The 70,097-nt window shown below is 42.3% G+C and overlaps 2 protein-coding genes across 3 annotated transcripts; both read left to right on the top strand.

Moving 5' to 3' along the window:
- Positions 1 to 12,723: 12,723 nt before the first annotated feature.
- LOC143923411 (serine protease 33-like) lies at positions 12,724 to 35,013 on the top strand. Its single transcript, XM_077447068.1, has 5 exons — positions 12,724 to 12,848; positions 24,708 to 24,903; positions 27,348 to 27,619; positions 33,202 to 33,371; positions 34,364 to 35,013. Exons 1-5 carry the CDS (start codon positions 12,812 to 12,814, stop codon positions 34,796 to 34,798), a joined length of 1,110 nt encoding a protein of 369 aa, XP_077303194.1. The 5' UTR covers positions 12,724 to 12,811; the 3' UTR covers positions 34,799 to 35,013.
- A 10,979-nt stretch (positions 35,014 to 45,992) lies between these two features.
- On the top strand, positions 45,993 to 65,606 carry LOC143923417 (serine protease 27-like). Of its 2 annotated transcripts, XR_013261724.1 has the most exons (6): positions 45,993 to 46,972; positions 48,154 to 48,352; positions 51,582 to 51,853; positions 55,240 to 55,409; positions 64,850 to 65,386; positions 65,431 to 65,606. XR_013261724.1 is itself a non-coding variant. In XM_077447074.1 (5 exons), the coding sequence occupies exons 1-5, from the start codon at positions 46,936 to 46,938 to the stop codon at positions 65,156 to 65,158; spliced, it is 987 nt and encodes a 328-aa protein (XP_077303200.1). In that variant the 5' UTR covers positions 45,993 to 46,935; the 3' UTR covers positions 65,159 to 65,606. The 2 variants fall into 2 exon arrangements, 1 of the variants encoding a protein (XP_077303200.1); XM_077447074.1 differs by having other exon boundaries at positions 64,850 to 65,606.
- Positions 65,607 to 70,097: the final 4,491 nt, after the last annotated feature.

The raw sequence follows: 70,097 nt of genomic DNA, 5'->3' as shown, positions 1-70,097 counted from the left end.
GTCACAGTCCATCAGAGTATTTGAGTACCTATCACAGCCCATCAGAGTACCCGAGTACCTGTCACAGCCCATCAGAGTATTTGAGTACCTGTCACGGCCCATCAGAGTACCCGAGTACCTGTCACGGCCCATCAGAGTACCCGAGTACCCGTCACGGCCCATCAGAGTACCCGAGTACCTGTCACGGCCCATCTGAGTACCCAAGTACTTGTCACGGTCCATCAGGGTACCTGAGTACCTCTCACGGTCCATCAGGGTACCAGAGTACCTGTCACAGCCCATCAGGGTACCCGAGTACCTGTCACGTGCATCATGGTACCCGAGTATCTGTCACGGTCCATCAGAGTACCCGAGTATCTGTCACGGTCCAACAGAGTACCCGAGTATCTGTCACGGTACATCAGAGTACCCGAGTACCTGTCACGGTTCATCCGAGTACCCGAGTAGCTGTCACAGCCCATCAAAGTACCCGAGTACCTGTCACAGTTCATCTGAGTACCTGTCACAGTTCATCTTAGTACCCGAGTACCTGTCACAGTCCATATGAGTACCTGTCACCGCTCTTCAGAGTACCCAAATACCAGTCACCAAGCCACCAGAGTACCTGTCACCAGGCCCTCAGAGTACCCGAGTACCTGTCCCAGTCCATCTGAGTACCTGTCACAGTTCATCTTAGTACCCGAGTACCTGTCACAGTCCATATGAGTACCTGTCACCGATCTTCAGAGTACCCAAATACCAGTCACCAAGCCATCAGAGTACCTGTCCCCAGGCCATCAGAGTACCCGAGTACCTGTCACCAGGCCATCAGAGTACCCGAGTACCTGTCACCAGGTCATCAGAGTACCTGAGTACCTGTCACCAGGCCATCAGAGTACCTGTCACCAGGCCATCAGAGTACCAGAGTATCTATCTCCAGCCCATCAGAGTACCCGAGTACCTATTTGCAGCCCATGTCTCATAGAATATACGTTGGGGTGTTTGCTTTCCAAAATGGGGTAATTTTGTGGGTAATTTCACTGTCCTGGTGGTCCAGGATCTTCAAAAGTGTGATGGGTAGGAATGAAATGAGATGTGTCATTTATGCTCCTAGAACGCCTGAACGTACTACTTCAATGTTCGGCCTCTTTATGTGGCCAGGCTGTGTAAAAGTCCTACACATGTGGTATCGCCGTACTCGGGAAGAGTAGCAGAATGTGTTTTGGGTTGTAATTTTTGCTATATACATGCTATGTGTTAGAAATATCTTATAAATTGACAATTTTGTGTAAAAAAAAAATGCGTTTTAATTTTTTCCACATATTCCAAAAACTTCTGGAAAAAAATGAACCTTTCAAAAGACTCATTATGCCTCAAAGATTATACGTTGGAGTGTTTGTTTTCCAAAATGGGGTCATTTTATAGGAAATTCCATTGTCCTGGTACTCCAGGGCCTTCAAAAGTGTAATAGGTGGTTGAGAAATGAGATGCGTCATTTTTGCTCGTAGAACGTCTGAAGGTACTACATCAATGTTGGTGCTCTGTATGTGGCCAGGCTGTGTAAAAGTCTCACATATGTGGTATCGCCGTACTCGGGAAGAGTAGCAGAATGTATTTTGGGGTGTAATTTGTTGTATGCATATGCTGTGTGTGAGAAATAACCTGATAATATGACAATTTTGTAAAAAATAATAATAATAAAAAAAAAATCTTCATATTGCAAAGAATTGTGGGAAAAAATTACAATTTAAAAAAACTCATCATGCTACTTACTTAATACCTTGGAATGTCTACTTTGTAAAAAGGGGTCATTTGGGGGGTATTTGTACTTTCCTGACTTGTTAGTGTCTCAAGAAATGAGATACACCCGATGTACTAAAGGCCTGATCAGATGTGATCAATTTTCAGAGATTGACACCATAGTTTGTAGACTCTATAACTTTCACAAAGACCAAATAATATATACTAATGTGGGTTATTTTTACCAAAGATAGGTAGCAGTATAAATTTTGGCCAAAATTTATGAAGAAAAAATACTAATTAGCAAAAATTTAAGTCAGAAACAAAGAAAAAGGCATTTTTTTCACAAAATTTACGTTTTATTTTATTTATAGCACAAAAAATAAAAAACCCACTGGTGATTAAATACCACTAAAAGAAAGCTCTATTTGTGTGGAAAAAAATATGCAAGTTTAATATAGGTACAGTGTTGCATGACTGAGTAATTGTCATTCAAACTGTGAGAGCGCTGAAAGCTGAAAATTGGTCTGGTCAGGAAGGGGGTGTAAGTGCACTGTATTGAGGTGGTTAAACAACTACTACAACTGAAACGACAACTACTGATTTTTCAAATTTACAAATTTACGAATGTTTGAATAATCAAATTTACGAATTTCTAGAATATTCAGAAAAATTTGTTAAACGGGTTTTCGTTAGTTCGGATATTTCAGTATTAACTAATTCATCAAAATTTGTTAAAAAACTATTTGGAACAAAACTAATTACACATGTCTAGAGGCAAATAATGTCACCCACAACCTAGGAAAAGGTACTATGAAAATAAAGGGGTTGCACCATGAAGAGTATGACATTTGCCCTTTAATGATGGGTAGAGTTGGGCCTAACACCCCCCAGTTTGGTTCGCACCAGAACTCCCCAAACATGGAGGTAATGTGAATGTCAATCAGTGGAGGGTTCTGACTCTGGTTCACAGTCCAGGTTGTGGTGGCAGTGCCTTCTTTCAAGTCAAAGGAACTCTCACCAAGATTATCAGTTGAGATTTACTGACTAATATATTAAAAATGCTGCTTTCAGATTTCGTAAAAGTCAAAGCATGTCAAATAGGGGCAGGGATTACAATAGATGAAGTGTTGTCTCCGCTACGGTGAACCTAAATCCAACCTGTTCAACTAGTAGAAACTATTTAGAGCAGTAACTCGCCCACATTCTAGGTGACAAAAGTAATCTGGCGATAAGGTAGAAAATACGTAAGAACATTTTCCATGTTCTTGCTACACCACTGCAAAGCCTCTCAGATGTTCCATGTTTATAAATCCCTGAGATGTTAGGGTATATTAAGAATTGGGTGCTGACAGCATGTTTACTCCCAGCTAACCTAGAAATGTCCTGTTTAGTGATATTATGAGTGTTCATTCAGCAGTCCAAATGATTGAGTTTAGATGTGAAATGGATAGATGTTTTTTTTCTCCTGAATACCGTCTAACCTTGAAGAACGGTTAGCCTTTCATAAATAGTCCTTTAGGAAAGTTGACAGAGGGCTTTGACTTTAATACTTCATTCTTCTTTGTTGGTAAAACAAACATTCAGCCTACTCAATACAAAAAAATGCAACGCTTTTACATTGAAGAATGATGTCATTATGTCACTTACTTCTAAGAATTCTAAAGCTGAATTATACATGATTTACCTTTGTGTTACCACAATAATTTGTTCTTCACATGCCACCTGCCTGGACCTTGGAGCACTTACAGTATATGCCATCACAGTGGTCACCGTGCTGACCATTGGCAGACTTAAGACCACACTCTATTGGTCCATAGCCATTCACCTTGTAAGCAGGGGTTAATACCTCTTTTATGGGAAGCCCCTCCCTTAGGAGTGGTTGAGGGTCAGATCATTAGGTATGTCCCTGCAAGGTAGAGGGTGGGAAAAGTCAACAGGAATTGTTGACCGGAAACTAGCCCAATGTGAGCAAAAGGGACTTGGAGAATCACCTCTCTTGGGTAGACCCCCAACATCTATGGGAGGGAAGTATCTGAACTGAGGATATCCTATGAGAATTAGAGTATGGAAGGGCTGGACATTCTTTAGCACCAGATTTGCCAAGTATTTCTGGGGAGAAGCTGAATATAAAATGAATAGAACTGCTCTGTACATTGTTGGCCCTTGTACACACAGTCGGACATTCCGACAACAAAATCCGTCGGATTTTGTCTGAAACTTGTGTTGCATACACACGGTCGGACAGAGTTGTCAGAAAATCCGATCGTACGTAACGTGATGACGTTATTTCATTAGGACGGGACTACGTTCAGGCTAGTAGCCATTAGCTTTGGTCTAGGAATTTGATATGAGCATGCGTGGCACTTTGTCCGATCGGAATTCTCTACACACAATTGGACAAAGTCCGATCGGATCATGTTGTCGGAAAGATTTATAGCCCTCCTCTAAAACGTTGTCGGTCGGATATTCAAATGGAAACAGTCCAATGGAGCCCACACACAGTCGGATTATCCAACAACATGGTCCTATCGGACATTTTCCGTCGGAATGTCCGACCGTGTGTACAAGGGCTTATTCATTAATAAGTACAGAATAAAAAAAAGGCTGACCGAGTGGACAATCATTAGAAGCAAGGTATGAAATATCTTGTGGGAGAAAGGCCTATGTCCAGGAGTATGTCAGTAGCCAAAATGACAGAGTTTCTCCTGAGAAAGATATGCTAGAAAACCCCAACCTACTCATGTCACACGAGGAAGACGGGATGTGACCTGGGCCAGCATGGTTGTTGCTGCTGGCCAACCAGGGGCTTGCTTTCAACCTCAGCACCAATCATAATAATTTTGACATGAAACAGTTATGTTTTGTGTTCTAAAGCTGCCTTTTACATTACAATATATGGCTAAAGGTTCATGGACACCTGACCATCACACTCCCAGTTCAAAAAACATGACTTAAAAAAAAAAAACAATTATTGCTGTTTGGGACTTTGAATGGTACCAAAAATCAGTGCATGCTCTTTTATTTTCAAATTCAATGTTTTATTCATGAGTTACATAAAAGCATATTACAGTACATGAATCACAAAGCACAGCGCTAAAAAATTAATAAAAAGTTCCAATGTTTGAGGAAATATGGCATCTCAATAAATAAAAGTCCAATAGGCGTAGGTCAGGCATGTCCAAAGTCTGGCCTGCGGGCCAGTCACGGCCCACGTTCCAGTTTTGAACGGCCCGCCTGGTTATTTGGACATATACTGTATATCAGGGATATGCAATTAGCGGACCTCCAGCTGTTGCAGAACTACAAATCCCATGAGGCATAGCGAGACTCTGACAGCCACAAGCATGACACCCAGAGACAGAGGCATGATGGGACTTGTAGTTTTGCAACAGCTGGAGGTCCGCTAATTGCAGATCCCTGCTGTATATCTTTTGTGGCCCCCGACGATTCTCCAGCGCTGGGGCCACAAAAGATCTATATATGCCTTGGAAAGGACAGGAAGGAGGCGGGACGAGCACAGTACACACACATTTCCTGTTTACGCGAGGTGTCAGTAATAGGAAGTCCCGTCTCCAGCGCTGCCATTGGATGACTATTCTGTCCATAAAAGGAGGCGGGACTTTCTATTAAAGAGGCCGCCGTGTAAACAGAAGATTCTCCTGCAGGTAATCTTTGGCACTCGTGGGTGCATTCCTGGCAATGGTGCTGCATACCTGGCAATGGTGAGTGCATTCCCGGCAATGGTGAGTGCATTCCTGGCAATTCTAAGTGCATTCCTGGCAATGGTGCTGCATTCCCGGCAATGGTGATGCATTACCGGCGATGGTGCTGCATTCCTGGCAATGGTAAGTGCATTCCTGGCAATGGTGCAGCATTCCTGGCAATGATGCTGTATTCCTGGCAATGATGAGTGCATTCCTGGCAATGGTGCTGCATTCCTGGCAATGGTGATGCATTCCAGGCGACGGTGTTGCATTCCTGGCGACGGTGTTGCATTCCTGGCGATGGTGAGTGCATTCCTGGCAATGGTGCTGCATTCCTGGCAATGATGAGTGTATTCCTGGTAATGGTGAGTTCATTTCTGGCAATGGTGCTGCATTCCTGGCAATGGTGAGTGCATTCCTGGCAATGGTGGTGCATTCCTGGCAATGGTGGGTGCTGCATTCCTGGCAATGGTGCTGCATTCCTGGCAATGGTGCTGCATTCCTGGCAATGGTGAGTGCATTCCTGGCAATGGTGGTGCATTCCTGGCAATGGTGGGTGCTGCATTCCTGGCAATGGGGCTGCATTCCTGGCAATGGTGCTGCATTCCCGGCAATGGTGGTGCATTCCTGGCAATGGTGGGTGCTGCATTCCTAGCAATGGTCTGCAGATGGGCACTTGTGAGGCTGCAGATGGGTACTGACCCTTATTTTGCTTCACAGTTCTTTATTTAATTTTTTTTTTTCTTGAAACTTCCCTCTTAATGTGAAGTTCCGATCGGAAATTCCGTTCGTCTGTAGCAATTACGATGCACAATTCCAATTACACATGCTCGGAAACAATTCGACGTATGCTCGGAAGCATTGAACTTCATTTTCTTGGCTCGTCGTAGTGTTTGTACGTCACCGTGTTCTTGACAGTCGAAAGTTCAACACATTTTTGTGTGACTGTGTGTATGCAAGCCAAGCTTGAGCGGAATTCCTTTGGAAAAACCATCCAAGATTTTTCTGACTGAAAATCCGCTTGTGCGTACGTGGCATTAGACCAAACTTTAATGGTTCAAAGAATGTCAGGCAAAATGGTCGGCCCTCACGCATGTTCACTTCATGAAATCTGGCCCTCTTTGAAAAAAGTTTGGACACCTCTGGTGTAGGTCCACACAAAGGAAAGTGCTGGGAAGAATCTGTCACCAAGAAGGAACGGTTCACACTGACTCTTACCCCAATGAGTGGACTACTTAATCAAAAGTAGTGATGGCCGAACAGTTCGCCCGGCAGTCGTTTTGCGGCGAATTTCAGCTGTTCGCGGTCCGCAAGTTCGGCGGACTATTGGCGCCGTTCGCCCGGCAGACTTCCGTGTTTTTACTGTGTAAAAGAACTTTGACCTGATGACACATCCATCATGGGGTACAGGACAGCCAATTGAGACATTACAGCACATGGACACTTGGACATTCCCCCTAACCTATAAATACACCCGATCCGGCGGCCATTTTACATTCTTTCTTCTGTCACTATAGGGAAAGGTTGCTGTGTGGAGCAGGGAGAGATAAATCGCTAGCTATTTGGTACACAAAAGTTCTTTTCAGGACTGGTATAGGTGTTAGGTGTATATAGGTTTGCTGTGCTACTGATTGTTGCAGCAGCCTGAGTGTCTTTTGTCAGTTTAGAGAAAGGGACAGAACGCTGTGTCTGCTGTAGGGACATCCAGATTAGACATCATCATTAGCTGTTACTATCAGGTCCACAAAAGTGCTATTCCAGTAACCAGTTATTGTTCCAGCAGCCTCTGTTTTGCCAGTTTATATAGGGACAGGCAGGAAGCAGTGTGTCAGGCAGTGAGGGTCAGTTTAAACAGTAGCTGTTACTATTAGTTCCACAAAGGTTCTTTTCAGGACTGGTATCAGTGGTATGGTAATAGGCTTGTATACGTATAATATTCTTTCTTCCAAATATAGAAAGAATATTATACTTGACTGCTGCCCTTCTGCTGCAGTCTGCTAATCATTCACAACTCACTTGTTCCACAAAGCTCTTTATCAGGACTGGTAACTTGGTCTGTCTAGGGTGCTACAGTACATAGGGTTGAGTGAGGTACAGTCTGCTATTCTATAAGGACTGTTATCGGTCCACAATACATAGGGTTGAGGTGCACTACTGCTGACCGCTGCCCTATACTGCAGCAGTCCTTCATTGGTATAGGGACTGACATAAAGTCTGCTAATCAGTCACACACAACCTGCTTGGTCCACAAAAGTTCTTATAAGGACTGGTAACCTGGTATAGGGTGCTACAGTACATAGGGTTGAGTGAGGTACAGTCTGCTACTCTATAAGGACTGTTATCGGTCCACAATACATAGGGTTGAGGTGCACTACTGCTGACTGCTGCCCTATACTGCAGCAGTCCTTCATTGGTATAGGGACTGAAGTACAGTCTGCTAATCACTCACACACAACCTACTTGGTCCACAAAAGTCCTTAAAAGGACTGGTAACTTGGTCTAGGGTGCTACAGTACATAGGGTTGAGTGAGGTACAGTCTGCTATTCTATAAGGACTGTTATCAGTCCACAATACATAGGGTTGAGGTGCACTACTGCTGACCGCTGCCCTATGCTGCAGCAGTCCTTCATTGGTATAAGGACTGACGTACAGTCTGCTAATCACTCACACACAACCTACTTGGTCCACAAAAGTCCTTAGAAGGACTGGTAAGGTATATAGGGTGCTACAGTACATAGGGTTGAGTGAGCTACAGTCTGCTATTCTATAAGGACTGGTATCGGTCCACAATACATAGGGTTGAGGTGCACTACTGCTGACTGCTGCCCTATACTGCAGCAGTCCTTCATTGGTATAGGGACTGACGTACAGTCTGCTAATCACTCACACACAACCTACTTGGTCCACAAAATTCCTTAAAAGGACTGGTAACTTGGTCTAGGGTGCTACAGTACATAGGGTTGAGTGAGGTACAGTCTGTTATTCTATAAGGACTGTTATCGGTCCACAATACATAGGGTTCAGGTGCACTACTGCTGACCGCTGCCCTATACTGCAGCAGTCCTTCATTGGTATAGGGACTGACGTAAAGTCTGCTAATCAGTCACACACAACCTGCTTGGTCCACAAAAGTTCTTATAAGGACTGGTAACCTGGTGTAGGGTGCTACAGTACATAGGGTTGAGTGAGGTACAGTCTGTTATTCTATAAGGACTGTTATCGGTCCACAATACATAGGGTTGAGGTGCACTACTGCTGACCGCTGCCCTATACTGCAGCAGTCCTTCATTGGTATAGGGACTGAGAGCTTTGTCACAGGGTCATTTAAAAATGACAGGCAGAGGAAGAGGCAGGCCCTTCCACAGGGGTGGTAGGGGTAGGGCAGGAGCAACAGGCTTGAGCCAAAGTGGGAAGTTGCAGAAGGTGCGTTCAATTACTTTAAAGGACTCACCAGACTTGGTTGAGTGGCTCGCTCAGCCTTACTCTTCTGCACCCTCCTCATCCTCTCGATCTGCACCCTCTTCTTCACTCTCTGCTTCATCCTCCTAGGACTGCTTATTATGAGGGGCTCCCACCATCCCTGTGCTATGCTCATTATGAGGGGCTCCCACCATCCCTGTAAGAAAAAGAAAATAGATATGGCGCTATACCTTATTAAACTCACTAAATATGGATATCGTAAAAATGTACAAATTTTCCAGCTTGCTGGCTAATAATTATAAAATCCCGAATAAAACTAAATGAACTAAATAATAAAATCAATAAATGATATAGTGCTAAAAATCAATCAATATTAAATAGTGAATACAAAGTGAATATAAATTTTCCAGCGTGCTGGTTAATAAATTGAAATAAAGATATAAAATCCACAATGAATTAAATAGCTGAGATGAATAAATAAATAGTTAGTACTATATTACTAAAATACCATGAATCAATCAATATTCAATAGTGAAATGCAAAAAATTCAAAGTGCCTGTGACTGTGATTATGGTGCGACCAAGTGACTTGGTTTACAAAATCAAGGAAATGGCCATAAAGGGGAACGACAAACCAAAATATTCAAAATTATACAGGCGTGAATACAAGTGAAATAGTGAGTGTAACAAATATATATAACACACTATGTGAAATTTCAGAACATGCCAAAGTTTGCAAAATTAAAAATAAAATAAAAATAGTAAAAATAAAAATGAGAATAAAAATAAAAATAAAAATAAGATTAAGTCCAGAAAGTGAAAAAATCTTGCGATGAAATCTATGTGAAGATGGTGAATGAAATCAAAACTAATCAGATGTGAAAGTCCAAGTGAGTATTCTGGCCTTTGCTGTATTCTTCAGAATACTCACAAACAACTCAGTAAAAAGTGCATTTCAATCCAATAAAAATGATCAACGTTTCCATCCAGTGTGATGGCCGGGTGTTGAGCTTGGCAACATCATGTAACCCAATTTACCATTCCAATTTGCCATTACAGCACATGGCATGAAATACTTTGGTACACCCACCTTACTCATATCCTATTGAACACAATGTTGCAATATAACAAACATCTTATGGACATCGGGAGAACATCAGGAAAAACATTTGTTTTACAACAACAAAGATGGGAGATTACATGAGCGATAACTATGCATTTCGTCGAAACCTTCAACTTCAGCAGGAATGATGGATGATGATCAGTGTTTAATATATAAATACAATTATGTGAATAGATAAATAAACCAAAAATAGAGTGTATACATCACACAATATCAATCAATATAATAATGTTCCAAATCGTTCTGTAAATATAGTTCCTTCAAAACATCAATGTGCACCTTGATGATGTCCGATTGGTTGAAACGCATTGGGAGGAGTTGATGTCACACACCTACTCTCCTAGTGAGTATTCCTTAAAAAACTTCAACTTAATCAGGAGCAATGGTTGGTGATCAGTCTATCATATAAAATAGTCCATGAGAAATATGTAATCGATCCTTGCAGAATCTGCATTGAATATACTGGTGTATTTATTCAACCTTACCTTGACTAAATTATGTAAATATGAACTTTATCCAATATCAAGTACTTTACCAGTCAGATGTTACATATAACATTACTATAGCCTAATCTATGTGCAGGGTGCCCGACGGCAATGGGATTTTTTTTTTTTACAAACACGTGACTAGAGCCTGAGGCTCTGATTGGCTTCAAAAAGGGTGGCCTTGGGGCGCAGAGCACTGCGTCCCAAGCCCATCCAGTTGTGTGACAATAACTTAATATTTACTATTGTCTTTCTGATTCTCTCCCCTGGAAAATCAGGAAGTATGTTCTAAGACCTGTCCCCTGACAGGCCGAGAGGAGAAGCAATCCTATTGGCCACTGAGGAGGAGGAGGAGGTAGGAGATGCAGTGTTAAGCTGCCGACTGGAGGAAGCGGCCTAGATGGGGAAAGTGCAGGTCTGGTGACCGACCGACTGGGGGGGGGTGTGGCATCGGGTGAATTGTTTGCCACCCCCTCCCCCCAAAAATATACCATTAGTTGCCACTGGTTATATGCCTTGTAAGGGAAGGTGGTTTAGGGCGCATAAAGACATGCAGTTTTAGGCCAGCAGATGTCCAAACAAATAGCAATCACCCCAACCTATAACTGGCCTTTGTAGCAAGGAGCACATGTAAGGACGACATTTGTCAACAAACAGCAAGCAAAATTCCCAGCTTACTTACCAGCCAGCAACAAACCAAATTGACCCTGTCTAACAGTTCATGTTAAAACCAAGGGTTTAGTTTGTGCACATTCGCAAATACATGCGTAAGCTGCAATGGTCACGGCACCCCAGTGTACTGCAGTCCTAACTCTGCAAATTTTGAGAGCCTCCTGAGTTGAAGCACATACTGCATATAATAATGGATAGATTAAGGGCAGGTATGCCTGGAGGGAGCCCACCACTCCTTAAAGGTATAGGGACACACTGGACACCCAGGAATGGCACAATGGCAGACAATGTATTCTGTACATCCGCTCACCAATTAACCAACAGTACAAAGAAATGGCAACCACCATGACTAGAACTCCCAGACATGTAAAAAGTCTGGACCCGAGCCACAAACTCTATTAAAGTCTATGGAACCTGAACTTGAAACATCAACAGTTCCCATTTTGAAGGAATATATGCAAGTTATTGACCATAAAAAGGGTATAAAGGGGCCGGGTACAGAAATTTTACATTTTTTTTTAATTGTTTTTACGGGAGAAGTGATTTTAATGATGCTTATAGTGAAAAACAAAATGAAAAATGCCTTTAAATATAGTGCCTATGGGGGGGGGGGGGGGGGGGTCTGCCTGTAAAGTGGCATATCTGTAGCATGTATAGAACCTGCTGCAGCAAAACTGACATATATAAAGAAAAAATAATGACATTTTGATTGCCAGCAATAAAATACCATTGCGAGCAATACAAAAATGTTTAAAAAAAAATGGCATGGGGGCCCCCCAATCCATACCAGGCCCTTTAAGTCTGGTAAGGATTTTAGGGATAGGGACACACTGGACACCCAGGAATGACACAATGGCAGACAATGTATTCAGTGCATCTGCTCACCAATTAACCAACAGTACAAAGAAATGACAACCATCCCAAGCTATAACTTGACTTTGCAGCAAGAAGCACATGCAAGGGCGATGCAACAACAAACAAAAATTCCCAGCTCACTTTCCAGCTAGCCTGCGACCAACCAAATTAGCCCCGTCTAACCGCACAGGTGTGCGCATATGTGCGATTCATAAATAAAACATTAAAAAAATATTTTTTTTAAAGTACCTTTAAAGTTGCAATTAACAATATTGTAGGCCATGGTTTTGGAATGGGATGTCCAACAAGGCGTGGCGGTCAGGTGTCCATGAACGTTTAGCCATGTAATGTAAAATGCAACTTTAGAACATAAAACATAGCTGTTAAATATCTAAATTATTATGATTATTATGATTGGTGCTCAGGAGACTTTCTATGGACCAATAGAGTGTTGCCGACCAATGTTCAGCACAGTTATGGTTGAGAAGTTCTCCAGGGTCCAGGCTGGTGGCATCACGTGAAGATGGAGTCACGCGGTGGTAACACGAAGGTAAATCACGTGTAATCCATCAAAGTCACCAGATTTTGAATTGTTGATAGGGACACAATAGCAGAATTCTTTGCTGTAAAAGGGTAACATTTTTATGTGCTGAGTGTTTGTTTTACTCAGAAAAGTTAAAAAAGTCAAGCCCTTTTTTACCTAAGAGGAATGTCTATCACGAGCATAACATTCTTCTATAAAAGCCGATATTCAAGAGAAAAAAAACCTTTATCCTTCACTTATCACCGAGACAGAGGGACCTCAACTGATCTTCCTTCAATCTAAAGAGATGGCAGCAATCACTGCGCTGGTCATTGTGGCTGCAGGTGAGACCCTCAATCTTTTAGAAGAAACCCTTCAAATGATGTTTTATTTCTAGCCGATGATAAGTATACGAGGGTTATAGAGCTTTAGCTGACAGGACAAGTATTTCTTTTAATTACGTGATTTTGTGCTCCACTAAAATCAACAGAAAAATTGTAATCACTCTGTTATACCTCGAGACGTTCTAGACCAACAATGAAGACGTCGTTATGCTGTATACCACACTTTATTCTATTAGTTTAAAACCTATAAAAATATAAATTTTTTGTAAGTTATTGCCTTTTGTTTATTTTATTTTTTTAGTTATTGTAGAACATCTGAAGCTCTTCATATATTGTTACTGCCATTGTTGATTTGGAGTCAGGGTAGTCCTGTGTCCTTTGGTCTTCTCTTTGGTGGGATTTTTTTTATGGTTGGGACTGCATTCCCTGTGGAACTCGTTACCTCCTGACTTGTATTGTATATACAATAATATTATTAATGACCTAGATTTGGACACACAATTTATTGGACATTTACATCAGGCAATAATTCAAGTACCCATACGGTTCATTGTCATGAGTGTGGTTACATTAGCTATTATGTGATGTCATTCTCTATATGTGTAGGGAATATTAATAACGAAATTTTATTCTTGTGTTACATACTTTTGTAGTAACTGTACCTCAGTCTTTTATACTCATTTTTAATAAAACAAGATACATATTACTAACGTTTTTTTCTAGATCTATTACTTGTGTGCCTACAAAGTCCACTTTATGTAGTATTTCAATCTCTAATTAATATTATTAATGAGCCCTAATCACTGAATTATCTCTAAATCAGTCCATAAACAGTTCGAATCTCAACAGTTTTTTTTTTAGCAGGGACCAGCCAGGATTTAAACCATGTATGGGCAGTAGACACGTGCAATACGTTTCATTACATAGGTGTTTTCAGGTGAAATTCAGCATATTCTCTATAAGAGTTTTTTTTGATGAATGCATATGAAAATTGTCAGAAAGAACGAAAATCTGAAAGAATGAAAACCTGAAAGAATGAAAATCTGAAAATACTAAAATTTGAAGGAACGAAAACCTGAAAGAACGGAAACCCAAAAGAACGAAAATCCAAAAGAATGAAAATCTGAAAGAACTAAAATCGGAAAGAATGAAAATCCAAAAGAACGAAAACCCAAAAGAATGAAAATCTGAAAGAACTAAAATCGGAAAGAATGAAAATCTGAGAGAACGGAAATCTGAAAGAACGAAAACCCGAAAGAACGGAAATCTGAAAGAATGAAAATCCAAGGGAAAATTGTCTATAAGACTCTTTTGATGAATGCATATGAAAATTGTCACAAAGAATGAAAATCTGAAAGAATGAAAACCTGAAAGAATGAAAAACTGAAAGAATGAAAATCTGAAAATACAAAAATTTGAAGGAACGAAAACCCAAAAGAACGAAAACCCGAAACAACTAAAATCGGAAAGAAGGAAAATCCGAAAGAACGAAAACCCAAAAGAATGAAAATCTGAAAGAAATAAAATCCAAAAGAATGAAAATCCAAAAACCCGAAAGAACGAAAATCCGAAAGAACAAAAATCCAAAAGAACAAAAACCCCAAAAAATTAAAATCTGAAAGAACTAAAATCCGAAAGAATTAAAATCCGAAAGAACGAAAACCCGAAAGAACAAAAATCTGAAAGAATAAAAATCTGAAAATACAAAAATTTGAAGGAACGAAAACTCAAAAGAATGAAAACCCAAAAGAACGAAAATCCGAAAGAACGGTAACCCAAAAGAATGAAAATCGGAAACAACTAAAATCGAAAAGAATGAAAACCTAAAAGAATGAAAATCTGAAAATACAAAAATTTGAAGGAACGAAAACCCAAAAGAATGAAAATCTGAAAGAAATAAAATCCAAAAGAATGAAAATCCAAAAACCCGAAAGAACGAAAATCCGAAAGAACAAAAATCCAAAAGAACAAAAACCCCAAAAAATTAAAATCTGAAAGAACTAAAATCCGAAAGAATTAAAATCCGAAAGAACGAAAACCCGAAAGAACAAAAATCTGAAAGAATAAAAATCTGAAAATACAAAAATTTGAAGGAACGAAAACTCAAAAGAATGAAAACCCAAAAGAACGAAAATCCGAAAGAACGGTAACCCAAAAGAATGAAAATCGGAAACAACTAAAATCGAAAAGAATGAAAACCTAAAAGAATGAAAATCTGAAAATACAAAAATTTGAAGGAACGAAAACTCAAAAGAACGAAAACCCAAAACAACTAAAATCGTAAAGAAGGAAATTTCGAAAGAACAAAAATCCAAAAGAACGAAAACCCAAATGAACAAAAATCCGAAAGAACAAAAACCCAGAAGAACAAAAATCTGAAAGAATGAAAACCCAAAAGAATGAAAATCTGAAAGAACTAAAATCCAAAACAATGAAAATCCGAAAACCCGAAAGAACGAAAATCCGAAAGAACAAAAACCCAAAAGAACGAAAACCCCAAAAAATTTAAATATGAAAGAACTAAAATCCGAAAGAATGAAAATCCGAAAGAATGAAAATCCGAAAGAACGAAAACCCAAAAGAATGAAAATCTGAAAGAACTAAAATCCGAAAGAATTAAAATCCGAAAGAACGAAAACCCGAAAGAACAAAAATCTGAAAGAATGAAAATCTGAAAATACAAAAATTTGAAGGAACGAAAACTCAAAAGAATGAAAACCCAAAAGAACGAAAATCCGAAAGAACGGAAATCTGAAAGAATGAAAATCCAAGGGAACAAACACCTGAAAGAACGAAAACCCGAAAAAGAACAAAAACCCGAAAGAACAAAAATACAAAAAAAACGAAAACCCGAAAGAACAAAAATCTGAAAGAATGAAAATCTGAAAATACAAAAATTTGAAGGAACGAAAACTCAAAAGAATGAAAACCCAAAAGAACGAAAATCCGAAAGAACGGAAATCTGAAAGAATGAAAATCCAAGGGAACAAACACCTGAAAGAACGAAAACCCGAAAAAGAACAAAAACCCGTAAGAACAAAAATACAAAAAAAACGAAAACCCGAAATACAGAAAATCCGAAAGAACGGAAAACAATTCAGCCTACGACTTTAACAAATCTATTACATTTGGATAATTTAGTTTATTATATTTTCTATTATAATTCAATTATTAACTATTATTATATTATTATATATTATTGTTTTTATTATTATTATTATTATTATTATTAATTATTATTTATTAATCATAAATTAATAAATTGTAGGTAAAATAGCTGAAGTCAGTAATTCTTCTGTTTAGGTCTCTGCACCATAGTAGCTAATTGGGGATAGATTAGATTTACATTTTAATTTCAATTTCCTTTCAAATTTGGCTAAAGTAACTGTTAGGCCTGATTCACAGCTATGGCATTTTTAGTACTTTTTGCATTTTGCAGATTTGCACTACAGTCCATTTATCATGGTTTCCTATGGAACACGTTCTGTAGAGCAAATCTGCAAAATGCAAAAAGCACTAAAAATGCCATAGGTGTGAATCCAGCCTTAGTGAACAAAATGAATAGGAATGCATCCAAAGTTACAAATTATCCGAAACAGCAAGTGCCGCATCTAAACGAATGGAACGGAACAAATACGAATGCATCCAAAGTTACAAATTATACAAAGTAATGAATAGCACATCTAAATGAAAGGAATGGAATGAATACGAATGCATCCAAAGTTACAAATGATCAGAAATAACAAATGTCGATTGTAGTGAATGATCTGATAAACGAAAAAAAAAAAAAAATGAATCAAACTAAAACAAAATGTAACAAATTGTTTTTTTCCCCCCAAAAAAGCGCATTTGAAAAATTACTATACAAAAAATATATTATATACAAAAAAATATATTATACAAAAAAATTGGGCTAACTTCACTGTTGTTTTTTTTTTTTTTAATTTGTGAAATATATTTTTTTTGCATATAATATATTTTTTGTGTAGTGATTTTTCAAATGCGCTTATTTTTTGGGGGGAAAAAAAACTGTTTCCTGGTGCCTCCATGGCAGCATACCTGTGACAAGCTCCGCCTTGGCTCCTCCCTCAGGACTAGTGAATATTATAAAAGAAAAGGTTAGTACAGCCCCCGCATTCTCCTTTTTTTCCTCATACCTCATGGCAGTGAATCCTGGTCGGCGTCCTTACCTTCTGCATTCGGCAGCGTCCGTCCGGGTTCAAGCCTCTCCCGGACGCAGTTCCTTCTCTTGGGCAGCTAAATGCGCTAATAAGGTTGGAAGTCCCTTCTGTAGGATCTTTTGGGACAAGCAGTTTGTCTCTTAAGTAAGAGCTTTACCTGCAGTACGGGCATTCAGGCTTTAGTTCATGGCAGCAGAGGTGGCAGCTTTTCCCTGTTCTTGAGACTCGCTTTCGTTTTCTGGTCTCCCCTGTCTCCCTCTCTTTCTCTTTCCTCTCCAGCACCCTGGTTGTTCCCTGGCTCCCATTCCTTTTAGAGCCCCCCCCCCCTTCCTTCCCCCTTGCGTCTGTCATTCCCACTCACTAGGGGCCGCGCGCGGCGAGCCTCTGGTGCTTTATTGTCGCTCGGCGTTCCCCGCTGTCGTCTGCGCATGCGCCGGCGGGTCGTATGTTTCGACAGTTCGTCTCGACGCATGCGTGGTAGCTTCGGAGGCTTCGACGGCCATTTTTACTGAGGGCGAAATGTCCACTTTGCCCTCAGAGTGGCTGGGGTGGAGCACAAGCGTGCTTCCACTCCCCCTCCTCCTATTTTATGCCTGTGGCTGACAAGAGAACTACACTCTGGACTTCCAGGCTATTCCCACCGCTGTTAAAGGTAAGACATGTCTTAATGCTTGTAGATGCATTTTGTCTTTTATATATTTTGCTGGAGGAATAATTTTTTAATCGATGATTTATTAATTTATTAAGTTATTTAAAAAATAATAATAATACATTTTATTTTGTCATTGGAATTTCCAAAAACAAAAACAAAAAAAACAAAAAAAGCACACAGTAGTAAGGGGGGGAAAATCGTTACTTCTGTAGGCAAATTCCCTTCTTTTCCTTGTAAATTAGTACATGACCAGTCGACGCCTCTCCTCTGACTCTTTCCTAGCTGTTACCTCTGCTAAGCCACCTAATATGAGCCTTTCGCCGCCTGCTCAAGATCCTACTCTACTCCCAAGGTAAGGACCTACGTCCAGGTAAGTTTAAAAAAAAAAAAAAAAAAGAGTGCACTAAGGACGGTACATTTGTATTTCAGTCCTGTACGCCAGAAGATGTCTAAGAAGACCTCAAGGCGATACGAAGATAAGGATGACTCCTGTCACAGTAGAGTCAGATCACCCAGACATGGGACTTACAGAAGTGGCAGAAAAGCTTCGGCCAAGAGGCGTCGTCACTCACGTTCCCCGAGACCTAGACCTACTAGATGTCCGGAAGCGGGGTGCCACCGCAGGCCTGACAAACTAATTTGTCGAGATTGCCTTAGAGACTATGCAGCAGACAGAGAGTCTGAGGGCCTACAAGTGCCAGATCTCCTTAAAGAGGCAGTAAAGGTTGGTCGCCACAATGCCGATGCAACAACCGGCATCCCCTTCTCAGGAGCAGGCGGCTGAGGCCTCCATGCCCAGGCCGTCCACGAGTGGAAGTTTTTGTCCGTTCCCTGCCTCCTCCTCTAGGCATCAGGACGAAATGGCCATTTCAGAGGATTCCTCAGATGACCCAGATGCCTCTGGCTTTGCCTTTGCCTTGGTCCGGCCTTATGTGCAAGCTGTTAAACAAGCGATCGGAAGCGGATTCCGCAATTCTGGAGGGCCCTCCAGTGGTTGATGCCGCAGTAGTAAGGCTGGCCAAAAATGTCTCTTTGCCCATGGAAGATTCAACTTCCTTCAAGGACCCTCTGGATAGGAGGATGGACCTTGACCTTAAGAAGGCCTATCAGATGGCAGCCAATGTCTGTAAACCTGCGATAGCCCTGACATCAGTGTCCAACGCATTACGCGTTTGGATGGATAATATAGAGTCGGCAATCCAACAGGACATCCCTAAGGAAGATATAATCAAGGCGTTGGATGAGCTGAAGCTCTCAGCAGACTTCATTTTGGGAGTCCGCCATCGACTCAATTCGTTGCTCCGCAAGAGCAATGCTTCACTCAGTAATGGCCAAGAGGGCACTGTGGCTAAAACCGTGGGCAGCGGACATTGCCTCAAAGCAAAACTGGTGCAAGATACCTTTCGATGGTAAAGCCTTGTTTGGGGAGAAACTTGACAAGGCCATCTCTCAGGTTACTGGCGGAAAGTCAGGCCTACTTCCCCAAGACAGGCGATCCAGACGTTTCAGATCATCCGCACCAAGGTTCCAATACTCCAAAATAGGGACTACCGCCAATCCAGACAAGGGAAAGGCTTCAGGCACAACTGGAAAAGCACAGAGTCTACGCTTCTCAAGTCCAGGAGGCAGAGGCCAGTACCCACCCCACAGGATCCATCAAAATCCTTTTGACGCCAGGCCAGCCCAAGTGATCCCTGTGGGGGCCAGGTTGAAACAGTTCTCAAAGATTTGGGAACAAAAATGCAGGGATCCTTGGGTAGTTGCAACAGTCAAACACGGTCATTTCTGGTCTTTCCTAGAAAAACCTCCCAAGGACTTTTTTTCCCCGACAAGGGTATCAAGATCTCCTCAGAAAGCGGAAGCTCTAAAGCAATTTCTTCTTTCCCTACAGGAGCAACGAGCAGTAGTTCCAGTGCCTCCATCCGAGAGATTTTTATGTTTCTATTCCACCCTGTTTCTAGTCCCCAAGAGAAACAGAGGGTGGAGACCCGTGATAGACCTAAAGAGGCTAAATCGCTATATCTTTCTGGAAAAATTCAAGATGGAGTCTCTACAGACGATTATTCGCGTAGTCCAACCAGGGGATTGGATGTTGTCAATAGACCTGCAAGACGCTTACTTACACATACCCATACTCCCTACATTCCAGAAATACTTGAGATTTGCGGTGGGGCAAGTACATCATCTCCAATTTCAGAGCCTTCCATTTGGCCTCTGCACGTCACCAAGAGTCTTTACAAAGACCCTGATTGCCATCATAGCACCTCTGAGAGAATTGGGGCTCCGGGTGTATCACTATATGGACGACCTTCTACTCCTGGCGAAGGACCCAACCCAGTTATTGGAACACAGGAATATCCTGTTGACAACACTAGTGGATTTTGGATGGAAGATAAACCACGAGAAAAGTCTCCTCTCTCCGACTCAAGAGATGGTCTATCTGGGAGCCCTGTTCAATACAATGAACGGAACGGTGTCTCTCCCACCTCAGAAGGTATCTTCCATTATCCAACAAATGAAGAAGGTGAGCTTGAGATCCTACCTGACAGCCTCAAATTATTTGAGCCTGATAGGACGGATGTCATCATGCAGCCATATGGTCCCCTGGGCCCACTGGCATTTGAGACATTTTTAGCTGGAGTTCTTAAGACTGTGGAACAGATGATGTCTATCCCAACCCATACACCTGACGACCCGGATGCTCAGGAGTCTACATTGGTGGATGAAGAGACAGTCGCTTCCGAAGTCTTGCCCGCTAGGGCATGTCGACTGGACCATAATTACTACCGATGCCAGCGCAGCTGGTTGGGGAGCACATTCCAACCAGACCTCAGTACAAGGAAGATGGTCCTTCAATGCATGGTGTCCAATGTCCTGGAGCTCAGAGCGGCCTATCTTGCACTACTAGCCCTGGAGTTCGAGTTTTCGGGCAAACCAGTTCTCCTCAGGATGGACAACAGGGCCGCGGTATCCTATGTGCACCGATAAGGGGGAACACGCAGCAGATCTCTCCTGAACGAGGTGGAGCCCATATTCCTCTGGGCCGAAAGGAATCTGAAGGACCTGAGGGCAGTCTATCTGCCTGGCCATCTCAACTCAAGGGCGGACGGCCTTTCCCGCAGGTTCGCAGATACCAACAAGTGGTCCTTACACCCGGAAATCTTCATCTGGATAGTGATCCAGTGGGGGCCACTCGAGCTAGACCTCTTTGCGACAGCATCCAACACCAAACTTCCAAGGTTTATCTCGAGGTTTCCGCACCCCCAGGCGGAGGCAACAGATGCCCTCTTAGCCCCTTGGGCATGCGATCGGGCCTACGCTTTTCCTCCGCGGCCCCTCATACCGAGGTTCCTGTCAAGACTCATGAGGGAGACATCGACGGTGATAGTGATTCTACCATACTGGCCAAGAAGGCCCTGGTTCCCTACGGTAATGGATCTGAGCACCAGTCCTCCAGTCAAGGTTCCAATAGTACCCCTCCTCCTGTCGCAAGGATCCCACATCCACCCAGATCCCCGCAGGCTGGACCTTCACATCTGGCAACTGAAAGGAAAAGGTTGCAAACCCTGGGGTGCTCCGACAAAGTGATCGCAACCCTGCTCAAAGCGAGAAAACCATCCACGAACAACATATACGATAAAGTATGTAACAAGTTCAGGGCCTTCATGCTTGTTAGAAACTGTGACCCAGGTTCCCCTTCGTCATCTCAAATTCCTGAGTTCTTACAGGCAGGCCTGGACCTAGGTCTTGCGTTAGGTACATTGAAGGTACAGGTATCAGCGATCTCAGCAGCAACCAGTAAAAGATGGACGGAGGATCCATTGTTAATCCAATTCTTTAAGGCCGTCAGGAAGATCAGACCACCAACCAAACAATCTTTTCCCACTTGGGACCTTACGGTCATCCTGGAGTCCTTAGCCAATCCACCCTTTGCCCCTTCGAACTCAGCATCGCTTTGGAATCTAACTTTAAAATTAGCCTTTCTGATAGCCATAACCTCCGGCAGACGGGTGTCAGAGCTCCAAGCCTTGGGAGCAGATCAGGATCACATTATATTTTACCCAGATAGAGTGGAACTCAGAACGGTACGAGGGTTCATTCCCAAGGTCGCTTCATCCTTGAGCATGTCAGAACCCTGGGCACTCCCAACATTTTCTGAACAGGACTCTGTTGCTCTTCATGAATTAGACATCGCCTCCACTCTGAAATGCTATCTGCAAGCCACAGCTTCATTCCGGGCTTCCATCAGACTGTTCATAATTCCCTGGGGAAAATACAAAGGAAAGGAGGCATCAGCCAGAACGATCGCCTCATGGATCGTCAAACTCATCCACAAGGTGTACAGGACAAAGGGACTAGAGACCCCTTCGGCGGTCAGGGCGCACTCCACAAGAGCGGTTTCTGCCTCTTGGGCGGCAAGAGCGAATGTGTCGATCGAAACTATTTGTCGGGCAGCGACCTGGTCGTCCCAACACACATTCCTGAAACATTACAGGGTGGACCCAGGAGCTCTCTCCTCAGTGGAGTTTGGCAGACAGGCAGTCACCTCGGCCTTCGCCTCTTCTAAATAATAAATTCTTTAAATAAACCTCTAAGCATTATCCCACCCGTCTCAGCTAGTTATTTGTCACAGGTATGCTGCCATGGAGGCACCAGGAAAACAGAAAATTGTACCATACTTACCGTAATTTTCTTTTCCTGGTGCCTATCCATGGCAGCATACATTCCCACCCTCGGTATTCTATATTAACGAGAATGCGGGGGCTGTACTAACCTTTTCTTTTATAATATTCACTAGTCCTGAGGGAGGAGCCAAGGCGGAGCTTGTCACAGGTATGCTGCCATGGATAGGCACCAGGAAAAGAAAATTACGGTAAGTATGGTACAATTTTCTGTTTTCACGAATTAAAAACAAAACAAAAAAAAAAACAGTAAAGTTAGCCCAATTTTTTTGTATAATATATTTTTTGTATATAATATATTTTTTTGTATAGTGATTTTTCAAATGCGCTTTTTTTTGGGGAAAAAAACAGTTATACAAAAAAATTGGGCTAACTTTACTGTTTTTTTTTTAATTTGTGAAACTGTTTTTTCCCCCCAAAAAAAGTGCATTTGAAAAATTACTATACAAAAAATATATTATATACAAAAAATATATTATACAAAAAAATTGGGCTAACTTTACTGTTTTTTTTTTTTTTTTTTTTAAATTTGTGAAATATATTTTTTTGTATCTAATATATTTTTTGTATAGTGATTTTTTCAAATGTGCTTTTTTTTGGGGGAAAAAAAAAACAGTTTCACGAATTAAAAAAAAAAAAAAGTAAAGTAAGCCCAATTTTTTAGTATAATATATTTTTTGTATATAATATATTTTTTGTATAGTGATTTTTCAAACGCGCTTTTTTTTGGGGGGAAAAAAACAGTTTCACAAATTAAAAAAAAAAAAAACAGTAAAGTTAGCCCAATTTTTTTGTATAATATATTTTTTGTATATAATATATTTTTTTGTATAGTGATTTTTCAAATGCGCTTTTTTTTGGGGGGGAAAAAACTGTTTCACGAATTTGGGGAAAAAAACTGTTATACAAAAAAATTGGGCTAACTTTACTGTTTTTTACTTTTTTTTTTATTTTTCCCCCCCAAAAAAGCGCATTTGAAAAATTACTATACAAAAAATATATTATATACAAAAATTATATTATACAAAAAAATTGGGCTAACTTTACTGTTTTTGTTTTAATTTGTGAAATATATTTTTTTGTATATAATATATTTTTTGTATAGTGATTTTTTCAAATGCGCTTTTTTTTGGGGGGGGGGGGGGGAAACAGTTTCACGAATTAAAAAAAAAAAAAACAGTAAAGTTAGCCCAATTTTTTTGTATAATATATTTTTTGTATATAATATATTTTTTGTATAGTGATTTTTCAAATGCGCTTTTTTTGGGGGGAAAAAAACAGTTTCACAAATTAAAAAAAAAAAAACAGTAAAGTTAGCCCAATTTTTTTGTATAATATATTTTTTGTATATAATATATTTTTTTGTATAGTGATTTTTCAAATGCGCTTTTTTTGGGGGGGGGGGGAAACAGTTTCACGAATTTGGGGAAAAAAACTGTTATACAAAAAAATTGGGCTAACTTTACTGTTTTTTACTTTTTTTTTTTAATTTTTCCCCCCCAAAAAAGCACATTTGAAAAATTACTATACAAAAAATATATTATATACAAAAATTATATTATACAAAAAAATTGGGCTAACTTTACTGTTTTTGTTTTAATTTGTGAAATATATTTTTTTGTATATAATATATTTTTTGTATAGTGATTTTTCAAATGCGCTTTTTTTGGGGGGAAAAATTAAAAAAAAAAAGTAAAAAACAGTAAAGTTAGCCCAATTTTTTTGTATAACAGTTTTTTTCCCCAAATTCGTGAAACAGTTTTTTCCCCCCCCCAAAAAAAAAGCGCATTTGAAAAATCACTATTTTAAATGCATTAAATTGAATTAAATGCATTGAATTAAAAAAAAAAACAGTAAAGTTAGCCCAATTTTTTTGTATAATGTGAAAGATGATGTTACACCGAGTAAATAGATACCCAACATGTCAGGCTTAAAAAAATTTCACGCCCGTGGCGCCAAACTTCGGTACTTAAAAATTTGTATAGGCGACGCTTTCAATTTTCTTTTACAGGTTATATGTTCAGAGTTACAGAGGAGGTCTAGGACTGGAATTGTTGCTCTCACGTTTACATACGTGGGCGCAACCTACATATGCGCTCGCTTCTGTGCGCGAGCGCGCGGGGACAGGGGGCGCTTTAAAAAAAATAAAGTTTTTATTCTTTATTTTACTTTGTGTATTTTTCTTCTTATTTCTTCTTATATTCTGCAGAATATAGACTCAGGCTCTTCAGAAAAACCATATATGATGTTTCCTTATAGTAGACGGACTTTAGGATACAAAAAACAAAACAAAACAACAACAAAAACCCTCCTGAATATTATGTATTTTTTTTCTTTCATTCAGCACTTTTTGACCCGTCTGCAGCAGATAATTGGTTGTGCGGCTCCCCGGCGATCTCCAGCAGGATTGTCGGTGGCACCGATGCCGCGGACGGTCAGTGGCCCTGGCAGGTCAGTATTTACTCCCAAGGCCAACACAGCTGTGGAGGTTCCATTATCTCTAACCAGTGGGTACTAAGCGCGGCCCATTGCTTCGATGAGTAAGTACATCACGTTTTTTTTTTTTCTAAAATCCTATCCTCAAAGAAAAAAGTATTTTGCGTGAGTGTAAGTTGTATCCCTTTATCTGCTTCCCCAACTCTCAGGTTGTCTCTCCTTTAAAAGTAGAACTCGTAGATTTTGTTTTGTTACTTTTATGACTTCCCTCCCCGTATTACCATTGTATGCTCCAGCCGTGTCCCCTGACTTCCTCCTCGGTCCATCACCGGTGGTCATCTAATGCCACGTACGCACGACCAGACTAGACTAGAATGATTCCGTCGGACATTCCTATCGTGTGTGGGATAATCCGATCGCTTTTTCTTAAAAAAAAAAAATCAGACGGACCTAGAAATAGAACATGTTTCAAATCAGTCCGACGGACTCAATTACTATCAGGGGAAAAACGCTCGTGTGTGTGCTGGTCCGACGGATAAAATATGACGCAAGGGCAGCTATTGGCTACTGGCTATTGAACTTCCTTTTTTAGTCCCATCTTAGATCATCACGTTCAAAACTAAACGGACTTTTGAACGGACTTTAGTCCGTTTGTGTGTGGGCAAGTCCGTCCGTTAGGAAGTCCGTCGTAACTCCGTCCAAAGTCCGTCAGACCTTTTCTGCGGGAAAGTCCGGTCGTGTGTACGCAGCATTAAGAGTAGAACAACACTATGGGATTGATTTACTAAAACTGGAGAGCGAAAAATCTGGTGCAGCTCAGGATGGTAACCAATCAGCTTCCAACTTCAGCTTGGTCAATTAAAGTGGTTCTATGCATAAAGGTAAAAAAACAGCAGCTCCCCCCCCCCCCAATACTTACCTGAGCCCCATCTCAATCCAGCAAAGTACATGCGAGCCTTGCCTCTCCGGGGACTCTCCCTGCTCAATGGCTGTCAATCACCGCCAGTGAGCCAATGGGAAGAGGGGGGGCAGGGCTGAGCCGCTGCTTTGTGTGTAAATGTTACACGAAGAGCAGCGAGCCTGTTCGGGTGCCCCCATAGCAAGTTGCTTACTGTGGGGGCACCCAGCAGGTGGGAGGGGCCAGGAGCACCAAAGAGGGACCCGTGAAGAGGAGGATCGGGGCTGCTCTGTGCAAAACCATTACACAGAGCAGGTAAGTATAACATGTTTGTTATTTAAAAAAAAAAATCATTGCCTTTAATATCCACTTTAAGCTTTGACAATAAAAACTGGAAGCTGATTGGTGTCTATGCAGAGCTGGGTGAGGGTTTAATACTATGTTATGCAGTTGGTATGACAATGTCCTTTTCTATTTTCTATCATGCTTTAGGAAATAACAGCAGTATATATATATATATATATATATATATATATATATATGTGTGTGTGAATAAAATTATATTACCAAAAGTATTGGGACACCTGCCTTTACACGCACATGAACTGTAATGACATCCCAGTCTTAGTCCGTAGGGTTCAGTATTGAGTTGGCCCGCCCTTTGCAGCTATAACAGCTTCACCTCTTCTGGGAAGGCCGTCCACAAGGTTTAGGAGTGTGTCTATGGCAATGTTTGACCATTCTTCCAGAAGAGTATTTGTGAGGTCAGGCACTGATGTTGGACCAGAAGGCCTGGCTCGCAGTCATCCCAAAGTGGGTTGGGGGTCAGGACTCTGTGCAGGCTACTCAAGTTCCTCCACCCCAAACTCGATCATCCATGTCTTTATGGGCCTTGCTTTGTGCGCATGTCCAAATCATTTGGCGGAGGGGGGGGGGATTATGGTGTGGGGGTTGTTTTTCACGGGTTGGGCTTGGCCCCTTAGTTCCAGTGAAGGGAACTCTTAAGGCGTCAGCATACCAAGACATTTTGGACAATTTCATGCTCCCAACTTTGTGGGGACAGTTTGGGGATGGCCCCTTCCTGTTCCAACATGTCCATAAAGACACAGATGAGCGAGTCTGCGGTGGAGGAACTTGTCTGGCCTGCACAGAGTCCTGACATCAACCCAATAGAACACCTTTGGGATGAATTAGAGTGGAGACCAAGCCAGGCCTTCTCATCCAACATCAGTGCCTGACCTCACAAATGCTCTTCTGGCAGAATGGTCAAACATTCCCATAGACATAAACTCCTAAACCTTGTGGACGGCCTTCCCAGAAGAGTTGAAGGTGTTACAGCTGCAAAGGATGGACCAACTCAATATTGAACCCTACAGACTAAGACTGGGATGCCATTAAAGTTCATGTGGGTGTGTTAAGGCGGGCGTCCCAATACTTTTGGTAATATAGTTTATATTGAAGGTGTATTTGTAATAAAGTCAGGCAATGTAGTCAACATTCTTGATGAACACTTGCTTGGAGAACATTATTTACAGGACAAGCCACTCATATATCTGGTGGGGCTACAGGCTGTATGCGGTCTTAGTTTTATTGATTTTCAGAAAACACAAAATGTCACCTCAGTAAACTATAATATTTTACTTGCTTCAGTCCAATACAGCTACAGGATTTTAAAGTGTATCTGGGACTGAACCAGCTGGATGCAAACTCCAATCATACAGTGGCTTCCGAAGTCGTATCAATCATCAAAAACAGCAATTATAATGGTACAGGATCTATCGGTGACATCGCTCTGTTAAAGTTGGCCAATCCCATCAATTTCACCCAATACATCACTCCGATCTGTCTACCGACCTCCTCCGTCACCTTCCCGTGTGGTCTGGACTGCTGGGTGACTGGCTGGGGCACCACAACCTTTAACGGTAAATGAGAATTTACTAGCACTATTAATGGTACAATTGGCTAAAAACACAAATTACATGCAAATAAGGAATTTGTTTTTACTGCTAAAGCATTTGTGTTACTGTTCATCCAGTTTTGAGGAGACCTGATTGTTCTCTCTACTGTAGGTAATAGACATATGCAATTCGTTTCGTTACGAATCAATTTTTTAATGAATTTCAACAAATTCGTTAATTCGGAAATATCCGAATTAACGAAAACCCGTTTACCCGATTTTCCCCAATATTCGTAAATTTGAATATTTGAAAAATTAGAATATTAGAAAAATTTGTAAATTTATACATTCGTAAATTCGTTACATTCGCACATTTGTAAATTCATACATTTGCACACTCGTAAGTTCGTACATTCACATATTCGTAAATTCACACAGTCGTAAGTTCGTACATTCCTAAATTCGTACATTCGCATATCCGTAAATTAGCACATTCGTAAGTTCATACATTCCTAAATTCGTACATGCTCATATTTGTAAATTCGCACAGTCGTAAGTTCATACATTCGTAAATTCGCACATTCAGAAATTTGTAAATTCACACATTTGTAAGTTCGTACATTTGTAAATTCGTACATTCGTAAGTTCGTACATTCCTAAATTCGTACATTCGCATATCCGTAAATTAGCACATTCGTAAGTTCATACATTCGTAAATTCGTACATTTGTAAATTCGTAAATTCACACATTCGTAAGTTCATACATTCCTAAATTCGTACATGCGCATATTCATAAATTCGCACAGTCGTAAGTTCATACATTCGTAAATTCGCACATTCAGAAATTTGTAAATTCGCACATTTGTAAGTTCGTACATTTGTAAATTCATACATTCGCACATTCGTAAGTTCATACATTCCTAAATTCGTAAATTCACACATTCATACATTCATAAGTTTGTACATTCCTAAATTCATACATTCACACATTCGTAAGTTCGTACATTCCTAAATTCGTACATGCGCATATTTGTAAATTCGCACAGTTGTAAGTTCATACATTCGTAAATTCGCACATTCAGAAATTTGTAAATTCACACATTTGTAAGTTCGTACATTTGTAAATTCGTACATTCGCACATTCGTAAGTTCGTACATTCCTAAATTCGTACATTCGCATATCCGTAAATTAGCACATTCGTAAGTTCATACATTCGTAAATTCGTACATTTGTAAATTCGTAAATTCACACATTCGTAAGTTCATACATTCCTAAATTCGTACATGCGCATATTTGTAAATTCGCACAGTCGTAAGTTCATACATTCGTAAATTCGCACATTCAGAAATTTGTAAATTCGCACATTTGTAAGTTCGTACATTTGTAAATTCATACATTCGCACATTCGTAAGTTCATACATTCCTAAATTCGTAAATTCACACATTCATACATTCATAAGTTTGTACATTCCTAAATTCATACATTCACACATTCGTAAGTTCGTACATTCGCATATTCGTAAATTCGCACATTTATAAGTTTGTACATTTGGAAATGAGTAAATTCGCACATTTCTAAATTCGAACATTCGTACATTCGTAAGTTTGTACATTCCCACATTCATAAGTTCGTACATTCCTAAATTCACACATTCGTAAATTCATACATTCGCACATTCGTAAGTTCGTACATTCGCATATTCGTAAATTCGTACAGTCGTAAGTTCATACATTCGTAAATTCGTACATTCAGAAATTTGTAAATTCGGAAATTCGGAAATCTGAAATAATAGTTATCTAATAATAACTTAACTTCTGGCGTATAAGACTACCTTTTACACTTAAAAAAAATGCCCAAAAATCGGGGGTCGTCTTATACGCCGGGTATACAATGCTGCCCGATGGATGTCAGCCCCCAAATGTCTGCTAATACTGTATGTGGCTTCAGCTACAAACAGTATACGCCGTTGAGCCAATCCCGGTGAGCGATGTATTCTATTAATGAATACAGAGCCTGCTTGGATTGGAGTAACAACCTCTGCCAATCCGAGCAGGCTATATAGAGTAGCCTGCTCGGATTGGCTTTGAGAGAGAGAGAGAGAGAGAGAGAGAGAGAGAGAGAGAGAGAGAGAGAGAGGAAAGGGCTGATGATGCTACAGCCTCTGCCAATCCAAGCAGGTGTTATATTCATTAAAAGAATACACCGCTCACCATACTTCCCTGGGTAAATCCATTCACTGATCTCCTACTACTATACATCCTGCTGTTTGCCTTTGAGGTCCCAGGCACCCAAGAGGGACAGGTAAATCTGGGACATATGACAGGGGGGGTTATTAAATGCATTTTGGTGGGCAATTCCCATAGAATGTAACCCAAAAGTGGTATAGGTTTGGTTAGTGATCAAAAGTGGTCTCTGTTTGTGTTATTATTGTTTGATTTACTTTATGACATATCACAGCATGGCGGATGAGTAGTTGGCATTCTTGCTTTGTGTTTTTTAATGGTTCTAATGTTGCCTCAGAAGGGGGGTAGTCTTATACCGCGAATATTGCCCAAAACCTATGTTTTCACTTGAAAAATAGGGGGTCGTCTTATACGCCCAGTCGCCTTATACGCCGGCAAATACGGTATTACTAACTATTGAATTATAGGTATTGTTATTTGCTTTCAAATTTGTCTGTTAGTGAACGTAACAAATACAAATTCATCCGAAGTTCCCAAATTATCCAAAATAACGAATACCGTATCCAAACAAATGGAACGTAATGAATTAATAATAATAAATAACAATAATAAAAACGTTTTATTAATATTATTTATTATTCATTTGTTCCATTCCATTTGTTTAGATACGGCATTGGTTATTTCGGACAATTCGTAACTTCGGATAAATTCACATCCGTTACGTTCACGAACAGCCAAATTTGAAAGGAAATTACAATACCTATAATTCAATAGTTAGTTACTATTTCAGATTTTCACATTTTCGGGTTTTCGGATTTTCAAACTTCGAAATTCCAAATTTCCGAATTTTCTAATTTACAAATTTACAAATATACAAGTTTTCTAATTTATGAATGTATGAATTTACTAATGACTAGACATGTGCATTCGTTCTCGTCCGAATTTCAGGTATTTTCGTTGTCGTTTTAACAAACGATAACGAACATGCAGAATCCGAAAAACCAAAAGATCCGACATAAACAAATGCTTTATTTTCGTTTTCGTTGCAACAGTTTGATATAGATAAGAGATTCGACATGACGCTGACAATAGTGATCTGTGTCCATCGAACCTGTGGTGAAATGTGCCCTTAGCTCTATTAGTCCAGGATTATTCGACATAGAGAGAAAAGATTCGACATTGAGAGAAAGGATTCAACATTATAGAGACAATAGCAAAAAAGGTTGAATGTGCCTAACCTAACTCTATTAGTCCAAGATTATTTGCCATAGAGAGAAAAGATTTGACATGAAGATTCGGCGAAGCACTCGCCGCGAGCGGACATTTATGGTCAAATGCTCCGCCCATAGGCTATAGAAGAATTCTAATGTTGGTTGACTAGTAATAATAATAAATAAATATAATTATTACTAGTGTCATACAACATTAGAATTCTACTATAGATTGTAGGCGGAACATTCGACTGGAAATGTACGATTGTGGCGTCCTACAGTTTATCTGCTCCGTCGAATCTTCTTAGAACATTCGACAGACACCATAAGGCTTCAATGACAGATTTGACCTTAATTATTTCGGATTTTCGGACAAATGCATTTTTTAACGAAACAAAATAAATAAAAAGGAAATTCGGGAGTAACTAAATAAATACATTTTTCGGACGAAAACGAAATTCTGAAACAAAATATTTCAGGGTGCACATGTCTACTAATGACCCGAAAAACAAACAAATAAATTAAACAAATGGAACGAAAATTAACACATTTTTGGGCAGTGCACATATCTAGTAGGTAACCCTTACAGGTCTTAACCCTCCCCCGGCCTGTGGCTGGCCAGTTAAATGAGATACATAAGACTCTCTGTTACTCTGCTTTCTCCTCCTTTCAGCAGGTCCCTTGAGCACATTGGGGTTGATTTACTAAAGGCAACTAGACTGTAGACATGTGCACTGCCAAAAAAATTGTTAGTTTTTGTTTCATTTGTTTATTTTATTTTATTTTCGTTTTTCGGGTCATTCGTCATGATCGCAGTTCATAAATTCGTGCATTCGTAAATTCGTACATTCATAAATTCATAAACTCGTAAAATTCGTACATTCGTAAATTTGTAAATTCGTACATTCCTACATTCGTAAATTCGTACATTCGTAAATTCGTACATTAGTAACTTGTTAGTTTTTGTTTCATTTGTTTATTTTATTTTATTTTCCTTTTTGGGGTCATTCGTCATGATCGCAGTTCATAAATTCGTGCATTCATAAATTTGTAAATTCGTACATTCATAAATTCGTAAATTCGTAAATTCGTAAATTCGTAAATTCGTAAATTCGTACATTCGTACATTCCTACATTCGTAACTTCGTACATTCATACATTAGTAAATTCGTACATTTGTAAATTCGTAAATTCGTACATTCGTAAATTCGTAAATTCGTACATTTTTAAATTCATAAATTCATACATTCGCACATTTGTACATTCGTAAATTCGGAATTTGGAAATTCGAAAATCTGAAAGCCCAAAAATTTGAAAATCTGAAATAGTAACTAACTATTAAATTATAGGTATTGGAGTTTCCTTTCAAATTTGGTTGTTAGTGAACGTAATGAATACGAATTTATCCGAAGTTACAAATTATGCGAAATAATGAATGCCGCATCTAAACAAATGGAACGGAACAAATTAATAATAAATAATAATAATAAAAAGGTTTTATTATTATTATTGTTATTTATTATTATTAATTCATTATGTTCCATCCGTTTGGATGCGGCTTTCGCTATTTCTTATAATTCGTAACTTCGGATAAATTTGTATTTGTTACATTCACTAACGGCCAAATTTGAAAGGAAATTACAATACCTATAATTGAATAGTTAGTAATAGTTAAGTTATTATTAGTTAATTATTATTTCAGATTTCCGAATTTACAAATTTACAAATTCACGAATTTACTAATTAACTAATTTACTAATATACAAATTTATGAATGCGCAAATGTAAGAATTTACAAATTTTCGAAAATTCAAATTTACAAATATTCTGAAAAATTCATTAACAAATTCGTAACGAAACGAATTGCACATGTCTACTGTGCACTTTGCAGTTGCTCCAGAGCTTAGTAAATGAGGTAAAGCTTCACTTTGCAAAGAGTACCCAATCACATGCAGGGAAAATAAAGAAAACAACATTTTTGCTTCCACATGATTGGATGATGGAAGTCAGCAAAGCTCCTGCTCATTTATTAAGCTCCGGGGCACCTGCTCTTTCAGAGGGCAACTGCACTTTGCAAAGTGCACAGTCTATTTGCCTTTAGTAAATCAATCCACCCCATTGCCTTATATGACACATGACAAAAATTACGAATGAAAGAAATAGGATTTGAGACTTTTTTCTAACTTTTGGCTTCCATGTGTTTAACTTCAGGGTCAGGACCTGTTAATGGGATCCTCCAGGAGGTCATGGTCCCCCTAATTGACCACCAGACATGTGACCGTATGTATCATGTAGACAACTCCATCAATGACAGTACTGTCGTCATCCAAGATGAGAAGATATGTGCTGGGTATGGAAACGGACAGAAGGACTCCTGTCAGGTGAGTGATGTGTTCCCAACAATGGTAATGTGTAGAAATGTCCAGATAACACATATGGACAATCTTTCCATATAGATAGCTGCATCACACCTTGTATCAGCAAACATTAACAACAAGGCATAGGTCAGCAAGAAAATAATGTCAGAAAATGTGCCAGCATATATATGTTGGAGGATTGATAGGTAGATAGGTAGATAGATAGATGGGTAGATGGATATATAGGTAGATAGCTAGATAGGTAGATGGATAGATAGGTAGATGGATAGATAGGTAGATGGATAGATGGATAGATGAATAGATAGGTAGATGGATAGATAGGTAGATAGGTAGATGGATAGATAGATAGATAGATAGATAGATAGATAGATAGATAGATAGATAGATAGATAGATAGATAGATAGATAGATAGATAGATAGATAGATAGATAGATAGATAGATAGATGGGTAGATGGATAGATAGATAGATGGATAGATGGATAGATAGGTAGATAGGTAGATGGATAGATAGGTAGATGGATAGATGAATAGATAGGTAGATAGGTAGATAGGTAGATGGATAGATAGGTAGATGGATAGATGAATAGATAGGTAGATAGGTAGATAGATAGATAGGTAGATAGATAGGTAGATGGATAGATAGATAGATAGATAGATAGATAGATAGATAGATAGATAGATAGATAGATAGATAGATAGATAGATAGATAGATAGATAGATAGATAGATAGATAGATAGATAGATAGATAGATAGATAGATAGATGGGTAGATGGATAGATAGATAGATGGATAGATGGATAGATAGGTAGATGGATAGATAGGTAGATGGATAGATAGGTAGATGGATAGATAGGTAGATGGATAGATAGGTAGATAGATAGATAGATAGATAGATAGATAGATAGATAGATAGATAGATAGATAGATAGATAGATAGATAGATAGATAGATAGATAGATCAATCTAACTTATGGACACTGATGTCTTTCAGGGTGACTCAGGAGGACCTCTGGTATGTAAAGTCCAGGGTATCTGGTACCAAGTTGGAGTCGTAAGTTGGGGTGATGGTTGTGCATCCCCAAACCGTCCCGGGGTATACTCTCTTGTCACATCCTATCAAGAATGGATCAGCACTTACCTCCAAGTACCATTCCTCAATGTGACAGGAATTCCTTCACCAACAAACACATGTGGCGGAGACATCATCGACACTACTAACACAAACACTTCAGGAACCACCACCATACCATCCAATGGAGGAACCTCTGTCCTCCCACTCAACAAAACAGCAAGTGTCACTTCATCAACAAAAACAACTGGAGGACCCATCGTCATAGTTGATCCAGGCAACGGAGTGGCCCTCAGCCTTTCCCGTCATCACTGGGTGATCCTGGCCCTAGCCGCTCTTCTGCTCACTTATCTGTAACCAAAAACTTTCATCGGCATCAAAAGAGAAAGTACCACGTTTGATGTTTAAAAAAAAAACAAAAAACACATACCATGGGTGATAGTCAAACATCATGATACTGGTTACCATTCATAATCTGTCATCCACCATAATTCAATAAGAAAGAGTAATGGTCAATGCATTAACGTATAAATAAAGGAAAAACATATTTTTTTAGTTTTGGACAGAGTGAAGAGGAATAAGAACCCCTTTTTGTTATTGCTATTTTTTTCCGCCGTTACGAGATCCCCCCTCTCTGTTTGTCCTGTTTACCATTATCAGTGAAAGTGAAAGTAAAAGAAAATCCCAAATTTTGGGTTGTTCCCAGAGAAGTAATGGAGGGGAAATCTTCTATTCGGGACACTAGTTCTGGTGACCTGAAGATCCCCAAGGAATTCCCTTAATTTGCAGGGATTTTCCTCTCACTTCCTGTTTGGCTATGGGACAGGAAGTTAAGGGAAATCTCCACAATGAGACAGATGGCGAAAAATAATCTGGCAGGGGTTATAACCCTCTTTGCCTATAGTTCTACTTTAAGTTTTCAAAGTTTATTAGCCCAATGCGGCCAGTCATATTTTTTCTTACTTATGCCAATGGAAAGCCGATTCTTTACCATTAGTTATTTTACGTTATTAGGACACATTGCTATATGTATTGAAAAAAAGGGGTGAGGTGGATAGACAGATGAAAAAGATAACTTAATTGCAAGAACTGGGACATGATCACCAATAGATCGATAAATAGAAAAATAGATAGGGATGGATGTATATAAAATTGAACTTAAAGTTGTTGTTAAGCCAAAAAATATGCAGATTATACCATATATCAGAGCATCTCCCAGCGCTCACGTGACTCCTAGGCTCTCTCCTCTCCCTGGCTGGCAGCTATAGTGGGCGGGGCCAAACACTCCCGCTAACATCAGCCGAGGAGTCATGTGAGTGCCTATGAGGTATAATCAGCATTTTTTTTTATACAGCACAGGGACACACAATGTTATTTTACAGAGGGGTTGTTATGTTTAAGGTTTAGTTATTATAGCAGCAGGAGGGGAGGGCTGGGTAGTAGAGGGAGCTGACAAGCAGGGAGGGGAGGGGGAGAGAGGATAGGAGAGAGCAGAGAGGAGAGCTGTGGAGACACTTACACTAAAACAGATTTTTTAGGCGATAGATGGGGCAAATTACACAGCACAAGCACTATGCTGTGTAACATGCTTCAGGACTTCCCCATGTACATATAGAGTACTGCGGCAGGGCGGCCCGGCTGTGCAAAAATCACGTACCTATACATGATTTCCCGCAGGCGGTCTAGTTGTAGCGCTGCTCCCGCTGTGATTGGACACATCAGGAGTCAATCAGCGGGTCCAGCAGCTTCGATGGCCACCAAAACCTGCTGATCGTTCAGAGGAGAGATGGAACAGCGGTCTGCCTATGTAAGCAAGGAAGACCGCTGTTCTGTCAGGGAGCAAAAGAGAGGACTTGTGTTTCAGCTAAGCTGAAGCACGGATCTCTTTTTTCCTTCAGTGCATCCACTTCCCCCACAAAGTTGGAAAGCTCCTCCCAGGGACACACTTAACCCCTTGGTCGCCCCTGGAGTTAACTCCTTCCCTATCAGTGTAATTTATACAGTGTCAGTGCATTTTTTTTTTTAGCACTGATCACTGTATTGGTGCCATTGGTCCCCAAAAAGTATCGCTCAGTGTCAGATTTGTCTGCCGCAATGTCGCAGTCCCGCTAAACATCCCCGATCACCACCATTACTATTAAAAGCAATAAGAAAAAAGTCCCTAAATCTATCCCACAGTTTGTAGACGTGATAAGTTTTGCGCAAACCAATCAATATACGCTTATTGGGATTTTTTTTTTTTACCAAAAATATGTAGCAGAATACATATTGGTCTAAACTGATGAAGAAATTAATTTTTTTTATTGCATGTTTTATATCAGAAAGTAAAAAATTTTGTTTTTTTTCAAAAGTGTTTTTTTGTTTATAACGCAAAAAATTTAAAACGCACAGGTGATCAAATACCACCAAAAGAAAGCTCTATTTGTGGGGGAAAAAAAACATAAATTTTATTTGGGTACAACGTCGCACAACCGATCAATTGTCAGTTATTATCACAGTGCCGTACCACAAAAAAATAGCCTGGTCAGGAAGGCGGGGGGGGGGGGGTAAACCTTCTGGAGCTGAAGTGGTTAAGGAAACAGAATCTGTTTTTTTTTTTTTAGGGTAACAAATACTTTAACTATGAGAAGTTGGGCGTGATCTTCGGACGTAGTGAAATACATTTGGGGTGGTTTTGGATCACACCATGCGACGCCCTTCCAGAACAAAGGGAGATACGCAAATATGCGTCCAGTGGGGGCCGCATATTTCCGTACGCAAAGGGGTTAATTATTGACAACGTTATGACCAAATAAAGAGAATGGTAGTGGAAGTGTAATCATTCCTCTGGTTCACTCCATCAAGGCTGAATGGGTGTGACAGCTAAAAACCACAGCTGACCACGCCCCGGACTTTCATGTAATGTACTTATAACAACACAAAACAATTTTTTGTTTGTTTTTCTTTCTTTTTTTTTTTTTTTTACAATGCTCATATTACTAAAGATCTCAACCTGTCTGATAAGTCACGGTGAGCTTACCCACAATCAGGTGATGACATCACAAAAGAATATTTCTTGTGACGTGGTTTATATTCACTGTAATGTATAGCATAGAAAGCTTTTGAAGTTTTTTTTTTAAATAGAAACTAAGTAGCCATCTTGATGTCCGGGTTGAAGGATCACTAAGCCACTCAGATCTTCCATATTTCTGAAATTCTAAAATATTTGTGTATATAGTTTAACCACTTCAGTCCCGGAAGGATTTCCCCCCCCTTTACGACCAATTTTTTTTGCGATACGGCACTGCGTCATTTTAACTGACAATTGCGTGGCCGTGCGTCATTGTACCCAAACAAAATTTACTTATTTTTTTCCCCACAAACAGAGCTTTCTTTTGGTGGTATTTGAGCACCTCATTGTTTTTTTTGTTTGTTTTTTTTGCGCTATAAACAAACAAATAGCGACAATTTTGAAAATAAATTTTGTCTTCATCAGTTTAGGCAAATATATATTCTTCTACATATTTTTGGTAAAAGAAATCCCAATAAGCTTATATATAGTTTGGTTTGTGCAAAAGTTATCGCGTCTACAAACTATGGAATAGATTTAGGGGCTTTCATTTATTTTATTGTTTTTACTACTAATGGAGGTGATCTGCAATTTTTAGCGGGACTGTGACATTGCGGCGGACAAATCAGACCCCAAATGAAGCTTTTTGGGGACCAGTGACATTTTTACATTGAAAAAAACGCTATAAAAATGCACTGATCAATGTAAAACGTACACTGACAGGGAAGGGGTTAATACTAGGGGGTGATCAAGGGGTTAAGTGTGTTCCCTGGGTGTGTTCTAACGGTAGGGGGGGTGGGCTGCAAGGGATATCACTATTCCTGATGACTGTTTACAAAGGCAGATCCCTGTTCTGCCTCTGTACTAGGCGATCACAGGTTATGGGTGGATATCGAGCCCGATTGACCCGCGGGCACGCCCGCAACCGTGTGAGTCGATGTACAACTATGGCAATTCGCGCAGGAGAGACAACCTGCCGCTGTATAATGACGGCGGCTCGTCAGTAAGCAGGTAATTATATGTCCGCTCCTGAAAGTGTGTGTAGTACAGTCCTAGATACTATTGTGTGTGTGTGTGTGTGGGGGGGGGGTTTCGGATGGTCCATTGTTGTTGGGGGGGATCTATTGTCGCTGGAGGGGGCTCTATTGATACTGGCTACAGGGGATCTATTTTACTGCCTTTCTTGATATCATTAACAATCTACATAGAAATGACTTATCACCACAAAATGATACTTGATTCTGTATTCTCTAAAAGGGTAATAATGGGAGGTGGGTAGGGGGTGGAACCAAGAAACGGTGATTGGAGGTGGGTAGGGGCATAGAAAAGGGGTGACTCAGAAAGGGGGAGTTCCTGCACCTATTCTCTGAGAAAAAAAAGCCCTGCCTATGTCTGTTCACTGTAATCAGTGAATCTATAATCTGCTAGTTGGGTCTGCGCAGTGTGTTCAGCTGCTGGCAGTCTGGTCTAAAGCTCCCTCTGCATCTAAAGAACTTGAGAAGATTCTGGATGATAGGTGTGAAGCTATGCAGATGGCAGCAGGAATAATGATACAGCCCTGGCCTATCCCAGAGAGGCAGGCTCTGATGGAATGCTGGGTAACTGTACACAGAGCACACTGAGCTCTGTGTCTTTTCCCAGAGTGGATTAGTCCAGCCTGGGGGGCACGCTGCCCTCCCTGGCAGAAGTGGATGTTGGTGATGCTTCAGGTGGACTACCTGAGACGTTTGAATGCTGAGACCCTGGAGCTAAAGGGAGCTGACTGAGGGGAGTTCTGTCTGTTATCAAGAGAAGTTGGATGAAGTCTACTAGCTGTCTATGAGATTTGTGAGTACAGACGCTTGAGAGATCTTGAGGACCTTTGTATTTAACTACTACATAGTCAGCCATGGGCCTATTTAAAGAGACCACCGGCTGATGTCACGAAGAGCTTTGTCCACCTAAACTCCTTCCTAAAAGGGACTTTGCTCTTGTGGCTCTAAATTCTACTACTAAGCTGAAGTCTACTGTTTGTTTCAAGCCCAGACTTCAAGATAGCTTGCTCTGAAGACTACCTAAGTCTTCAGTTTTACATATGTAGTAAAAATAATAATTGTGCCTACCCCAAAAAAAAGACAAAAAGGCAAGCAGCTACACACAAATGTGACGAAAATTCAAACAGTAGCGCTAAATAATCAATCTCATGCAATATATATAAATCACTCAGTAATGTGCACTCTGAAGGAAAAGAGTGAAACTAATTCAAAAGTCCGCAAATGTAACAAAATGAAATAAAATAAAAGTGTCCATCATGGAAGCGACAGAATATCTTGGTGAAGATGTCATGTATACCATCACATGGAGATTTCTTTCGAGCATGTAGTATAACATATGCATGCTTTCCCGAATCGTTGAACCCGACTGTCAGCGACAACGAGTCAATCAGGCATAGGTTGAAACCATCGGCAGGAGGACCAGACCATCACAAGAATCGTGGAAGATGTGAAATGCACCCCACTGTTCTCCAAAGGAAATCAGCCAGGAGGATAACCAATGGACCAATGATGATGGATCGAACGTCAAAATCCAATTGTGTGAGTGGATCAGTGGGCAAATAATATCAGCGAAAGATCCAAGGAAAAGGATGGCCAATACCCCTTAAAAGGGTAGTAGGCACCCAAAAAAACTTTCCTCCACAGACATGCAAAGAAAAGAAAAAATATATGCTCCGATGGTGTAGGGCAAAAATGGCAGGTTTTAATTCATATAAACCAACAAACATGGATAAAAGTGATCACAGTTCATAACAAGCAATATGGGGAGGGGTGTACCTGGTCCGACGCGTTCCGTCTAAATAAGACTTCTACTGGGGCATCTGATGCATATATTTTTTTTCTTTTCTTTGCATGTCTGTGGAGGCATGACGTGCATATGTTATACTACATGCTCGAAAGAAATCTCCATGTGATGGTATACATGGCCTAGTGACATCTTCACCGAGATATTCTATCACTTCCATGATGGACACTTTTATTTTATTTCATTTTGTTACATTTGTGGACTTTTGAATTAGTTTCACTCTTTTCCTTCAGGATGCACATTACTGAGTGATTTATATGTATTGCATCAGTTTGATTATTTAGCGCTACTCTTTACCTTCATCTCAGTTGTACATACCGTATTTATCGGCGTATAACACGCACTTTTTTCCCCTTAAAAGCAGGGGGAAATCGTGGGTGCGTGTTATATGCCAATCCCCTGCAATTCTGAGCCTCTGGGCGGCTTTCGGCTGCCTTCGGCTCTTCTTGGCAGCTTTCGGCCACCTTTGGCTCTTCTCGGCGGCTTTTTCGGCCACCTTTGGCTCTTCTCGACGGCTTTTGGCCACCTTCGGCTCTTCTCGGCGGCTTTTGGCCGCCTTTGGCCGTTCTCGGCAGCTTCTGCCCGTTCTCGGCGGCCAAAAGCTGCAGAGAATGGCCGAAAGCTGCAGAGAACTGCTGAAGGCAGCCAAAAGCCGCCGAGAAGAGCCGGTGGTGGCATTTAAAAAAAATAATAAAACTGACAAGGCTGAAATGGTGGACAAGGCTGCAGATGGACAATGATAAGGCTGCATTGATGGACATTTAAATGTAATGTTTTTTTTTTCCTTAAACTTCCCTCCTAAACTTGGGGTGTGTGTTATACGCTAGTGCGTGTTATACACCGATAAATATGGTAGCTCTTGTTTTTGGAGTATCCCATCACTGCCCTCATTGCTATCCAAGTTTTCTTAAAATAAAAACCATAAAACAACATCCCCTAGACTGGTTATTGAAGAAAAGTGTGAATGAACCTATATGCCTGACTGCGGGCAAAGCCTGTGAGGAAGACCTAGACAGCGATACTGTGGCTCCTATGGGAGCAGCGCTATACGGTACAGTCAGTGCAAACCTTTTCAAGAAGGAAGGGTCGGGACCCCTACAGGTTTATATTGTTGTGTTCCTGTTAATGTAAAGATTTTGTTAAAGTGTCTGTGAACCCTTCCATATACCCAGTGAAGTGACTGACCTCAGGTGATACACAGATGAAACAAATCCTCCTACATAAATTGTACATGTTTATTGTCTTCTCTTCTCTACATCTGTTCAAAGTGCTGAATTTTAAAGCTTGTCTGAGAGTTCAGAAAAAAAGTGCAGAGAGCTGAAGTTACACTCTGCAAGCTCAGTGAGAGGAGCTCCAAGAGCTGATTGGAGGGAAGGGACACACCCCCATCCATACAGCGCAGAGGAACAGAGCTGAGCCCGTCAATCTGCTGGAGGTCCCTCCCCCGTCACCATTTTTTCTACAAATATCAGATTTATATTTCACAACAGGACCAAGAGACCAAGAAATTAAAAAGTCTGATCGCTTTTAATGATTTATAATATGGTCACATAAAATATCTAACACATTTCAGGTTCTAACACATTCCCTCCTCTTCAGGGCTATAAAATTAAATTAGATATAGAAAAAATATGTAAATGAATATAAAATGCATACATATATATAAATACTTTATAATATTACATAAGAAATACACAACTTAAAAATGCAGTGATAAAGGTGCCCAATAGCATTAAACTATTTATAATACGTGTAGCGGCCACAACCCATTGCAGGGCGGCCTTGACTGAATGGGCTTACCGGTTACCTTCTCCTGGCCTGCTCCTCCGCGTCTAGGGGTTCCCGGGGTTGATACCCAACGACTTGTACACTGACACAGATAAAGTCCTTTCAAAAGGTTTTATTTTGCAGTAGAACTCTCAAAAAACACAGTCTCTTTGGGAAGAGAGGGTAAGGGTGAAGAACTCAGGTACCTTGAACTGCAGGTTTTAACAAAGTCTCTATTTCCACCCAGAGAGTAGCCACTTGCAGCTGGGTACTTCAAGGCTGAACAGACCTCTAGCCAGAGATCATGGTAGTCAGCACGTTGACTCAAAACTTGAACAATCAACCGAAGATAAACAGGAACCTTTTTCCGACTGTACCTGGAACGTTTCCCACTTCCTTTGAGGTATTGGAAAAGTGTGGACTCGTCAATGTCCTTCCCAACTCAGTAACCAGGCACTTCTCAGGATGCCACTCCACGGCCCTCCTCCAAAGAGTCCTCCCCCGGTCACTTGCACAAGCTGTGGTGCCCCTCCAAGCCGAGAGCACACTCAGACACCTTGAATCCTCCCTCAGTCACTGCACCTCGGAGCAGCCGGTTCCGAGACTCAGGAACAGACGGATCCCTACCCCAGACCAGTCGGGTCTAACAGGGGCCACTGACAGGAACATGCCACGGGATATCAAACACCCCGTGGCCGGGACCCCTCACGGGGCTACCCTGGTCCTGGAACCAGAACAGACCACACGGGCCACTCGAACAACTCCGGAACCCCCGAACACATGACCCACACATGTTTAAGTACCCCCTCCCAGACTCCTCAGCGGGCCCGGCACTCCCACTGATTGGCTCCGAGAGGGCCATACCCAAACATCCAACCAAGCCTGGTTCTCGCCTGTCATGTGCCCCTCACCGCTCACATGACCAGGCAGAACATCAATCATGGCCTGGCCAGACTGGTGTTAAGGCTTACCTACACAATTAACCCTCAGTACTGTAAGGTCCCGAGGTAAAAACTAAATTTACAAAGCGTGTGACATTTGGTCCCAAATGTCATCCGCTACATACGGTTACATTAAACAGCCAACACATTTCAAGTTCTAACACAATCCCCCTTCTTCAGGGCTACAAAATAAAAATAAAAAAGCTGAAAACATATAAACACATATACAAATAGTATGAATATATAACCTCAGTATATAGTAATAAAAATCCAAAACTTAAGAAAAACAGACTGATAACAGAGTCCAGTAGCATTTATTTATTTATAATACGATCGCATAAAACAGCCAACACATTTCAGGTTCACACATTTCCCTTTCAGCAGGGCTCCAAAATAAAAATAAATATAAATAAGAATGTAAAACAATTATACAAATAGTATACATACTGTATCTATTTGAAGGCTAGGCCTTTTCTGACACTTTTTGTCTTTTTTTCTAGAAAATTACATAGAACCCCCACCAAACATTATATACTATATAAATATATATATATATATATATATATATATATATATATATATATATATATATATATTTTTTTTTTTTTTTAGCAGAGGCCCTTGTGAAAAAACATGGTGGCTTTTGCAATTTCTTTTTATCACATGGTAGTGGCGCAGCTTTTAAAAAAATTACACTTTAACCACTTGCCGACTGCCTGCCGCCATTATACGGCGGCTGTTTAAAGAGAAATACCATTGTTATGGCAGCAGCTAGTTGCCATAACCCCAGTATCCTCTTCTTCAGCGGTGGTCAGTTTTCAGATAAAAGTGGTCTCAGCAGCAGATTCGCCGCAATATCACTTTTATCGGGGGTGGGAGGCGGGAGAGGACCACCCCTCTCGCCGCACTCCGGGTCGTATCCGCCATTTACCAGAGCTGTCGGTAGCGGCAGAGACGATGGGGTCCTCTTCCCTCACAGGCTGGATGCCGAGTGAGGGAAAGATGACCCCCAACTCCGCTCCATAGCATTGGATGGTGGAGGCAACGTCAAACGTCACTTCCGCCCAATGCTCTTAAAGGGGAATTTTATTTTATTTTTTTTAATTACATTTCATTTTTTTTTATTGGTTTTTAGTGTAAATGTGAGATCTGAGGTCTTTTTGACCCCAAATCTCACATTTAAGCGGTCCTGTCAAGTTTTTATTTTTAATTAACCGGTTCCCGACCGGTGCACGCCGATGTACGTCGGCAGAATGGCAAGGGCAGGCATATTGGCGTACAGGTACGTCCAATCTTTAAAGCCGCCCTGCCATAGTATGCGGTTATCTACGACACTTCCCGTCCGGGCCCCCGCTGTCTTCTGGGAGACACACAGGTCTCAAAGACAGCACGGACCATTCGGATTGCTCAGCGCGACTCGCGCATGCGCAGTGTGCGTAGTAGGGAAGGCTCCACTTCCTGATTCCCCTAACAAAGATGGCGGCGGCAGCATCCGAGGATCGAGGGACAGATCGGCTTCGGGTGCTGACATTGCGGGCGCCCTGGACAGGTAAGTGTCCCTATTTTAAATGTCAGCAGCTGCAGTATTTGTAGCTGCTGACTTTAACAAAAAAAAAAAAAAGTTTGGCGGGCCTCCGCTTTAAGTGGTTAATGAATTTTAATGCACACAATCACATTATAATACCCAATTTGTTTGGTAAAATATAAAAGATGATGTTACATTGCATAAATAGATACCTATCATGTCACGTTTTAAATTGCGCACGCGTGCTTAATGCCGCCAAACTACCTTAATTAAAAATCTCCATAGGGGACTCTTTTAAAGCCTTTACAGGTTACCAGTTTAGTGTTACAGAGGAAGTCTAGAGCTAGAATTATTGCTCTCATTCTGATGCTCTTGGCAATATCTCACATGTGTGAACACCGTATACGTGTGGGACTACAGCATGTGTTTGCATATGTGCACAAGCACAGGGGAATGGGAGCACTTACGAAAGGGATCATGCTCTGCTTCAGTATGTCACAGTACATGTTGGCATTCATGGTTCCCTCAATGATCTGTAGCCCCCCCCAGTGCCGGCAGAACTCATGCAGCCCCAGACCATGACACTCCCACCACCATGCCTGACTGTAGACAAGACACACTTGTCTTTGTCCTCCTCACCTGGTTGCCCCCACACATACTTGTCACCATCTGACACCAAATACGTTTATCTTGGTCTCATCAGACCACAGGACATGGTTTCAGTAATCCATCTCCTTAGTCTGCTTGTCTTCAGCAAACTGTTTGCAGGCTTTCTTGTGCATCATCTTCAGAAGAGGCTTCCTTCTGGGACAACAGCCATGCAGACCAATTTAATGCAGTGTGCGTTGTATGGTCTGAGCTCTGACAGGCTGAGCTTCAACCTCTGCAGCAATGCTGGCAGCACTCATACGTCTACTTCCCAAAGACAACCTCTGGATATGACGCTGAGCACCTGACCTCAACTTCTTTGGTGGACCGTGGCGAGGCCTGTTCTGAGTAGAACCTGTCCTGTTATGCCTCTGTATGATCTTGGCCACCGTGCTGCAGCTCAGTTTCAGGGTCTTGGCAATCTTCTTATAGCCTAGGCCATCTTTATGTAGAGCAACAATTCTTTTTTTTCAGATCTTCAGAGAGTTCTTTGCCATGAGGTGCCACGCTGAACTTCCAGTGATCAGTATGAGAGAGTGAGAGCGATAACACCAAATTTAACACACCTGCTCCCCATTCACACCTGAGACCTTGTAACACTAATGGGTCACATGACATCGGGGAAGGAAAATGGCCCAATTTGGATATTTTCACTTAGGAGTGTACTCACTTTTGTTGCCAGCGGTTTAGACATTAATGGCTGTGTGTTGAGTTATTTTGAGGGGACAGCAAATTTACACTGTTATACAAGCTGTACACTCACTACTTTACATTGTAGCCAAGTGTCATTTCTTCAGTGTTGTCACATGAAAAGATAGAAGAAAATATTTACAAAAATGTGAGGGGTGTACTTACCTTTGTGAGATAATGTACATATTTTTTATTGGTAAAAACTGAATTTGGGCAACTTACTAGTCACACAGATGTCACATTGCAGTAACATTAAAGTGATTGTAAACCCTCATCTTGTAAAACAACCCATTCAGTTTAAAATAGAAATGAAAGGCAAAATATTTGTGTTTAGATATGAAAAACATTTTAAAAGCCCTTTTTCTTCTGTCTTATAAGTGATCACATTCCCTTTTTTTTTCAACTGCGTGAGAGCTGGGGGGAGGAGAAACAGCAGCACACTGTTTTTTTTCAGAGAATGGCTGTGCTGGGAGGACAGGACAAGTCTGATCATTGGAGGAGAGCAGGCTGAGTTTCCAGCCTAGCTAGAGAACTGACCATGGTGTGCTTTCATGCCTAGTTGGGTCAGATTTTAATAGGAAAGCAGAGGGATTGGCAGGAACGCCAGGGATTTCACCCAGAGGAAGAAATACAGAATAGGAGACTTTATCATACACGTACATGGTACAGCAGCCACATATCAGGAATATTAAATGTTGGGCTTATATATTCTTCGATTGTTTCTCTGTCTTTATTATTCTAGCTAGTGACAGTATACTGGTGAGAGTTCTCACCGACCAAAAGGGTTACTTTGTTCTTGAGGTTATTTTTTATTTTTAACACATATAATAGAATTGAAGGGTTCTGTATCTTCACAAAGGTCTTAGGTTCCATCCAGATATATAATAGTAGAAACCTGAGAACGGTGTATCATAAAGCCATTATTCTAAAGAATAAGGAAACTCTATAGAAGTGGAGATTTTGGAAGAGAAACTTCTGTCCTTCTCAGAGCAGAGACACTCGGAGACCTCAGACCATCTTCCTCCACTCTACAGGCATGGGGGCACGCTTCGTATTGATCGTATTGGCAACAGGTAAGCAGATCGGTACTTGCACACAAATCTCTCAAATATTTATCGGTGTTCTTCTAAATCCCATTTAAAAAACAAAATGAAAAATAAACGATTTTAATGCTAATGCTGGTCAGGAGCCGAAGGAGCTGGGACTACTAGCTAACTACTATCCCATCATCCTTTTAGAACAGCACTCAGGACTCATTTGGTTAATTATCTATATCCTCAAGTTCAACCAGGGGCGGACTGACAACTCATGGGGCCCCCGCACAATAGGAGATTATGGGGCTTCAGGCAATCAGAGATTATGGGGTCACTCAGTATATATACACACACACACACACAGTATACACATACATGCACACACAATATACACAGGCATGTTTCTATTGGCTGAGAAGGTACTGGAGAGGTGGGGCAGCTATAATCTCAGGATTTTTAGACCAAAAGGATGTCGGTAAGGGACATTTCAGAGACAGATGTAAAAAACACACATACATACTGTCCCTGGTTTTACTGAGGCTGGCAGCCCTGATGGGGCCCCCTAGTGGCCCGGGGCCCTCGGGCAGTGCCCGAGTGGCCGAATGGTCAGTCCGCCCCTGTCCTCAACTTTTTCTTTATGGTTTTGGATAGAATGGATAAAGCTAAAACCCTTGTCAGGTTTTTTACGGCTATCCGGGACCCTCACTTCCTCTTCTGGGGACAACCCTTTACCAGGCTGGAAGTTCAGGAATCTCCCCAATGGAGCCTCCAACTTCATTCAAATCTGATAGGAGTTCCTACATTTCCACACTTTATCCAAAACTTAAAAAAAATAAAATAAATTGGTCGTAGATACATTTTAAAGCAGGAGTAAACCCGCAGATGTTTTTTTTTCTACCTGCAAAGGAAAAGGCATAATGAGCTAGTATGCAACGTGTTTATTTCTACAGCACCAGTTTAGGAGGGACTTGTCTACAGTTTTGGTCCCCAAACCCTCATTAAAACACATGAGCACAGGAGCTCAGTAGAGTGGCTTTTCCCAACATATTCCCAAAAACATATTGGCACTAAGGGCAATTTCTTTTGAAAACTATTACTAAACGAATACAGATCTGCTTGGTCAGCTCCCACGCGTACTCTTTTGAAGACAATATGAGGTTTTCTTCATTAGATTTTGAGCACAAAAAACTAAAACCGTTATGTTTTCTGTTTCCATACAGCATTGTCCGATTTGGGATCTGCGGCGAATAATTCAGTGTGCGGCACCCCGGCGGTCTCCAACAGAATTGTTGGCGGCACAGATTCTGTGGAAGGCGAATGGCCTTGGCAGGTCAGTCTCCACTTCAAAGGTCATCATACTTGTGGAGGTTCTCTGATCTCCTCACAATGGGTGCTGACTGCAGCCCACTGCTTTGCTGAGTGAGTATTCAGATTTTTTTTTTTACTTTATTATTATTATTATTATACAGGATTTATATAGTGCCAAAAGTTTGCACAGCACTTTATAAAGGGTGGCAGAACAATTGCAATACAGTTCAATACAGAAGGAATAGGAGGGCCCTGCTCTTTGAGCTTACAATCTAAATGGAGGGGGAGGCGGTACAAAAGGTAATTTCTGCAGGCGATGGTCTGATGGAGGTGGTCCAGGTACAGTTTCTAGATGGAGGTGGGGGAGGCTTCCCTGAATAAATTATGTTTTCCAGGAACACCTAAAGCTGGACAGGGTAGGAGCTCATCGGACATACTGGGGTAAGGAGTTCCAGAGGAAGGCAACCATGGGAAGAGGTAACAAGGGAGCTAGAGTAGAGAACAAGATGTCTTGGGTGGAGCAGAGAGGATAATTTGGGCGATATCTGCAGATGAGGTTGGTGATGTAGCTGGGGGCAGCGTTGTGGATTTGATGGCTTTTTGTGTTAAATAAGGCTCTATACTGTACATTTTATCACAATATTCTAAGGTAAGATAAAACCAGGAAAACAAGGAATTGTGCTGTATATAATAGGTGGAGTGTTATAAGATCTACCAAAACATGTTTATTCCTGCACCAGGGGAGGGGGTTCTTGTTCACAGTTTTAGTCCCCAAACCCTCATTAACCACTAGAGATCCGCGCTATAGCCAAATGACGGCTACAGCGCGGACCTCCTTTGCCGGGACTACGTCTATTAACATCGTCCCGTGCACAAGCGGCCTGCGCGCCCCCCGAGGGGCGCGCGCAGTGCGCTCTGTGATCGGCGCGTCTATGAGACTCGCCTGATCACGGATCCGAGCAAGGGGTCGATCCCAACCCCTTACCACGTGATCAGCTGTCAGCCAATGACAGCTGATCATGTGATACAACGGAGCCGGTAATCGGCTATTTTTCCTCCTCGCGCTGTCAGGAAAAAAAAGAGCCGATCACCGGCGGCCGTGATCGGGACACCAGTCCCAATCACGGCCAGCTTACCAGTGCCCACCTGCCCCCTGCCAGTTCCACCTCAGGAATAAATAAGTGCCCCCCGTCAGTTCCACCCAGCAGTGCCCACAGTGCCACCCATCAGTGCCCACAGTGCCACCCATCAGTGCCCACAATCTGCCTCAACAACGGTGCTGCACCCCAGTGCCACATATCCGTGCCCATCAGTGTCATCTACCAGTGCCCATCAGTGCCCATCAGTGCCGCCCATCAGTGCCCAGCAGTGCCACCTATCAGAGCCACCTATCAGTGCCACCCATCTGTGCCCATCTTTGCCCATCAGTGCCGCCTTATCTGTGCCCATCAGTACTGCCTTATCTTTGCCTATCGGTGCCACCTTATCTTTGCCTATTAGTGCCGCCTTAACTATGCCTATCAGTGCCCACCAGTGCAGCCTATCAGTGCCCACCAGTGCAGCCTATCAGTGCCGCCTCATCAGCGCACTTCAATGAAGGAGAAAAATGACCTGTTTGCAAAATTTTATAACAAACTATTAAACATGATTTTTTTATTTTATTATTTTGCATCTTTTTTTGTTTGTTTAGCAAAAAATAAAACTCCCAACTGTAATTAAAAACCACAAAAAAAAAAGCTCTATTTGTGGGTAAAAAATGATAAAAATTTCATTTGGGTACAGTGTTGTATGCCTGCGCAATTGTCATTCAAAGTGCATCAGCGATGAAAGCTGAAAATTGGTCTGGGCAGGAGGGGGGTTTAAGTGCCCAGTAAGCAAGTGGTTAAAACACAGGAGCTCAGTAGAGTGGCTTTTCCCCACATATACCCAAAAACATATTAGCACTAAGGGCAATTTCTTTTGAAAACTATTACTAAACTCATACAGATCTGCTTGGTCAGCTCCCACTCGTACTCTTTTGAAGACAATATGAGGTTCTCTTCATTCGATTTTGAGCACAAAAACTAAAACCGTTATGTTTTCTGTTTTTGTAATTTCTGTAATTGCTGCAGAGGATGGTCTGATGGAGGTGGTCCAGGTACAGTTTTTAGATGGAGTTGGGGGAGGCTTCCCTGAATAAATGATGTTTTCCAGGAACACCTAAAGGCGAACAGGGTAGGAGCTCACCGGACATACTGGGATAAGGAGTTCCAGAGGATAGGAGAGGTTCTGGAGAAGTCCAGAAGGCAGGCATGGGAAGAGGTAACAAGGGAACTAGAGAACAAGATGTCTTGGGCGGAGCAGAGAGGATGATTTGGGCGATATCTGCAGATGAGGTTGGTGATGTAGCTGGGGGCAGCGTTGTGGATTTGATGGCTTTGTTTGGTGTGGTTAATATTTCAAATTTTATATGTTGGGCTAATGGAAGTCAGTGAAGAGATTGGAAGAGAGGGGCAGCAGTCACGGAACGGTTAGTAAGGTGTATAAGTCTAGCAGCAGCATTCATAATAGAGTGAAGGGGGATAGCCTGTGCAAAGGTCGGCCAGCGTGGAAGTAGTTCAGTAGTCCAGACGGATATAAGCAAGGAGTGAATAAGTTGTTTTGGGGTGTCGTTAGGAAGGGGAACATTCTGGAAATTCTGTGGAGGTTAAGGTGGCAAGATTTAGCCAGTGAATGGATGTGGGCAACAAAGGAGATGTCAAAATCTAGGATTACAACTAGGACCCTAGCACGTGCAGATGGATAAATAATTATCTATGACAACCGATATTTATCTATAACAACATCTTTTTAGGGCACTGGAGATGCAGACTGACATTGGTTGCTGTTATTAGAATGAACCTGTGGGCTAGGCTCTAAACCAGCCTTTCTCAACCTTTTTTACCCCAGGGGAACCCTTAAAATAATTTTCAGATATCGGGGAACCTCTGATAAAACCCATTCATTGGGGGTCAGTGGAAACAATGCCCCTTACTTTGGTGTTTGGTGAGAAGAATGCCCTTTTTTACAGTGGTGGTAAGAATGGCCCCCTTACCAAGAGTTATAAAGATCATTGGTGTCATACCACTGGCTCATTCAAGTGGAATTTGCTCAGATCTATGTAGGCACCATCAAACAGGAAGTAGATCAGCCACAGCTTAAAGGAACCCCTAGTCATCTCTGAAGGAACCCTAGAGTTCCACGGAACCCTGGTTGAGAATGGCTGCTCTAAACATTCACATATTTACATGATTTTTCATCGAAAAGCAACCTCTGCAAATTAAAGTCATGGGGTATATTCTTTACATGTCCTTTATTCCAGGTCAACATTGCCAAAGGATTACCAAGTTTATCTGGGTCTGAACCAGCTGCATGTGAATTCAACTCATATGGTTGTTTCCCGCGTAGAAACGATCATCTTGAACAGCCAATATACAAGCACTGGGTCCGTCGGGGACATAGCTTTGGTGAAGCTAGGCAATGCTGTCACCTTCACAAAATACATAATGCCAATCTGCCTGCCAACATTCTTTGATACCTTCCCCTGTGGCATGGATTGTTGGGTGACCGGCTGGGGTACAACATCCTTTGAAGGTAAGTGTCAGGATCCTGATCTAAACCTGAAACCTCTGCTGTATCTGGAAGCATCTCTTTTTCCTGAGCCACCTGAGATGCTGGGCAGTAAGGATGAGCTCCATGTGCAGAGCCCGCCAGCTAGTCGGCGCAGCGCTGTGCTAATCACAGGCAGTGAGACATTGCCCGATCTCTGCAGCCGCGCATCGGGGCAATGTCTCCCTGCTTGTGATTAGCGCAATGCTGCGCCGACTTCCTGGCGGGCTCTGCATGTGGACCATGCCAACACGCGTGAGCTCATCCCTACTGGACAGCTCCCTGCCTTATTCCTTAGACAACCTTACCTTGTGTCTTTCTTCTCTTAAACCTTGAACCCTTTGCTCCTCCCATAAATTTCCTGTTTAAGCCATGCCTTTGCACTTCCTGTTTACTAGATTATTGTGCTCTCTCCAGCCAATATATCACTCCTGGTGCTGTCTGCATCTTTGCTACCACATATTACTGACCTTTGGCTTGTACCTCACTTACGCTTCTGTTGGATCCCAACCTGCAACTACTTGTTACTGACCTTTGGCTTGTTTACTGTCTATGCTTCTGCTTGATCCCTACCTGCTCACCTCCTGATGCGAATATCCTGAGAATTGCGACCTGGTACTAACACACAGTTAAACCCACCTCCACTATCAGGAGCTCTGGTGAATACCAGTTAGTGGTTAGACCCCACACTTGAGTGAGCCTATCCTGCTGGTCGGTGAAAGTCTGATCTCTGACCGTGACAGTAAGGTGGTCAGATTGCAAAGGAAGGTCCAAATTTCAATATAATTTAGTAAAATAACTTTTTTCTGTTGATCTGCCCAAGCCTAGGCATGTTTAAGATCTGAAAAAAAGGACTTCTCATTATTCTCCCTATCAAGATCAATGTATTGTGCTGGAGATAATACACCCAGTTGTATGTACTTCTGATTAGGCTTGTCAGTGATGCTTCTCCTGCTTTATTGTTTGTTGGGTGGATTCTGGCCCATTTTGTAGTATTATCTGCAGTGATGATGAATTTTAATGAATGGCATGGCTGTGCGAATCATGTTACGTCGCTTCTTATTGTGGCCACTAGGGGAGCGCGAGCCACATGCTGCTCACCCTCGGAGCCGATGTGAGTGCCCGGTGGTCGCAATGACTGCTGGGCTCCCGCGATCACTCATGACACGGCGAGAACCTTGATCTTGAGGGGAGAAGAGACTGATTGTGCGTACAAAGTATGAACACCAATCTATCTCTTCCCCTAGCAAGTCCCATCCCCCCTTCAGTTAGAACACATAGCAGGGAACACAGTTAACTCCTTGATCGCCCCCCTAGTGTTAACCCCTTCACTGCCAGTGACATTTTTACAGCAATCAATGCCTTTTTATGGCACTGATCGCTGTATAAATGTCAATGGTCCCAAAAATGTGTCAAAATTGTCCGATGTGTCCGCCATAATGTTGCAGTCACAATAAAAATCGCAGATCGCTGCCATTAGTAGTAAAAATAAAAATGCTATAAATCTATCCCCTATTTTGTAGACGCTATAACTTCAATCAATTTTTGTTTTACCAAAAATATGTAGAATAATACATATCAGCCTAAAAAAATTGTTTTTTTTTTTTTTTTTTTTAAATGGGGATATTTATTATAGGAAAAAGTACAAATTTTGTGGTTTTTTTTTTCAAAATTGTTGCTATTTTTTTGTTTATAGCGCAAAAAAAAAATGCAGAGATGATCAAATACCACCAAAAGAAATCTCTATTTGTGGGGAAAAAAAGGATGTCAATTTTGTTTGGGTGTAACGTCGTACAATCGCGCAATTGTCAGTTAAAGCGACGCAGTGCCGAATTGCAAAAAAATGGCCCGGTCATTCAGCAGCCAAATATTCCGGGGCTGAAGTGGATAAATTAACACTTAGAACTATCTTTTTTTTTTTTTTTGTAAAAGTAAGAGTCAGATGTGTATCTACACAACTTGTACTTCCACTTCTCATTCCCATCAAAGCCCAATTATCGTTATTAACCACTTCCCACCCGGCCAATGCACAAATACGGCCGGGTGGGAGCCATCTACTTCTGATAGGACGTTCAGGAACGTCCATCAGAAGGAGCGGGATCGCGCGCGCGTGCCCGCGCAGCGGCGCGATCCCGATGCGCCTGTGTCACCCGGACACGGCGCATCTCAGATCGGCAGGATGGCTCTGTGATTGGCCCTCCTGATCACATGACGGCCGTGTCCAATCACGGCCGTCATGTGATGTAAACACACAGCCGGTTGCTAGGCAATCGGCTCCTCCTCTCCTCACACAGAAGTCATCGCTGAGGAGAGGAGAGCAGATCGCTGCACCTGGCTGATGATCAGTGAGTATGAGCTGTTTTTTACAGCTTTTTACTCACTTATCACCAGTCTAGTGTAAACACACAACACACCACACAGTGTAAACACACCACACAGTATAAACACAATGCCCCCACACATGTCCCCACACATGTCCCCAAAACACACATGTCCCCAAAACATACATGTCCCCAAACAATAAAAACACATGTCCCTAATAATAAAAACATGTCCCCCACATATGTCCCACTAAAATCACATGTCCCAATGATTATCTGCACACATATGTACGTGATCACCTGCACACATATGTACATGATCATTTGCTTACATATGTCCCTGATCACACAAACCAATTATTATACACTTAACGGAATTTTTTTTACCAAAAACATGTAGCAGAATACATTTTGGCTTAAATTTATGACAAAATTTGATTTTATTGGATTTCTTTTAAAATAGAAAAAAGAAAATATAGTTTTTTTTTCCAAATTTCCTCTGTTTTTGCGCTTATATCGCAAAAAATAAAAAACGGAGTCGTGAATAAATACCACCAAAATAAAGCTCTATTTGTGCGAACAAAATGATAAAAATGTCATTTGGGTACAGTGTAGCATGACCGCGCAATTCTCACTGAAAGTGCAAGAGCGATGAAAGCTGAAAATTGGGCTGGGAAGGAAGGGGGTGAAAGTGCCCTGTATTGTAGTGGTTATTATTATTATTATTTTTATTAAACAAATAAAAAAAATAATAATAATATAGGAGTTGTTAACGTAGGTGTAAAAGATAAAACAAACTATTGGACTCAATTTTGGATGATTTCCTGCCCGTTGTACACACCTAACTATTTTCATTTGCATCCATTTTCACTACTGAGGACCATTGCCATTTCATACAATTGAGGAAGGGAAATAAATAGAGGTTAGATGTAAAATAAAGAGCCAATAAAAGGACATACATGACCCACAAATGAAGGATTTAAAAAAAAAAAAAAAGAGATTGTGTTACAGAAGAAATTTTTATCATTTTTTTCCCATGGTTATCAACAGGGCAACAACCTGTAAATGGCATCCTCCAGAAAGTCATGGTTCCTCTAATTGATTCCAAAACATGTGACCAGATGTACCACACGTGGTCCTTAGAAAATGCTAATACTGTAATGATCCAGGATGAGAAGATATGTGCTGGCTTTCAACAAGGGCAGAAGGATTCTTGCCAGGTGAGTAACATTTGTGGTCATTGGTGGTCATCATAAAGGTGAAAGGGGAGAGTGGAAGGGAAAGGAGAAAAGGGAAAGAAAAATGTGAAAAGGGAAAGGGAAAAAGGAAAGCTGAATGTCCATTGCCTTTCAGCATGTTAAATGTAAGATCTGGTTTACATGCTAAAAGGCTATGGATATTAACCGCTTAAGGACCGCCTCCTGCACATTTACGTCGGCAGAATGGCACGGCTGGGCACAAGCACGTACAGGTACGTTGCTCTTTAAGTGTCCAGCCGTGGGTCGCGTGCACAGCGCAGCTCGTGACCCGGTCCTGAGCTCCGTGACCGTGGGACCCGCGGACCCCGCGGACCCGATAGCCGCTGGTGTCCCGTGATCGGGTCACAGAGCTGAAGAACGAGGAGCAGTCTGTGTAAACAAACCTCTCCCCCCGTGCTTCCTACTGTTGCTGTCACCGATCGTCTGTTCCCTGTTATAGGGAAAGAAGATCAGTGACGTCACATGCCAGGCCACGCCCTCCTACAGTTAAAAAAAAACACACAACGTCACACATAACTCCTCCTCGCCCCCTAGTGGTTAACTCCTTCACTGCCAGTGTCATTTACACAGGAATCAGTGCATTAAAATAGCACTGATTGCTGTATAAATGACAATGGTCTCAAAAATGTGTCAAAAATGTCCGATGTGTCCGCCATAATGTCGCAGTCACAATAAAAATCGCGGATCGCCGCCATTACTAGTAAAAAAAAAAATATTTATATAAAATGCTATAAAACTATCCCATATAATATCCCCTATTTTGTAAACGCTATAACTTTTGCGCAAGCCAATCAATAATCGCTGATTGCAAAAATATGTAGAAGAATACGTATCGGCCTAAACTGAGGGAAAAAAATGTTTTTTTAAATATTTTTTGGGGATATTTATTATAGCAAAAAGTAAAAAATATTTTCAAAATTGTCGCTCTATTTTTGTTTATAGCGCAAAAAATAAAAGCTGAAGAGGTGATCAAATACCACCAAAAGAAAGTTCTATTTGTGGTAAAAAAAGGACGCCAATTTTGCTTGGGAGCCACGTCGCACATGCAATTGTCAGTTAAAGCGACGCAGTGCCGAATCGCAAAAAGGGGCCTGGTCTTTTGGCTGCAAATTGGTCCGGGGCTTAAGTGGTTAAAGTGGTTGTACAACCACATTTACCTACAGCTAAGCCTATATCAAGGCTTACCTGTAGGTGCTTGAAATATCTCCTAAACCTCCACGGTTTAGGAGATATTTACTGAAAAGAAGAGCGCCGATGACTACGGCGCATGCACCAATGTCATTTACGCATGCGCCCTTTAGAAAGGGCACATTGTGCCGTTTCTAATAAGGGTCATGCCGTGACTGAAACATTTTTGGGACCATTGTCATTTATACAGCAATCAGTGCTATTTAAATGCACTGATTCCTGTGTAAATGACATTGGAATTGAAGGAGTTAACCACTAGGGGGCAGTGTAGGGGTTATGTATGACATTATGTGTTTTTTTTTTATTGTAGGGGAGCGTGGCCTGGCATATGACATCACTGATCGTCTTTCCCTATAACAGGGAACAGACGATCGGTGACAGCCACTGTAGGAAGCACGGGGAGAGGTTTGTTTACACAGACCTCTCCTCGTTCTTCAGCTCTGTGACCCGATCGCGGGACATCAGCAGCGATCAGGTCCACTGATCTTATGGCCACGGTCACAGAGCTCAGGACTGGGTCGGGAGCGCACCACTTAAAAAGCAACATACAGATAGGTGCTTGTGCCCAGCCGTGCCATTTTGCCGACGTACATCGGTGTGAGGTCCTTAAGTGGTTAAATAAAGGAAAAAAAAAATAGCTAAAGGTTTGATCTAGGTTAGTGTCAGGGTTGGTGCCAGTGTTAGGGTTAAGCTGTGGGTCAAAGGTCAAGGTCAAAGGTTTGGGGTCGTTCTTTGGTAGTAAGCTATGTTAATATCAAGAAAAAAATATTTTATTTTGCCATTTTTGGGGCAGTTTTCCTTTGCTAATAAAAAAAAAAAAGAAAATCAGGAGATATCCGTTATCATTTACCACAAAAAGAAAGCCCTGGTAAAACAAAGGTGTAATCCACCTGGATAGACTTCGCGTTGAAATGTACAATTTTATTTTACTAACACACGTCAAAAATTGCAAAATTGTGGGGGGCGTGGCCGGCCGGAACCGAGGACGGACGTGTTTTAACACAGCTCCGCCGGGCCTATCTTTATCTACTGCCATCCTCAGCTTCTAAGTGCCCTACACACCAAAAAATTACCTCACCTTGTTCCTCACAGGATTCCTCACCAGTTGGGCTGCTTTTGGAAGTCCTCATCCTCCCGTACGCTGCAGGATTCCGCCCGTTTCGGCCGCTGGGGGCCGCCTCGCCGAACGCCATTTTGCGGCCTACTAGGCCTCAAGAATCCCCGGACTTTCCTGCGGGACGCCCGGATCCGCCGCCGGATCGAACGCATCCCGCCGCCGCACCGCTACATCCGCTGCATGGGGGAACCTCCTGGGATCCTCAACTCTGCTTCCACCCGGCCTGGTGAGTCCCCCTGTGTGGGGATAACTGCTCTGCTCCAAACACCCAGCTGCCTGCTCCCCTCCAAGCCTCTCCTCCTTATCCCACATCCTCCAGACCCTGCTGACCCTGCTGGGATACCCCCACAGATCCCTGAGAACTGACCCATTGCCACCAGTATCCCACCCCACCAGGCACGCCTCATCACTAGCAGCTCTCTCCCAGCAAGGCCCTGGCTTCGGCCTATACTGGAGCATAGAGGCCATCTTGCTACACCCTGCTACACCTTGTTCTTCATAGCTCATAACTCCGCAGGGTGTGGGCCTTATTTCAAACTCAATCCACACTAACTCAGGGGCATGGCTAGCCCCTAATTGAGATGCCTGCCTGAGTCATTACCTCCATTCCATAGCGGGGAGACAAGCTACTCACAGCTACTGCACACCCCGTATAGGCATACCGCCTAGACTGAGACACACATCCGGACTCTGGGGCATGTCGAAGAAGCGACAGAAACCCCCTGCGCCGCGCCGCCTCACTCATTATTACACGTCTGCCACCATGCAGGAGGCTCAAGATGGCGCCGGCTCCGGGAGCTCTCGCAGGTCCTCTCCCAGCCCTCAACGCTCCAATGGGAAACCCCATCCTCGTCATGCAGAAGAGGACACCAGCACTCTCCAAGGGACTGAGATGGACATCCTCCCACCACCACCTATGCCGCTGGGCACACCTCACGCTGATAGAGGTAAGAGATTGGCCTCTTCCCCTGCACAATCCCCAGGCAAGGAACCTCACGCGAAGAAGCAGCTCTGGTCTGCAATTGTGGCAGGTGGACAGAATGCAGACCGAACACCCTCTCTTGCGGCAGTCCCAGTATCAGATAACCCAGTTTCAGAAGCCACGTTAAAGACTATGCTGCTCACACTCCAAACCGATCTCCACAGAGAACTGCAATTCTCGTTGTCCCAGATTCACGACAGAGTGGATTGCCTGGAGGAGAGAACAGATACCATCGAGGAGACGTTGCAAGACTACTCCAAAGCTCACAATGAACTTTTGGATGCACATGACCATCACTCCGCAGAAATCCACCGTTTAAAGTTAAAAATGGCGGACTTGGAAGATCGCGCTAGGCGCAATAATATCAAATTCAGAGGGGTTCCGGAATCAGTTAAGCCACCGGACATCATTCCATACCTACAGCAACTATTTACCACACTGGTGCCTCATCTGAGCAACACTGACATTTTAATTGACCGGGCCCACAGAATTTCTAAACCCACTCATCTGCCTGATGACGTCCCCAGAGACATTCTAGCGCGCATCCATTTTTTTCATATTAAGGAACAGATCCTTGCCACTACCAGATTATCAAAGTCTCTACCACCTCCCTACAACGATGTCAAACTGTTCACAGACCTCTCTCCGGCCACGATGGAACTTCGCAGAACTTTCTCTCCAGTCACATCCATCCTGCAACAAAAAAAGATCGCCTACAGGTGGGGCTTCCCCACGAAACTATTGGTGAGCTATCAGCAGCAAGTGATCCCCATCCTCAACCCCAAAGATGGCTATAAGAAATTAACCAATTGGGGTTTCCTCCCGCTACCCCCGAGAGACTCCCGCCGCACTAATGAGCATTTTTCTTCACTCCCTCCTGGAAAAGATACTACTTCACGAAGAGAGCGCGAAACCTGACTCCGCGGTACACTCCGGTCCGAACATGGATCTCCCCGTTATGGACGGACTGACTCTTGCAAGTATATTAAGTTTTTACTGTTTGCTTTAGTTCTTTCAACTTGAACAACGTTACTGTTTGTTTGTTGGTGCACTTTTCCTCTTTACACCCCCCAAGTTAGAGTGTGCTAGGCACACGAACAGATACCCGTATTCATACGGTTCTCCCCCTTAACACCCTTGCTCTCTTGTTTTGTTTGTGTTCATCCAGTTTTTTGTTTTCTGTTTTTTATTAGAGGTTTGCAAACCCTGTTTTCACAGCACACACTTGATACTTATTGTATTGCCTTCTCTTCACTTGTGTTCGCTACAGTAATCTCTTTCTGAGTCTTCCCTCTCCGTTGTCTCCCTATAGGCATGGCCCTCACGATCTCCACTATCAATGCCAAAGGCCTAAATTCCCCATTTAAGCGTAGCCTCCTCTGGAGAGAGGCGTCTAATCTCCGCTCTGACATCCTCTGTGTTCAAGAGACTCATTTCACACAAACTGATCCCCCCAAATGTTCTAACAGACGCTACCCTCACACCTTTTTTGCGAATGCTTCACGGAAACAGAGGGGGGTGATGATAGCTGTCAGCGCCTCGGTAGACTTTGAGCTACACCAATTCGAGAAGGATGCAGAGGGGAGATACATAATTCTATCGGCCACAGTCAATACCCGTCCTCTAACCATTGTAAATGTATATGTTCCTCATGTTGCACAAAAGAAATTTTTTACTACCCTTATGGCCAAACTAGCTCCGTACAGATCGTCACCATTAATTATATGCGGAGACTTTAACGGTCTCTCTGACCCCGCACTGGACTCAACTTCACACGCCAAGCATAGACCCTCTGCCCTAGCAGCTATGCTTGCCCGCGAAGACCTTTATGACTCATGGAGATGCATGCACGGCTCAGAGAGAGATTACACCTTTTTTTCCCCCCCCCATCAATCCTACTCCAGAATAGACCTGATTATCACAGATAAACATGTATTACAGTCAATTTCTGAATCAAGTATAGGACTTATCTCATGGTCCGACCACGCCCCTGTCACTATTAAACTAGCCCCGCTATCACACTCACCCAGGCACACTCTCTGGAGATTGAATTCATCCCTCCTTAATGATCCTAAACTTGCCTCCCAAATACATGCAGAACTCCTCTCCTATTTCCAATCCAATGACAATTCCGTTGATGACCACGCTATCATCTGGAATGCCCATAAAGCCTGCCTACGCGGCCTTTTCATTAAGTTGGGTGCACAGCAAAAAAAGGCCCGTGCGGCCACCACAGCTACCTTGCTCCAACAGATTCGAACCTTGGAAGCCATAAACAAATCCTCCCCTTCGGACATGATCTCCGCTGACTTAAAAAACCTTAGGGCTAAACTTAGCGAACACCTCCACATGAAATTTGAATACTATATAAAACGCCTTAAGCTACAATCCTACTCCTCAGCGAACAAACCGACCGCATTTATGGCCAAACAGCTGAAGCGACAACTCACTCACAAAAAAATTTCCTTTCTGACAACCTCCAATAAAACGCGTATTACTAATCCCCTCGATATCGCTAACGAATTTAGCAGCTTCTATCATGCTCTTTACAACCTCAACACCACTGACCCCTCCCCCCCACCTTCCCAAGCCGATATAGCTAATTTCCTAGCGTCTGTATCGCTCCCTACGATCACCCCTGAACAACTGGACTCCTTATCGGCCCCCTTCCTCCCAGAAGAAATCCATTCTATCATTAAGAAGCTCCCCCTACATAAAGCCCCGGGCCCAGATGGCATTACCAACGAGTACTATAAGAAATATGCTGACATCATCGTACCCTATCTCTGCAAAACCTATAACCAATTTGCGAGCACTGGACAGATCCCCAAGGAATCCCTAGAAGCACTTGTAGTCACTATCCCTAAGCCAGGAAAACCTCCTGACAGCCCAGCGAACTATCGTCCCATATCACTCCTCAATACAGACACCAAAATTTATGCCAAACTTCTAGCCCAGCGACTAGCCGTAATTCTCCCAGACCTAATACATCGTGACCAAGTGGGCTTCGTCCCGGGAAGGCAGACAGCAGATGGAACCAGACGATTTGTCGACCTGATTCAATGGGTCGAATGTAAGCGAACGCCTTCTCTCTTCCTCTCTCTGGACGCAGAGAAGGCGTTCGATCGAGTCTCCTGGCCCTATATGGAGGCAGTCCTCCGCAAGGTAGGGCTTTCAGGCTCCTTCCTGTCAGCCATTCTGGGACTCTATACGCACCCTAGTGCACGGGTGTGGACCTCGGGCATAATATCGAACCCTTTTCAAATCACCAATGGCACCCGCCAAGGATGCCCTTTGTCCCCATTGATATTTGCCCTGGTAATGGAACCCTTAGCGCAGACTATCAGACAAAACCCCCAAATTAAAGGCATCACGGTGGCAGACACAGAACATAAAATTGGCCTCTACGCCGATGATGTTATCATTGCCCTCACAGACCCACTTACCTCACTCTCTGAGGTTCAACGCACGTTGGACTCCTTCAGTGCTGTATCAATGTACAAAGTTAACCATTCCAAATCTTTAATGCTGAATCTTGGCCTAGACCCACACACAGTGTCCCAGATTTCAGCAACGTCCTCTTTCATGTGGGCTACCAACTCTTTCCTCCCGTACTTAGGTATACAGCTGACATACCCCAGCTCCATTCTAGTAAGAACTAATCTTGAAACTCTACTGGGCAAACTTCACCGACTAACCAAAGACCTACTGACTACACCGGCTTCCTGGGCAGGTAGAATTGCACAAACCAAAATGTATCTACTCCCCCACATTCTCTACTTTTTCCGCTCCATCCCCCTTCCGCCCCTACAAGCCCATCTTAAAAAGCTCCAGGGGATACTTAACGCTTTCATTTGGCAACACAAACACCCCAGAATTAGAAATACTATCCTCCTGACACCCACTCGCTTTGGTGGCATGGGGGCCCCTAATCTCAAAGCATATTACCGAGCTGTCCTACTAGATCAACTCAAAACATGGTGGTCCTCAGACCTACAACCTACTTGGAAGCAAATAGAACTTGCTACCTTAATGACAGACCCAATCAATATTTTGACAGCTATCTGGTTGCGCTTTAAGCCTTCTCGTTACCCACTTGACTCAATTAACGCATCCCTTAGAGTATGGCAAACATACTTTCAAAACACTGCTCATGTCTCTCTGACGCTTCTTCCACTGGTCCCCCTAGAAGCCCTCCAAGTATTCTCCCCCGATCTCCCCGTAGGGGTCTGGGTCGCAGCTGGGATCACTAATCTGAACACATTATTTTCTTCAGCAACTCTCCTACCCTTCTCCCAACTACAACACAACTATCATGTCCCCTCCACAACATTCTTCTTATATCTCCGGATCAGGTCCATCCTAGCAAATCTCCCTCTTTCCTCCAAGAACTCACTCAAGGATCCCCTGCTTCAGTTTTTTGGGAATAAATCTCAAAAAAAGGGAGGCATTTCACTCATCTACAAAATACTCACCTCGCCAGTCCCAGAAGTTGACCCTGCACGCACTGCATACTGGTCATCTAAACTGCAACACGTAGTTCCCCCAGAAACTTGGCAGAAAGCTCTGAATGCTCCGACACGCTTCTCTCACTGCATCTCACACTGGGAATCTCTGATGAAACTTTACCACGGTTGGTACTACACACCGACCAGACTGGCTAAAATTTTTCCCTCTTCCTCACCTAATTGTTGGAGGAACTGCGGTGATAGAGGTACATTACTGCATATCTGGTGGAGCTGCCCCTATATACAACCATTCTGGAAAAAAATTAAAAACCTAATACACCAGATTTGTAAAATAACTTTCCTGCTCTCTCCCACTGACTTACTACTAGGTCTATCTGTCCTCTCGTGGCCGCACCATCTACACGCCTTACTGACCCACATCCTTATCGCCGCCCGACTAGCTATTGCAAAAAGTTGGAAATCTGTTCATTCCCCGACCCTGAAACAAGTCCTCATACTGCTGAATAACCATTTTGTATTAGAATACGCCTTTGCTAAAGCTAACCTCACAACCGATAAATTCCTCTATGCCTGGAAACTTTGGATAGCAGACCCCAGGAGTAGCCCATTGCACTGAACATCCTGGGTATCATATCTATTTTATATCTCTTTCTAAAGCTTGATGTTACCCATAATCAAGAATATACCCAAAGTACCTATACTGAACCTACCCGTATATTTTTCTCCTGTCTGATTTTTCTCCCTCATTCAGTTTGTTTATACTATGTCCGCAAATCAAACTATGGTTATAACTGTTTTCATATTTTCATATTTGTACTCTTATATGTCCTCACTCATCCCTTTTGCAAACCTCCCCTTCCTTCAAAACCGAGTATCCTGTAAGAATTTTTGATATGTTACTGTGTTATACACCATATTTGCATACCTGTATCTGTATGTACTCTACCTGTTTAACAAGTTTACTGCCAGGGTATGCCCATTTGGCTATGTATCTTTTTGCTGATTTTTCTTTTCATCTCATAATAAAAATTTACAGTTAAAAAAAAAAAAATTGCAAAATTGTGTTCAGGCATTAACATTTGTTTTACCCTCAGTCACCACCAAGGCTGGCCATACATTATACAATTGTACAACTTTCCTTTAGATTTACCAAAACCGTATAATATGAGGTCAAACCTAAACATTTCAAATTCGTATGCAATTAGGAAGGCCCTTGTACAATGTAGTTGAAGGAAAACCTAAAGGAAATTGAAAAAGAAAATCGTATAATGCATGGCCAGCTTTAGAGCTTAAGAGCCGGTTCACACAGCGGGGGATGCAAGGCGACACGACTCGCCTCGCCTCGCTCTCGCAAGTCGCCCCCGTTCTGTACAATGGAACCGTTCTGAGAGGAGCGACTCGAGTCGCTCCGACTCAGAAAAAAGGTTCCTGTACTACTTTTGGGCGACCTCGGGGCGACTTGCATTGACTTCTATACAGAAGTCATCTGCAAGTTGCCACTGAGGTCGCGGCAGGTCGCGGCGAGGCAAGTCGGAGTCGCCTCGCCTCGCCTGCAGTGTGAACCGGCCCTAAAGTATTCATAGATAGACAGAGAGATAGACAGATACAGTAGATATTGCAAATGATGACTGTTGATTTCTTCCAGGGTGACTCAGGTGGACCTCTGGTGTGTAACGTCCAGAATGTCTGGTACCAGGTTGGGATCGTAAGCTGGGGAGAAGGCTGCGGCTTCTTCTACCGTCCTGGGGTGTACACCCTTGTCACAGCCTATCAAGCCTGGATCAACACCTACCTGTCAGTACCATTTACCAACGTGCCAGATATCCCACCGCCAACAAAGATGTGTGAAGAATTCCTCGGACCAGAGGGTATAATCGGTGATGGGGCTGCTAACCTTTCATACAACCCATGGATGCTCCTGGCATTAGGTGGTCTTCTGTTCACTTACCCATAACCACAAACCATCACTACCTCCAGAAGAAGAAGAAAAAACAGATACTAACAATCCTGAAAATAAACTACAGATACTTCTGATGTAAAAAAGAATCAACTTCTGCTCAGATATGCTCCTCTCAGCCATACGGTTTATCCACCAAAGCTGAAGCAATGGCGAGGTGGAGGTGCCGCTACTCTTGGCAACCAACCAAATTTCTGATAGATAGATAGATAGCTAGATAGATAGGTAGATAGATAGATAGATAGATAGATAGATAGATAGATAGATAGATAGATAGATAGATAGATAGATAGATAGATAAGATTTATGATTACCTTATTAATTTTTGCTATAGTAATTGGTTTAATGTTTGTACTTTCGTCTGGGTTAGTAGTACATATTTGTTCTTATGGTGCCAAAATAACCTGAAATCAGGAATTCCAAATAAAGATTAAAGTGGACCTTGCATCAGACATTTTTTTTATTCATACATGGCTACTATTGGCTTGAGTGGTTATGCTTTCTAAGCCCCTGTACACACGGTCGGAGATTTTGCCAACCAAATCCGTCGGATTTTGTCCGTCGGATCTTGTCCGAAACTGTTGCATACACACGGTTGGACAAAGTTGGCGAAAAATCCGATCATTCAGAACGTGATGACGTAATTTCGTTACGATGGGACTACATTCAGGTTAGTAGCCAATAGCTTTGATGTAGGAATTTGATCTGAGCATGCGTGGTCCGATCAAAATTCTCTACACATGATCGGATTAGGTCCGACCGGCCCAGTTGGTCGGGAAATATTTCCAATGTGTTGGAAAATTGGGTCTGACGGAGATTCGGACGGAATCCGTCCGATGTATACCACACACAGTCGGATTATCCAACGACGCGGTCCGATAGGACACATTCCGTCGGATTCTCCGACCGTGTGTACAAGGATTTAGTCACATTACTTCTCGCACACCGCTGATTGGTCGGTGAAGGAGCAGCAGCATTCTAAGGGTAGAATTGGGATTTAAAGGTGAGTTGAAACTGTGCTATCATGTGTTTATTTGTATCATTCATCTAGATGAAGAACACACTTCAAACATAGTAAACAACATTTGTCAGAACCATTGCAAACTAAATTATCAGCAATTCACTGCACTGATGGTCTCGGAGGACGCCTTCATGGCCATTTCCCAATTACATCAACTGCTTCAGCCCCGGAAGATTTGGCTGCTGAGTGACCAGGCCATTTTTTGCAATATGCACTACGTTGATTTAACTGACAATTGCGCGGTCGTGCGATGCTGCACCCAAACAAAATTTGGCGTTTTATTTTTAGGGCTGTGGAAATTAAAGATTAATTCCTCGATTAATCATTAATTTTTTTGATCGATCAAAAAAAAGCACTTAGATCTTTTCTTTCTACCCATGACCTGGCGTCCTTGCTGAGATCTGAGGAGACGTGAAAAAAGTTTATGGTCCATGTTAACCCTTTTGATACCTGTTTGCATGACCACCTGTTTGCACAGGGGTCCATGCCATAAGGTGAGAGTGATTAGTTAGAGCAGAGGGGGGAGGGATTGTCACACTACTGTGGAAAATAAAATGACTTACATCAGTGCTACAGTTTGAATTTAAAACGTATTTGTGTGAACTGTGAAGTTAAGTCATGGATTGTAGAAACGAACTAGTGTCGGGTGATTGTATATAGTATATAACAGTGTGTGGATTTAGCAGAAGTTCAGCAGCTATTGTCCCCATTGTATGATATCAGGACCAGCCACAGGCGTAGCATAAGGGGTTGCAGGGGTCACAATCACAACCCCGCCCCTAGCTCCAGGGGGCCCCTGCAGCCTCCCTGTCATATTATCATATCCTCCACAAAGTCCAGCTCCGATCTGCCCTAGGGCCCCACAGCCACGCTCCAGTACTGGGCTTCTACTTTGTCTTCCACAGTCCACACCCCTCTGTTCCCATTGGCTGGGAAGAAGCTGTGAGACATTTCCTGAATGGAGAGGAGCACGAGGTGAGAAGAGCCCAGGATGGGGAAGTGTCTGTGCTGTGTGCTGGCAACATGGAATGGTAACCAAGCTCAGCAAGTCAAGAGGAGGAGAGTGCCGTCTTGTAGCCACGATGGGACGGATGTCATTGGTGAGGTATGACACCGCTCAGTGTCTCCTAGTCACCAGCCGGGATTCTCTGTACCCCCCACCCAGGGATATCTACTTACCTCACTTCCCTGACAACTGGGGAAAAGACACACACCTCCGGGAGGCGACCTTCACCCAACACCTACCAACACTGACAGAGAAACCTTCAGAAATTGCTAAAACAAATCCCCTATCACCTCCCTCGGGGGCCCCTGAAGGGCTGCAGGCTCCAAATTTTGTGTCACATGGCTTTGCCCTCCCAGATCTAAGTTGCCCCCCACCAAAGCCCCCTGACCACCCCCTCCACCTTGCATGCTATGCCTGGCTGCTGAGCTCCTTTCCCATTACAGCACATTATACTGTTCCTCCTCCACAGGACTGAAATCACATTCCTTTACAACATAGCCAGTCAGCCATGATCTGCACAGGGAGTATCTGCAACTACATTGCCATTCCGACCAGAGAATTTCACCGGTCAGAAGGGCAACATGAAAGCCAGATACACCCTGTGAAGACTGACAGACTGTGTGTAAAGGAATATGATTTTAGCCCTGTGTAGTGTGTGTGTGTGGGGGGGGGGGGGGGGGGAGCTGTATACAGTGCTGGGATGGGAAAGGAGCTCTGCCAAGTGACCTGCCAGGGGTCCCTGTCCTCTGATTCTCCAGTGATAATCCCTGTCCTCTGACTCTCCAGCGGTGATCCCTGTCCTCTGATTCTCCAGCGGTGATCCCTGTCCTCTGACTCTCCAGCGGTGATCCCTGTCCTCTGACTCTCCAGTGGTAATCCCTGTCCTCTGATGTAAAGAGGAACTCTGGTAACTCAAAACTCTTGAGCCACTTTGAGTATCTTGGCGTGCGGTGGATGTATCCGCATGCACGTTGGAAGTAGTGGGGGGGGGAGGGAAGTCATCTTTCTGCATTGGGGCCCACAAGCTTAAAGCTATGCCTCTGGGACCAGCCCTATCAGCCATTTTTTAACCACATCAAACACTACTTCAGACCCCAGGAGCCCTCTGTGAAAACCTTCACAAATACAATGTGGTTTTATCACACAGAGAAGGCCGTGAGGCTTTTGTTCTATAAATCCTCAGAACTGGCTCTGACCTTCAGCTAAGGGAAATCCTGTAAAAAAAGAAAAAAGAGCAATTGTATCTGTATTGTAAGGAAGACTAAAGATGTAGAACACCCAACCGGTCGGACCAGTAGTAATTGTCTGGGGAGACAAAAGAGGGGAGAGTCTCTCCCATGATGGAGTAGGTACTCATCTGTCATAAAGATACGGAAAGAGACAAGACTGGAAAGTTTCTATTTGGAAATTTTATGGCAGGCAATCATAGATAAGATTAATGTGATTTGCATCTTATAAATGTATCAGTTTCCACGTAGTTATAGAAAAAAATTCTCTCTTGGTTAAAATGTCTCCACCTTTGATTGTTAAAAATCACTCATTGACCTCCAGGCAGTGGCTTTTCCTAGGCTGAGATGATGTCATCAGCCTACTGCAGGTAGGAGGAAGCATGTCCTCAATCTACCCTGAGTGATCGGGCTACAACATTGCAAGTCACAAGGTGAGAGGTGATCTGTATCAGACATTGGAGAACACAGCCTAGAACAGAAGTCACCAGGATTTACATGAGATTGTCCTCTCTGAGCCCGCATCTCAGTCCAGGAAGTATATGGTGACCTTGGGTGATGCCTACAGATAATTATGTCCTTCTGGAGAGAAAACAGATGTAGACATTTCCAGGTTAAAACCTACAGTACTAGGCTGACAGCAACAAATGAATGTATTGCTATGGTCAGTTTTTGATTTTTTTGGGGGGGAAAATGCTGTAAAAAATTGGAATTCTAAAAAAATGGGTTGCAGATGGACAATTAGAAGGCAAAAAGGGTTGTGCAAAGTTACACCAAGAGGACGGGAAGAACATCCCTAACGAGACCAAAGCTGTACACTATAAAACCAAATGGTCGTGGACACCTGACCATCACACCTCTATGAGCTTGTTGGTCATCCAATTTCAAAACCATGGCCATAGAATGAGGCCCAAAGTCATACAATCATCAATGATGAACATTAACACACTGACATTGTAGATCAGCCTTTCTCAATCTTTTTTTTCCATTGCAGCTCCCTTTAAACGTATGCAGAATCTTGAGATGCCCCATTCTACAATGTAATACATGTCAACTACTTTTCAATGGGAAACCTGAGCCTGGGGCAATACATACAACCACCTTGATAAAATTAACTTCACATCAGAAACCCCCTTTCATATCACAGGTCCCCTTCTCACATTAGCGGCCCCCCTATCAAAGCAGAGCCCCCCATCATATGACAGCCATCTTTCACATCGGAGGCACCCAATCATATCTGAGGTCCCCTCATCATAGCAGAATTTGCCCTTCACACCAGAGTTCTTAACATCATATCAGAGGTTTCCTATCCAGGTCTCCCTTCATGACAGAGGTCCTATCATCACATCAGAGTGATCCATTCACGTCAGAGGTCTTCCCATCACATCTTAGGTCCCCTCATCATATCAGAGTCCTCTCTTCATATCAAAGGCCTTCACATCACAATAGAGGTCCCCACATCACATTAGAGCCCTCCATTTTCATCAAAGGTCCCCTATTCACGTCAGAGGTACTCTAATTACTTCAGGGTTCCTATCATCACATCAGAATGAATGCCCTCATCAGATCAGAGGTCCTCCCATCCCACCAGAGGTGCTTCTGCTGCACTGAAGATGAATGGACAGGAGACAGAGAAGACAGAACTGAAGCATCATAAATGCAGTTTAGGATGCTCGGTTATGA

This window comes from Lithobates pipiens, unplaced genomic scaffold (genome assembly GCF_037356315.1).
Source record: "Lithobates pipiens isolate NorthernLeopardFrog02 unplaced genomic scaffold, aLitPip1_a1.2 Scaffold_22, whole genome shotgun sequence".
Taxonomy (NCBI): domain Eukaryota; kingdom Metazoa; phylum Chordata; class Amphibia; order Anura; family Ranidae; genus Lithobates; species Lithobates pipiens.
The sequence above is the reverse complement of the archived record's forward strand: the minus strand, read 5'-3'. Positions and strand labels throughout refer to the sequence as shown.

What these genes read in the sequence shown, in the direction of transcription:
- LOC143923411 (XM_077447068.1), top strand. Translation starts at nt 12,812, where the DNA reads ATGGCAGCAATCACTGCGCTGGTCATTGTGGCTGCAG. An exon ending in GCGGCCCATTGCTTCGATGA is followed by an intron (nt 24,904 to 27,347) that starts GTAAGTACATCA and finishes TACTTGCTTCAG; the next exon opens with TCCAATACAGCTACAGGATT. An exon ending in GGGCACCACAACCTTTAACG is followed by an intron (nt 27,620 to 33,201) that starts GTAAATGAGAAT and finishes GTTTAACTTCAG; the next exon opens with GGTCAGGACCTGTTAATGGG.
- LOC143923417 (XM_077447074.1), top strand. Translation starts at nt 46,936, where the DNA reads ATGGGGGCACGCTTCGTATTGATCGTATTGGCAACAG. An exon ending in ATTGATCGTATTGGCAACAG is followed by an intron (nt 46,973 to 48,153) that starts GTAAGCAGATCG and finishes GTTTCCATACAG; the next exon opens with CATTGTCCGATTTGGGATCT. An exon ending in GGGTACAACATCCTTTGAAG is followed by an intron (nt 51,854 to 55,239) that starts GTAAGTGTCAGG and finishes GGTTATCAACAG; the next exon opens with GGCAACAACCTGTAAATGGC.